Source organism: Ochotona curzoniae, unplaced genomic scaffold, assembly GCF_017591425.1.
Source record: "Ochotona curzoniae isolate NIBS_2020 unplaced genomic scaffold, NIBS_Ocur_1.0 contig_1014, whole genome shotgun sequence".
Taxonomy (NCBI): Eukaryota; Metazoa; Chordata; class Mammalia; order Lagomorpha; family Ochotonidae; genus Ochotona; species Ochotona curzoniae.
Window position 1 is genome coordinate 463,709 of NW_024464920.1, and position 60,948 is coordinate 524,656.

At 52.9% G+C, this 60,948-nt stretch overlaps 3 protein-coding genes across 4 annotated transcripts; 1 reads left to right on the forward strand and 2 right to left on the reverse strand.

Moving 5' to 3' along the window:
* Positions 1–27,816: 27,816 nt before the first annotated feature.
* Positions 27,817–36,730, forward strand: CCDC65 (coiled-coil domain containing 65). The gene is made up of 8 exons (XM_040978516.1): positions 27,817–27,948; positions 28,328–28,495; positions 31,862–32,031; positions 32,458–32,596; positions 34,104–34,301; positions 35,043–35,261; positions 36,099–36,251; positions 36,343–36,730. Exons 1-8 carry the CDS (start codon positions 27,817–27,819, stop codon positions 36,700–36,702), a joined length of 1,539 nt encoding a protein of 512 aa, XP_040834450.1. The 3' UTR covers positions 36,703–36,730.
* Positions 36,731–37,088: 358 nt separating this feature from the next.
* Positions 37,089–40,230, reverse strand: FKBP11 (FKBP prolyl isomerase 11). Of its 2 annotated transcripts, XM_040978530.1 has the most exons (6): positions 40,013–40,230; positions 39,768–39,833; positions 39,310–39,397; positions 38,532–38,565; positions 38,163–38,233; positions 37,089–37,323 (listed from the first exon to the last, which is right to left on the reverse strand). In XM_040978530.1, the coding sequence occupies exons 1-6, from the start codon at positions 40,139–40,141 to the stop codon at positions 37,106–37,108; spliced, it is 606 nt and encodes a 201-aa protein (XP_040834464.1). In that variant the 5' UTR covers positions 40,142–40,230; the 3' UTR covers positions 37,089–37,105. The 2 variants fall into 2 exon arrangements, with proteins under 2 accessions (XP_040834464.1, XP_040834471.1); XM_040978537.1 differs by lacking the exons at positions 39,768–39,833; positions 40,013–40,230 and adding an exon at positions 39,481–39,696.
* Positions 40,231–52,699: 12,469 nt separating this feature from the next.
* Positions 52,700–57,580, reverse strand: ARF3 (ADP ribosylation factor 3). The gene is made up of 5 exons (XM_040978550.1): positions 57,208–57,580; positions 56,341–56,451; positions 56,019–56,143; positions 53,228–55,500; positions 52,700–53,166 (listed from the first exon to the last, which is right to left on the reverse strand). Exons 1-4 carry the CDS (start codon positions 57,353–57,355, stop codon positions 55,339–55,341), a joined length of 546 nt encoding a protein of 181 aa, XP_040834484.1. The 5' UTR covers positions 57,356–57,580; the 3' UTR covers positions 52,700–53,166; positions 53,228–55,338.
* Between the last annotated feature and the right edge of the window lie 3,368 nt (positions 57,581–60,948).

Sequence of the window (60,948 nt, forward strand, 5' to 3'; positions counted from 1 at the left end):
CCTGAGCAACCCACCTCCCCAGGTGCGCATTTCCCAGCCCGGTCTCCCCAAGTCCCATCTTCTGTCCTCCTGCAGCTCTGCCTGCCCACCAGGGACCCAAGCTCCTGGTACACGTGCTGGCCCGGGACCCTACCTCTCCTCCCACCCAAGAAGCAAGCACATTCGCAATTCCCCAGGCCCGGCCCACCAGCACACCATGCCAGCACGCTAACCTTAGGATGCTCCCCTCTTCTCCACCCCACCCCGTAGTAAGCACGGGAGGAAATCCCCAGGATCACTCTGCCTGTCTGGGTGAGCCCCCAGTTCCCCGCACAACCCCACTGATGCCGTTCCCCAGGCCCCCTGCAAGCCTGCAAACACGCCCCCACCCCCCGCCCCCACCGCAGGTCCACGCAAGTCCACTTGTACCAGCAGAAGCCTGGAGTTGCTTTTTCTGTGTGTTTATTTGAAAGATAGGGTCATCTTGCATATGCTAGTTCACTCCCCAGATGGCTGTAACAGCCTGAGCTGGGCCAGGCCAAGGCCAGGAACCTGCAATTCCTTCTGCATTTAAAATGCAGATGGCAGGGGCTCAAATACTTGGGACATCTTTGCTGTAGGGAGCCGGATCCAAAGGGGAGCATGTGGGACTCAGCACACATAGGGGATTCTGGAGCTGCAGGTGAGGCTGCACACTGCCAGCCCTGAAGCTGCGTTCTGGAGTAAGGTGGGAGGACGTCCGCTGGCCCCCTCATCCCCAGGCTCTCTCTGCCACCCAAGCAGCTCCTTCGGTGCTGTGGACAGCTCTGCTGTCCATTTCTACTTCTTATATATGCATCCCGGGAAACGCCAGTAATGGTTCAAGTAGCAGGGTTCTGCCAAGTGAGCGCAACGGCCGATGCTATGCTGATCCGAAGCCAGGATCCAGGAACTTCCTCTGGGTCTCCCACACGGCTGCAGGGTCCCAAGGCTTTGGGCCGTCCTCGACTGCCTTCCCAGGCCACAAGCAGGGAGCTGCATGGGAAGTAGGGCCGCCGGGATTAGAACAGGCGCCCATATGGGATCCCGGTGTGTGCAAGGCGAGGACTTTAGCCGCTAGGCCACGTCGCCAGGCCCTGTAACACAGATTGTAAAGACAAGAAGGGAACCACGAGATGGGGTCCAAGAAGACTCCTCCAAAGAACTGACAGTGACTATGGAGTGAGGCCCCCCTCACTTTCAGTGGGCAAAAGCAGGGGTGTGACCACAGGTGTGGGGAAGGGGATATCAGGACAGAATTATCAGCAAGAGGCCCTGGGGCAGTCAAGAACAATATGAATGGGAAATTACCAGTGAGAAAAGAACTGCAAGAAGCGACTTTGATTCTAGAAGTATGGTGTGGGCGCTCTCAGAAGTGGCTTAAGTAATTGGGTTCCTTCCACCTGCCAGTTTCCGGGCCTCAGGCTTTGGCCTGGCCCTGCCACAAGCTGCTACAGGTATTTGGGGAGTGAATGCATAGATTGGGGGGTGGGGAAAGGGCCCAGTGTGATACCCTAGTGGCTAAATCCTTGCTTTGCAATCACACTGGGACCCCATATGGTCACCGGTTCTAATCCTGGCGACTCCACTTCCCATCCAGCTCCCTGCTTGTGGCCTGGGAAAGCAGTGGAGGACAGCCCAAAGCCTTGGGACCCTGCACCCTTGTGGGAGACCTGGAAGAAGCATCTGGCTTCGGATTGGCTCAGCTTAGGCTGTTGCAGCCACCTGGGGAGTGAATCAACAGCGCAAGACCTTTCTCTCTTGTTTCTCCTCTCTGTAAATCTGCCTTTCCAATAAAAATAAACAAATCTTAAAAAAAAAAAAAAAAAAGAGAGAGAGAGAGAGAGAGAGAGAGGGGGGCCCGGTGCATAGCGTAGTGATTAAAGTCCTCACCTCGCACGCGCCAGGATCCCATATGGCGCCTGTTCTAGTCCTAGCGGCCCTGCTTCCCATCCAGCTCCCTGCTTGTGGCCTGGGAAGGCAGTCAGGGACGGCCCAAAGCCTTGGGACCCTGCAGCCGTGTGGGAGACCTGGAGGAGGTTCCTGGCTCCTGGCTTCAGATCGGCATAGCACCGGTCGTTTGCAGTTACGTGGGGAGTGAACCATCGGACGGAAGATCTTTCTCTCTGTCTCTCCTCCTCTCTGTGTATCTACATTTCCAATAAAAATAAACAAATCTTTAAAAATAAGAATAAAATGAAAAAGAGAGAGAGAGACAGACAGAAAACAGATGGGGCTGGATCCTCAGAGGACAAGCTGTTCCTACCCGGAGGTGCAGTCTCAGGCCAGCCTGCTGGCTCCAGGTGCTCTCTGCCCTCCTGCTGCTTTCAGAGGAGAAGGCTGTTCTGAACACAATGGTTGCATCTGGAGCAACAGCTCCCCAGCTGGTACAGCACCCTGGGCCTGATCACCAAGTTTGGCAAAGCTCAGGTCTACCTCAGGCCCCTTCCCAGTGTGGAGTCTACACTTCCACATCCAAGCATGGCTTTTTTCAGCCTGTCCTGTCCTTGAGGGCAGAGCTGCCCGGCATCTCAGAACTTCCACGTGGCATGGCCCCTCTAGCCTGGTTTCTTTCTTTCTTCCTCTTCTTGTTCTTGTTCTCTTTAGTTTTAAACCTTTATTTCTTTTTCTTAGCAACTCAGTTTTACAGAGAGAAGGAGAGACAGAGAGGAAGATCTTCCATCAGCTGGTTCATGCCCTAAGTAGCCACAATGGCTGGAACTGAGTCGATCCGAAGCCAGGATCCAGGAACTTCTTCCAGGTCTCCCACACGGGTGCAGGGTCCCAAGGCTTTGGGCTGTCCTCAACTGCTTTCCCAGGCCACCAGCAGGGAGCTGGATGGAAATGGAGCAGCCGAAAGAGAAAACCAGTGCCTACATGGGATCCCAGTGCCCATATGGGATCCCAGCACACGCAAGGCGAGGATTTAGCCACGAGCCATTGCACCAGGTCTTCTATTCTCATTTCTTACCTGTCTTCCCTGGTGATAGCTGTCTGTTCCTCAAGTTTCCCGTCCTCTATCTTCAGGCCCTTCAAGTGTGCATTCCTCCCTGCCCAAGGGTTCCTCCTCAGGTCTTCAACTGGCTGGCTCACATCACTTCTTCCAGGAAGCCCTTTATGGGGCCCCTAAACTAATGGGGAGCCCCGGGTCAGGGGGTCTCCCAGCTCCTGGATGTCTCCTCTGTGCTTTAAGCATCTCTGAACCGGCCTGTGTGCCCCCCAGGAGGGTAACAGGCTAGTGTTACCCACCTCCGGGCAGGGTCATATTGACCTGACCCCCAGCACCCAGTTTGGTCCCAGCACCTAGCATCAAGACCCGCCTCAAACAGGAGTTCATGCCCGTGGATGCCTCCTCAAAACATCCAACCTGCTAATGCATTATTTATGGGTTGGAGTCTTAATTTTTTAAAAAAATATTTCTTTTTATTTGAAAGGCATATTTACAGAGAGAAGGAGACAGACAATCCACTCCCCAAATGGCCACAAGGGCCAGAGATGAATCATCTGAAATCAAGCGCCAGGAGCCAGGAGCTTCTTCCCGGTCTCCCACATGAGTGCAGGGCCCCATGGAGACTGAAATTGTTTTAATCATAATCTCAAAGGTGGGCAACACCCCACGGTGCTCTGCAGCGAGTTTAAGGACCCTGTGCGGAATGGGGCGTCCAACCCATGTATGCCTATTTCTAACTGCGGGTATCCATGGGTGAGCCTACAGCTGGCACTCCGGTTACTGAATACATCGATGATGGTTCCTTCTTTACCTGTTTTCAATGGATCAAGAAAAACCTCAGGGTCTGTCACCTAGGGGTGGCCTAGCGGCTAAAGTCCTCACCTTGAACACGCCAGGATCCCATATGGGCACCGGTTCTAATCCCGGTGGCCCCACTTCCCATCCTGCTCCCTGCTGTGGCCTGAGAAAGCAGTTGAGGACGGTCCAAAGCCTTGGGACCCTGCACCCGCGTGGGAGACCTGGAATTAGTTCCTGGCTCCTAGTTTCGGATTGGCTCAACATCAGCCATTGCGCTCACTTGGGGAGTGAATCATCGGGTGGAACATCTTCCTCTCTGTCTCTCCCTCTCTGTGTATATCTGACTTTGAAAAAAAAATTTTTTTTTCATTTTTTTTCTTTATTTTTGACTATCTTTACATAGTTAATGAGGGCACAAAGGTTCAAGGGCCACAGGAAAATGGGCAAGACCACTAGTTCCATATTGTTTCCTTCATGTATCTGAGGCAAAGGGGATCCTAAGGGAGAAGCCCACCCAGTCTCCCACCCGCCCCGGGCCCCCGGTGTGGGGCATGCTCCGAGGGTCTTGCTCAGCTGGTCTTGATAGTTCAACAGTTATAAATTGCTGCTAATTTCGCCAACCCAAGCACGATGAGGTCGCTGCATAATCCACTGATTGACATAGTCCATGTTAGAGTCTCCGTTTGCCCAGTTTTTCACGTTAAAAAAAAAAAAAAAAAAAAAAAAGCTTCAGAAGAAGCCTTTGCTGGGTTAAGTGCAAATGCCGCCCCTGGCTTCGGCCCCTGACCCTGTGGCCCTGAATGCCCCTCTGCTCCGTCAGCTGGTAGACCATCCCCGCAGAGGCTCCCTGGCCCTGCCAGTCTCTGGGCCTGAAATCGCTCGGGTGAAAGCAGGCAGGGCTGGCACAGTGCAGTTCACCGAGGGGCTCTGCCCCCTGCCGGCTGCGCGCTCCGCCCGAGCGGCCTCCGGTGCTGAAGCCTGGTCTTCGCCCGGCAGCGGGTCCCGAGCCTACCACTGGGGCTTGGGCGCTCTGGGCTGCGGTGCAGGGGCCAGCACCTATGGCGCTGACCTTTCCAGCTCTGCTTCCTCCTGCACCCGTCTCCGCAGCGGCCAGAGCCGCCAGCTTCCCCGCATCGCCCCGGACGCAGCAACCCCTGCGTCCCTCCCCGCGCCCTGGGGAGCTGGGGGAGGACTGTGCACTTCGGGAAGGGGGCGCCGCTCACGGGCACCGTGCAGAGCGTGCAGGGAGCGATGCAGCTGACCTCCGGGGAGGGCCGTGCACTCTGCGGTGAGTCACGCAGCCCCTGGATTTGTCACTTTCCTCACCTGTGAGATAAAAATAATAGCATCATTCACTCTGCAGGGTGAGGCAATTGCCAGTGGGGCAATGCATCCCAGGACGGGGCCCTTCACAGGCAGTGCTTAGAAATGTAGGTGCTAGAGCCTGCATCGTGGCCCAGCACAGCGAGCCCCGACTTGGGGTGTCCACTCCCCACGTTGACTGACTGGCTCACAGTCTGGCTACTCGCTTCTGATCCAGCTTCCGGACTGGGAGGCATCAGAGGATGACCCAAGTATTTAGGTTCCCGCCACCCGAATGGGAGACCTGGGTGAAGCCCCTGGCTCCTCCCTGTTGAGGACATTTGGAGAGTGAAGTAGCGAATGTGAAATTTCTCTTTTTGTCTCGCCCTCTGTCATTATGCTTTCCAAATAATCACATGAATTTGGTGTTGTTTTTAAGAGTATTTTATTATTGCTATTATTACTATTATTATTATTTGGAAGGCAGAGCTCTACAGATAGAGCAGAAAGAAAGGAATCTTTCATCCGCTGGTTCCGTCCCCAAATAGCTCCATGGCCAGAGCTGGGCTGGTCAGGAGCCAGGAACTTCCTCCAGGTCTCCCACGCGGGTGCAGGGTCCCAAGGCTTTGGGCCGTCCTCCACTGCTTTCCCAGGCCACAAGCAGGGAAGCGGGATGTAAAGCGGAGCTGCCGGGATTAGAACCAGCGCCCGTATGGGATCCTGGCGCATTCAAGAACCCCAGCCGCTAGGCCACCTCATTGGGCCCCATCTGTTGTTTCTTTTGCTAGATTGCTAATTTTTCCATAATAACACCTCACACCTACCTAATTTTTTTTTAAGATTTATTTATTTATTGGAAAGTCAGATATACCTAATTTTTACACATGCTTTTACTGACCTTTCATTTGTCTCACTTCAATCCTGGAAAACTGAAAAGGGATGATGCTTGGTGCTGGGAAGGTGAGGATGGAAATCCAGCCTTCACTCTGGTTCCAGCTCGGCTCTCACCTGGGGCTAACAGGCAGTGCCCTGTTCACTCTCCTTCTCTGCGCCCCTGTTCCCTGCGCAGCGCCAGGGTCGGCACGCGTTGGCAACACCGGCTTCCTGCAGCTGGTCACTCAGAGAAGCGTTAATCCGCAGCTGCAGGCATCTGGGCTCGACCATGATGGAAGCAAAGAAATTCCTCATTTAGGGTCCAGCGAGGTAAAGCCTGCAGCGCCAGCATCCCGGCTGGGCACCTGCTGCCGAAGCAAGCACCAACACCCCAGATGGACTCCAGATCAAGTGCCGGCTGCGCCACCTCTGATCCTGCTGCCTGCTCATGTCCTGGTGAGCCTGGGGAAGATGTGTGGTGCTTGGGCCCTAACTCCCACCTGGAAGGCCTGGAAGGAGCTCCAGGCTCCTGGCTTTGGCCTGGTCCAGCCCTGACCGGTGAATCACGCTGTGGAAGATCTGTCGCACAACCCTCACTCCTGTAACTCTACCTTTCCAATAAATAAAGATTTTTTTTTTTTTAAAAAAGCCTCTTAACCGTGACTAAAAATATTTCTGCAAAATGGAACTGGATGCTAATGCTGTGGGGTGTCCGTATGGAGTGGTGAACATATTCTGAAATGGATTGCAGTGATGGGTGCCCAATGCTATGAATATACCAAAAACGACTGAGCTGTACATTTTAAATTTAAGTTATGCCTCGAGAAAAGTTATCACTAAAAAAAACCCTGTCACTAGTCAAGCGAGGCTAGTGAATTCTCCTGAACACCGCAGAGGGAGACAATGCCAAGATAACACGGACTCTTCCAAATGATAGAAACAAATACTGCTCTTTTCCAATATTTTTAAGAAATGTATTTACTTTTAATGGAAAGGCAGATTTACAGAGAGAAGGAAGGGCAGAGAGGAAGATCTTCCATCTGTTGATTCACTCCCCCAAGTGGTCATAATGGCTGGAGCTGAGTCGATCCGCGAGCTCTTCCAGGTCTCCCATGCAGGTGCAGGGTCCCAAGGCTCTGGGCCATCCTCTGCTGCTTTCCCAGGCCACAGGCAGGGAGCTGGATGGGAAGTGAAGCTGCCTGGATTAGAACCGGCACCCATATGGGATCCCGGGCGCGTTCAAGGCGAGGACTTTAGCTGCTACGCTTTCGTGCCAGGCCTGGTAAATACAATTTTACTGCCACACTTCATAAAGGCATTACAGCAGAGTGACACACGCCTGGTTACAGACACAAAAGCCATAGGCAAGAAGTAGGCACACAGCATCTATCTATCCACTCATTGAAAGGATAACAGAACATAACCATGTTTGCCTTATTCTCAAAATGGAAAGTAATGCTCATATTTGAAAATCAATGGTATTCACTGTATCAGCTGAATACTTGAGAAAAATCAAATAATCTTGTCCACTACTGATGATGGCAAAAGGGCACTAAAGGCAAAAAAAAAAAAAAAAACCCACAAAACGTGTTGGATAAAAATTGAATGTAGAATCGTGACTAATTTACCTTCCTGATAAATTAATAGTTTAAGTTGATTAAACCAGCCAAATGGAAGATCTTTCTGTGCCTCGCCAGTAAAAACAAAAAACTCTTTTAAAAAAAGAAGTCAGAGTTACAGAGAGAAGGAAGAGAGAGACACACAGGAAGATCAATCTTCATCCATTGGTTCACTCCCCAAATGGCTGCAGTAGCCAGGACTGGGACTGGGCGAGGCTTCCAGTCTCCCATATGGGTACAAGGGCCAGGGAAATAAGGCCCAAAGGGATGTTTGGATGGAAGAATTCTCTGTCTGTTCCTCCTTTTCTCTTTGTAGAAGTTTCCTTTCAAATAAAAAATAATAACAAATACATTTTTATTATTTTTGAAATATTTACTTATCTTTATTGGAAAGTCAGATTTACAGAGAGAGAAAGATCTTCTGCTTGCTGGTTCACTTCCCAAGTAGCCACAATCGCTGGAGCTGAGTTGATCCAAAGCCAGGAGCCAGGAGCTTCCTCCAGATCTCCCACAAGGATGTAATGGCTCAAAGCTTTGGTCCATCCTTGTGACTGCTTTCCCAGGTCACAAGCAGGGAGCATCGCAGCAGTTGCAAGGTGACGATTTTGCAATGGCCACTAGACTATGGCACTGAGCCCAATAAATAAATAATAATAATTAAAAAAACCAATATTAGTAGAAATCAAAGAAAAACCTAAAAATAATGTGTTGATGAATTAAACAATTTACGAAGGTGGTAATTCTATCCACGCTTCTCCAGAGATTCAGTACTATTCCCACAAAGTCCCAACAGCTTGAGCGCTGACAGCTGAGTCATGAATTTATATGGAAATCTAAAGGCCAAGAACAAGATGTAAGTTCTTGGTTTAGCACATAGCAACATCTTGTAATAAATCTATGATAGTTAAGACAGAGTGGTGTTGGTATAAGGACAAAGAAATTGGTCCTTCGGATGGAATGAAGAATCCAGCACAAACCCACACATGCATGACAATGTGGCAGTACCCCCAAAGCTGGCCCACGGGTTAAGACACAGAGTGAGACTTCTGTGTTCAGTTCTTGGCTCTTGTTCAAGATCCTGCTCCTGCCCTCCTCCCGCCCCGCTCCGGCCCCGCTCCCGCCCCACTTCCGCCCCGCTCCGGCCCCGCTCCCGCCCTGCTCTGACCCTCCTCCCGCCCCGCTCCCGCCCCACTTCCGCCCCGCTCCGGCCCCGCTCCCGCCCTGCTCTGACCCTCCTCCCGCCCCGCTCCTGCCCCGCTCCGGCCCCGCTCCCGCCCCACTCCCGCCCCGCTGCGGCCCCGCTCCCGCCCCACTCTCACCCCCCTCCCGCCCCACTTCCGCCCCGCTCCGGCCCCGCTCCCGCCCCACTTCCGCCCCGCTCCCGCCCCACTCCCGCCCCACTCCGGCCCCGCTCCCGCCCCACTCTCACCCTCCTCCCGCCCCGCTCCTGCCCCGCTCCCGCCCTGCTCCCGCCCCACTCCCGCCCCGCTGCGGCCCCGCTCCTGCCCCACTCTCACCCTGCTCCCGCCCCGCTCCCGCCCCACTGCGGCCCGCTCCCGCCCCACTGCAGCCCGCTCCCGCCCTGCTCTGGCCCAGCATGGAGCCCTGGGAGGCAGCACCGACAGCTTCCATGGTGAGGCTCCTGGCGTCCAGCCATTGTGGCCGCTTGGGGAATAACCCAGCCATGTGAGCTCTCTGCAGATGTCTGCCTGTGTCCCCGTCTTCCAACTAAATAACTGAAGAAATAGAATCTTAAAAAAATCAATGTCAGGGGCCAGGTTCGCAGGTTAAACTAGCACCTTCAACATCAGCGTCTTGCCTGGGCACCAGTTCCAATCCCGCTCAGCGTCTTGCCTGGGCACCAGTTCCAATCCCGCTCTGCTTCTGCTCCAGCAGAAGGACAATGTGTCAAGGAGTTAGGCTCTATTCTTACTTTCTTTTTAAAAATTTTGATTTTTAAAAAAAAAAAAATGTATTTCGCAATCAGAGTTATGGGAAGAGGAGATCTTTGGTCCACTGATTCACTCCCCAGATGGCTGCAATGGCCAAGGCTAAACAGCACTTAGGCCAAGAGCCAGGAGCTTCTTCTAAGTCTCCCACATGGGTATAGGGACCATCTTCTGATGCTCTTTCCCAGGCATGTTAACAAGGAGCTGGATTGAAAGCGAAGCTAGGGCCTGGCGCGATGGCGCAGTGGTTAAGGTCCTCGCCTTGCATGCCAGGGGTCCCATATAGACACCGGTTCTAATCCCGGCATCCCCACTTCCCATGCAGCTCCCTGCTTGTGGCCTGGGAAAGCAGTCGAGGACGGCCCAAAGCCTTGGGACCCTGCACCCGCGTGGGAGACCTGGAGGAGGTTCCTGGTACCTGGCTTCGGATCAGTGCAGCATTGACCATTGCGCTCACTTGGGGAGTGAATCATCGGAGGGAAGATCTCCTCTCTGTATATCTGCCTTTCTAATAAAAATAAAATAATAAAAAAAAAAGAAGTGAACTAGCAGACGGGAGCTCTCTCCTCTCTGTCACGAGAAAGTAGATGAAAATAAATGTTAAAAAACATGTTAAAGAACATACAACCTATTACAAAGGTGGGCAAGAAACTCGAATGGATACATCACTAAAGAGGGTACCCAAATGGCAAATAAACAGGGTGAAGAGTAAAGCCGGATTTGCCCTCCCTGTACCCAATGCCGCTGGCAAAACTGCCACCCACGGACACACAGGCTCTCTCGTCCACCGCCATGCTACTCTTCACTGCTTCTGCTCAAGGAACTCATTGTACAACCAGGGAAGTGTGGCAACGAGCCCACGCTTACGGAGTTCACCGTCCAACTGTGTTCCTTATCAGGCATGCTAAGACAGCAGGATGACTTTTTAAAGTCACAGGTTCAGTGCCAGCCGGGAGGCAGTACATTCCAGGGAGGGGGCAGGGTCCCTTGGGAGGCCGTGTGTGCGTGTGTGCTCCGAACCAGTGTCCGATTTGAAGTGCTAGGATTCCTGGCTCCAGGAAAAAGACATGGAGATAGGAGTGATGCCTCCCCGTAAGTGAAGGGTAAAGGTTTTATAGCCTGGAGCGGAGAGGGGCTGGCTAGAGGTGCGGCAGGTTAAGCTGCTGCGTGCAACCAACACCAGCATCACACTTCCGATCCAGCTTGCTGCTAACACACCATGAAATGCAGTAAATGGTGGCCAAGGCTTAGGCCCCTGCCACCCATGTGAGGGACCCAGTCCCAGGCTCCTGGCCCAGCCTTGGCTGCTGTGGCCATCTGCGGAGTGAAGCAGCATATGGAACATCTGTTTCTCTATTTCTTCTCTCCTTTCACTCCCTTTCTGTCTATCAATCTCTTTTTCAATTAAATAAGCGCTTTAAAAAAGAAGTTGGGGCTAAGAAATGCATGCAAAGTCCTGGTTGGTCCATGGTGCTCACGACCTTCTTGGTTTAAATGGTGACACCATGCTGTTTAGGGATTTTTTTTTTTTTTTTTTGGTTTAAAGATTTATTTTTATTATTTTTTCATTGGAAAGGCGGATATACAGAGAGAAGAGACAGAGAGGAAGATCTTCCGTCCGATGATTCACTCCCCAAGTGAGCGCAACGGCCGATGCTATGCCGATCCGAAGCCAGGAGCCTCTTCCGGGTGTCCCACGCAGGTGCAGGGTCCCAAAGCTTTGGGCCATCCTCGTCTGCTTTCCTGGGCCACAGGCAGGGAGCTGGAAGGGAAACGGGGCTGCCGGGATTAGAACCGGCGCCCATATGGGATCCCTGGCGTGCCCTTTAACCACTTGCGCCACCGCGCCGGGCCCGGGATTTTTTTTTTTTAAGATTTATTTTATTTTTTATTGGAAAGTCAGATATACAGAGAGAAGGAAAGCCAGAAAGATATTTTCCTGTCTGATAAATCACTCCCCAAGTGGCCACAATGGTCAGAGCAGAGCAGATCCAAAGCCAGGATCCAGAAGCCTCTTCTGGGTCTCCCACACGGGTGCAGGGTCCTAAGGCTTTGTGCCATCCTTGACGCTTTCCCAGGCCACAGGCAGGGAGCTGGATGGGAAGTGGAGCAGCTGAGACATGAACCGGTGTCTATATGGGGTCCTGGCATGTGCAGGGCAAGGATTTAGCCCCTGAGCCATTGCACCGGGTCCTAGGGAATCTTGATGGTCAGGTGGGCTTCCAGTTGGCCTGGAGGTTACACATAGGTATAATTGCCTTCTGCCCAAGACCTGGAATTTCCCTCTGTGAACCTGGAATTCCCTACACACATCCCTGTGGTCACTATCGACCAATATCGTTTCATCTGTTAGAGCAGTACATGGCTTCTCGAGGCCAGTGGTCAGAACCTCGTAGGGCCAGCTGCATCCCTCTCTCAAGTCAGTGGATTCCTTTTGATAAATGACAAGCAAGGACATTGAGCAAAGGACATCAGGTGAGAGGCTGGGTGCCACCTTTACATTCTAGGGGTTCCATCTGTATCCCCTAGTGACCCACGAGCAAAACTCACATTTGTTGTTCCCCAGTGGTGTGCTCAGCTGGTGCAGAAGCCTTGGCTCCACAGGGAGGAAACACTTCCACCAGGGGGCACAACAGTGATGCCACCGGACTGGAAGTTGGACACCTTGGACTCCTTGTGTCTCTGAGTCACAGGCGAAGAAAGCAGGTATTGTGCTGGTACTGTGGGTGATCCTGCCACAGAAATGGAGCTCCATGGCCACGACAAAGGACATGGGAGACTGTGCCAGAAGAACAGGCAATCCTTCCCACCCCCAGCACCTTACCTGCCCTGGGACCAGTGGAAAACTACAACAACACAACCAGGCCAAGACCCTTCGGTAATGAAGGTTTGCGTCACCCCAACAGCTAAGGAACCACGGCTTGTCAAGGTGTCTTCTGAAGACAAGGAAATACAGAATGGGCCGTGGAAGAAGATAATTATAAATGTCATCCAAGACCAGGCAAGCAGTTATAAAACCAGGGACTGTAATTGCCCAAGCTGTTTTTCCTTGTTTTACTATGAATGTGTTCATATGTGTGTATATATATTTATGTATGCCGCATATATACATGTATATATGTGTATGAATATAGATTATAAAGCAAATATCTTTACTATCTGTGCTCCAGTTCCTTTATCATATAACATACGATGCATCAACTTTATGTCATAGTATTCAAGTACTGTTAATTTTACTTGACTTATTCAGGCAGGCTTAGCCCAGGCAACCCACCGCGGACAGTCCCTAATGAGATCTCAGTGGTCTCTTTTAGGGGACAAGAATGATTAAGAAACCACACCCCCAGTCGCCTCACTTCCCTGAGCAGACCAGAAAAACTGGTTTTTACCAGCTCAAGTGGACATCTTATCCACTGACAACCTTTACTTCATTATGCAGTAAAAAACAACAACAACAAAACCAAACAAAGCAAAACAAACAAACAACAGATCCAGCCCTGGGAGGACAGCTAAGAGGCTAATAAACACATAATATATCTCCGAGTCTGTGTCCCCAACCGCACCTGTGTCGTCACAGACACACTCTAATCATGGCGAAGAGTCTCCCCATTCAGAGACCCGGCTCCTGCTTAGGGAACCCGTGTTGTGGGAGGAGGTGTCCCCACTGGATGTATTCTTGTCTTAGCATGAGAGACCATTTCAAAACAGAGATGCAGAGCACAAGAGTGGAGCAGGGGTTATGTGAAGTTGGTACACAGCGGTGGACGGGGGCAGTCTCCCTCCGGGCGCAGAATCTGCAAGCGTTACTGCTGCTGCTGCCCCCACTGAAGCATGGGTTGGCCCCTTGGTGGTGTTCAGAATGCCCTCATCGCATGCGCAAACAGGGCAGAGTTTGGGCAAGGTTTGGTGTTCAAGATGCTCTGTGGGAAGGTTTCACACAATGGCTGTCTCCATTGCAGCTCAGGGTACAGGCGTGTTCCTCACGCCGCCGCCGTCTTCATGATGGAGGAGCAAGGCTCCAGTGCATCATGGGAAGCAGGTGCTGAGCCAGCATGGATTTAGTGGTACAGGGAGGGAGCAAGAAGAAAGCTGACCGCCGCCCAGCTCCTCTGTTCACTCACAGTCTCCCTTCCGAGCCCGTCTCACGCGCGTTCACCCCTTGAGTGACCTTGGCTTTGCCCATCAACCCTGCTTTCCCACGGGCCTTGTGTCCCTGAGACCCTGGAGCCCACGGCCCCGTAACACTACGAGACAGCTGGAAGAACAGGGTCCAGCACCGTTGCACATCGAGTTAGCATGTTCAGTACCCGTTCTTACTGTTACTTTGACTAGTTACACTAAAACTAAGATCAAATGGATTTTGTGTAGGAAAAAAACAACCACAACCAACTCGTGTATAAGAGGCCAGTGTTCTGTGTTTCGTTTTTTGTGGTTTTTTTTTTTTTGCTTGTTTGTTTTTAAAGATTTATTTTATTTTTATTGGAAAGGCTGATTTACAGAGAGAAGGAGAGACAGAGAGGAAGATCATGTGTTTGCTAGTTTACTCCTCAAATGGCTGCAACCACCAGAGGTGAACCAATCTGAAGCCAGGAGCCAGGAGCTTCTTCCAGGTCTCCCACGCGGGTGCAGGATCCCAAGGCTTTGGGCCGTCCTCGACTGCTTTCCCAGGCCACAGGCAGGGAGCTGGATGGGGAGCAGGGCTGCCGGGATTAGAACCGGTGTCTATATGGGATCCCAGCATGTGCAAGGCAAGGATTTAGCCACTGAGCCATTGTGCTGTGCCCAGGAGGCCGTGTTGTAGGGCTGTGGGTTAAGCAGCTGCTTGTGATGCAGGCATCTATCAGAGTGGCCGTTCCAGTCCTGGCTGCCCTCCAGGGAGCCTGGGAAAGCAGCAGGTCATGGTCCAGGTGTGTGGACCTCTGTCATTCATGTGGGAGATCCGGATGGAGTTCCTGGGTCCTAGCTTCAACCTGGCTCAACCCCAGCTATCGTGGCCATTTGGAAAGTGAGCCAGTAGAGAGATTGTGTGTGTGTGTGTGTGTGTGTGTGTGTGTGTGTTGCCCTTTCTCTGTCACTGTGCCTTTCAACTAAACAGACACAGATTTTAAAAATAGGGACTAGCGTTGCAGGCTAACCTCGGGGAATAAAATTACCATCCAAGATGCCGGCATCCCCTATGGGCTCTGGCCCATGTCTTGACTGCTCCACTTCTGATCCAGCTCTCTGCTAATTACCTGGGAAAAGCAGCAGAAGCTGGCCCAAGTGGTTGGGCGCCCACACCCATATGGCAGGTGCAGGTGAAGTGCCTGGCTCTTGGCTTTGTGACAATGCGGGGAGTGAAACAGCTTTCTGTCTCTCCTTCTCTTTCAGATAAACCTTTTAAAGAAAGAAAAACCACTAAGGCGTGGTTTTGGCTATGCACAGGATAACTGCGCATGTCAGGTAAAATCGTGACCTTGTCCTTGGAGACCAGCATCTTCATCAGAGACTAAGCCTGTACGTTGACAAGAGGGCCACTTCGGACAGGGCCCTGTGAAACACCTGGACATTTAGTCACTTACGGTTCTGGGTGTACATGAAGCAGTTTGCCAGGGCTATCATAACCGCACCAGGAGTTCGTCCAAGATACAGCAGCGGAGGAGGTGGAAGGAGCTTCTTGCACATTCGTGTGAGCCAAACACATCCTCACACATTCAGGTAACCGCCCCTAGACGGCGAAGTCGGCAGCAAGAAGCAAGCGCAGCTTAGATGGGGAGGCTCGAGGCGGTTTTGTGCAAATGTAGCCACTTCTTGTTTGTAGTGGCTCGACCTGCTGTGAGTGCAAGGTTGCAAGGTGAGTTCTAGAATGTTCCCTGAAAGACAAGTTGGGAGGACAGATTCTCCTTTGCCTCAATTATACACTCTCAGTTACAAAAAGTGCCAGAATGGTGGCGTGTCAGGCTGATTCTCTACCTACGTCATAAGCAGTTCATGTCCATCTTGTTTCAAAGACCAGCACACACAGATCAAGTTTTTAAAAATTGTTTATTTTTATTGGGAAGCCAAATTTACAGAGAGAACGAGAGACAGAAAGATCTTCTGTCCACTGGTTCACTCCCCAAGTGGCTGCAATGGTTGGAGCTGAGCCAACCCAAAGCCAGGAGCCAGGAGCTTCTTCCAGGTCTCCCACATGGGTGCAGGGTCCCAAAGCTTTGGGCCATCCTCCACTACTTTCCCAGGCCACAAGCAAGAAGCTGGATGGGAAGTGGAGCTGCCGGGATTAGAACCGGCACCCATATGGGATCCCGGCATGTGAAAAGTGAAGCTTTATTTATTTGGCTATCATGTCAGACCCATCATTTTACATTTCTAACAATATCTGAGGGTCCCCGTGCTTCCATCATCTCTTTTTCTCTCTTTTTTTTTATCTAGTATCTTTTTCTTTTTTGTATAAAATTTTTAATATAATTTTTACATATTTGAATAGGGTGCAAAGGGTCAAGAGCTAGAGGAAAGTGAGTGAGACCATTGTTTTCATATTCTCTTCTTTCCTTCCTGTGTCTGGGGGAAGGGGAGAGATAAAAGGGAGAAGCCACACCAGCCCCTCAACCAGCCCAGGGTCCCCGATGTGGGGCATGCTCTGAGGGTCCTGCTGAAGTGGTTCTGATAGCTCAACAGTTCTGCATTGCTGCTGACCTCACCACTCCAAGCACGATGAAATTTCTCCAGACTCCACTGGCTGACATAGTCCACCTTCGAGACTCCATTTGCCCAGATATTCACAGTCAACATTTGGCTGGTGTGGTTGATTGGTTTGTTCTGTCCTCTGTTGTGGTACCAGGTGTCCTCTGCAGGCTCCAGTGGACTGCCATATCCTCCGTGCACCTGCTGTCCTCTGCTCCATCTGAGCCTCTGAGGAGGCTCAGCTTTGACACATCCACACTCACAGTCAGACCGTGGAACCTGCAATTCTCTCCATGGTTGGAGTTCTGAGTCCAGCGGTTCAGCTGAGGGGATCCCCAAAGAATCTTCATCAGAGGTGATCCCAGGCCTGATTCTTGTGTGTGCTTGCTGATACAGGGTTTGGCACAGTCCGTTGCCCAAACTGGCTTTCACACGCACTGTTAGTTGCAATTGCTGGGTCAGTTCTGTCTCTAGCCCTGTCTTCTACACAAACTATTGGGTGTTGCAGTCCAGCCTGATCCTGCCCACCACACACTCAGCCCCCACACAAACCAGTGGGAGTTACAGCCTATTAGGAGCAACTCACAATAATCCCCACCAGGTCTGCTGCCTGCCCTGGTTCCTGTGCTTGCCAGTTTGTACAGCAGACTACTCCAGTCTGTCCCACATCCCATTCGGCTCTCATATGTGTCAATGGACACTGGAACTTAGTTCAACCCAACCAGCCCCACTATTCAGCCCACACACGTGCCGGCAGTGTCACTCTATCCAGCCATGCCCGCCCCGCCCATGCTCACCAGTGGGAGTGGCAACCCAAGAGCGAGGTGCCCACTGTTTCCCTAATGGGCTCATTCCCACTCCTAGATCTTGCACTCTCCGGGTGGTCCTCCAGAGTTTGCCCCTGTGCCAGCATCTGCCAGCTGAAGCTGCAGCTAAGCCCAATCAACCCACACCCACTCTGGCTTATGCACATACCAGCAGATACAGTTTGCCTAGCCTGGCTTGTCCCCGCTCCAGCTCACATGAGGCTGAAAGGTATTGCAGCACTGCCCAGTCTGGTCTGCCCTGGTCCCAGCTCTCACGCTCACCAGTGGAATAGTGGTCCAGCAGGGGAGCTTCCTGTAGCCCCCCCTTACCGGGTTCGCCCACTCTTACCCGGGGTTTCACATGTTGGGCACTGCGGCCCAGTCTGGCATGATTCACCTCGGCATTTGCCAGTGGGTGCTGTAGCCTGGCCCAGCCCAGCCCACCACCAGTTCCAGCTCACGCTGGTGGAGAATACAGCCTAGTTAGCCCACCCAGTCCTGCCCCTAATGTGAACTGGCTGGTATTGCAGCCCGACCTGGCATGACCCACACACCATTCTAACTCTCATATTTGCCAGCAGGGGATATGAACTGGCCCATCCTGGCTCGCCCCAGACCTGAGCCAAAGGTAAGCTGGTGGGTATCATAACCTGGCTCTTCCATTTCTTGGTTCTCACACTCACCTGCAGGGACTTGTGTCCCAACAGAGGAGTTTCCCAAGCTCCTCCATCAGAACCTCTCCCAAAGCCAGATCTCACACATACTGGTGGGTCCATGGACCAGCCCTACTTAGTCCACCTCCTGTCCTAGCAGGAATGGTAGCCTTTCCTGACTGTCCTTCACCCATTCCAGCTCTTACTGTTGGGTGCTATAGCCCAGCCAAGTCTAGTCCACACCCAGACACAGCTCACACATGGCTCAGCAGGGGGAGACACCTAGCCCAGCCCATCCTACACCCACCCTTTTTCTCACAAGTTAGTACTGGAGTCTAGCCCAGTTTGGCACACCCCAGACCCAGTCCACACTTGTGCCTAAGGAGACTGCAGCCATGTTCAAATCAGACCACAACCCCAACTTTGGCCCCCGCATTCACCAGTGGGAACCACAACCCAGCCAGGCATCCCCTTAACTCCCCAACCAGGCCTGATCCCAGCCAGATCATGCGCTTACCAGTGTTTGCTCTGACTCAGATTGGCACAGCCCCTCCCCTGTCTTGGCCCTTACCTTCAGAAGCTGCAGCCTGGTCTAGCCCAGCTGCCCCACCCCGCCCCCAGTCCCAGCTCTCAGCTCTTGCTGGCAGGTGCTGCATCCTGGCCCTGCTCAGTCTGCTCTCATCCCTGGCTCATGCAAACCAGTAGGTATGGCAGACTAGCCCGGCATGACCTGCACTCCATCCTGGTTTCTGCACTTGCCAGTGGCCTATGGTTTGCTTGGCCCCATCCGGTCTGTCCCCTTCCAAACCCAACCCTCATACAGAGGGAGCTACCTTTACCAGCCTGACCAACATCCAGGACCACATGCTCATCAGTGGAAGCAATGACCCACTAGTGGAGTTTCCCAGGTTCCCCGTTCAGGCTTCTCCCAGAACCAGATCTCATACATGTCAGCGGGTGGTTGGTCCTTACACGACATGGCCTACCCCATCCTTCCTGGCCTTTGTATGAGCTGGTGCGGCCCAGGCCGACTCACACACTGTTTTAGGGTGGTCATGCAGGTGCTGTAGCCTGGACCTGCCCCACTTGTTCCCAACCCCAGCACCAGTGAGCATTGGTGAGTTACGTGGTCATACCTAGCTCAGCCCATCACCATCCCAACTCTCCAGCTAACCAACAAGACTTGTAGTTCCACAGGGTGGGGCTCACTTGTTCTCCACAGAATCTACCGCTAGCTCTGGTTCTGTCGCTTGCTAGTTGGTGTCATGGCCCGGTCTGATGTGACCCATTCCCTGATCTGACACTCACTGTCAGGTACTGGGATCTAGCCCTGCTGGTGTGTGGTAGTCAGCCATGTTCCATGCTAGCAAACTCAACCCAAGACTCCCACGTGGGCTGGTGCATCAGTCTGACCCATAAAGATCTTCAGGGCTCTCCCCTTCAAACCACCAGGTCTCAGTCCCCTCGCTAACCTGCAAGTACAGTGGCTTTGTTGTTGAGTGTCCCTCAGGATTCATTCCTCACCTACACATACAGTGGTCTTATCCATGGATGTCCCTAGGTAGTAATCGATACCCCCAAGACCCCAGAGCTCTCTGCTGGGTGACCATTGTGCGGAGCCTGATGCCGGTTGGCACTCTGGCCACTCACAAGGCCAGGACTCCCCCCCCCCCCCACCCAGCAGTGGTAGATGGGGAGCTAGGATCCCCTGCAGGCAGCCTGGCTTATCACGGGTTCTCCCAGCCACAGCCATTTGGCCAGGAGAGTAAGGTACTCACTCCACTGTTCAGACTTACTTGGCCTCTGCCCACCTCCATCTTTGCTTCAAAAATTGCTACCATCTTTTTCTTTTTTTTGAGAACCAGAGAAAGACTAAGCCAGCTAAGGACAGGAGAGCTCCCAGCTGTGTGTTCACCCCACAACACTTGCAGCAGCCAGAATCGGCTGGGTTGCAGCTGGGAACTGGAGCTCGGTCCAGGTGGCCCCTGTGGATGGTAGGGACCTGACTGCCTGACCCCGATGTGCATTAGCAGTGATGTCAGCAGGGAGGTAACTAGCATGGAGGAACTTGGTTCACCAGCTCTCCCTGCAGCCCTGTTGCAGCCACATGCACCACCCAGCCCCACTTCTGCACAGTGGGAACCTGAAGCTCCCACAAAACTGATGTTCAGAACCACTGCTAGCCCAAACCAATGACACGACTGCCTTGTGGTCCTGAAATGACCTTGAACTAACTGTAAGGTCATAGTCAAGAGACTAAAGTGAATGTTGCCGAACTGCTGTTTGTGCTGTAGTTGCTGCTCGGGACAATGACACCTGCCTGAAGAGTGCCTGTTGGAGCCTGGCTGCTCCACTTACCATCAGGTCACCTGCTGACACTCCCAGGAAGTGGCAAGTGAGCCTGACAAGCCACGTGGAGGAGCTGGTTGGAGCACCTCACTCCTGGCTTCAATCCCACCTAGCGCTGGTGATTGCAGCCATTTGGGCAGTGAACCAGTGGACAGAAAATCTCTTTCTCTTTCACTCTCTAAGTCACTCTGTCTTTCAAATGAACAAACTTTATTTTTTATTTTTATTTATTTATTTTTTTAGAGTCTGGAATATGTCTTTCCATTCTCTTCTGGCCTGTAGAGTTTCCTGTGAGAGGTCTCCTGTGAGTTTAATTGACATTCCTTTATATGTCGGTTGATTTTTTTCATGTGCACATTTAAGGATCTTTTTCTTATGTTCGATTGAAGAGAACTTGATTATCATGTGTCTTGCTGAAGATCTCTTTTGGTTAACCTTGTTGGGAGGTCTGTGCTCCTCCTGGATGTTGTTTCCCAATTCTTTCTCTAGATTAGGGAAATTTTCTCTTATTATTTCATCAAATACATTTGTAAACCCAGCTTCTCTTTCTGCACCTTCTGGGCCTCCCATAACTCTTATATTTGGCCTTTTCATAGTGCCTTTCCATTCTTACTTTTTTAGCCCAAAACAGCTCTGCTTCCAGCTTTTTGTTTGTTTCCCCCTGGTGACAGGAAATATCTTCTAATTTTGAGATTCTTTCTTCTGCCTCCTTCATTCTGTTTTGGAGACTCTCCACTGTACTTTTAATTTGCTCCACTGTATTCTTCATTTCTGATATATCAGCTTTCATTTGATTCATTTCCAGTGCAACATAATCCTTGAATTCCTTGAATGCCTGCTTCACGTGCTTCTCATTATTGATAAAAAGTTTTATAACAAGTGTTTTGAATGTTGTGTCCCCCATTTTCTCGATGTCTTCCTCAGCTAACTCTGAGGTTGGCAAAGGCTTTTGCTGCTTTGCAGGGGAGTCTTCAGTAATATTCATTATGCCTTTGTATCTTCTTTTGCTCTTGGTCATCGTACTTCTGGTTAGCAGAGTCTTCTCCTTGGGGCAGGTTTCTAAGCTCTGTCACCCACAGGTCTACAGTTCAATTTTACTTATTGCAGTTGGCACACAGCTCTTTGTTTGCAGCCAATTGTGCCTCTCCCTCCAGCAAGTTCCAGGTCTGGGTTCTTATGTTAGATTTCCACCATGATCTCCATAGCCCCAGATCCTGGCTCACCAGTCTCCACCTCCTGTGATACTGTGCTGAGGCTGTGTCACTGGCTGTACAACCTTTCTCCCACTTCCGGTTTGAGCAGGTCCCAGGAATAGGGAGACACCAGGTGTCCTATTTAGCTAGCTTGTTGGTGGTTCTGATCTTGCCGGCACCTGTTGGCCGTTAGGTCTGAGCCCACACAGACCTATTTTGTCCCATACAATGCCATAGATGGTATTATTTTCCTGCGGGACCAGTGCAATGAACTGAGCTCGGTGAACTCTCCCTGAGCTCAGCACATGTGCAGCTCACTATTGTCCCTTGCAGTCTTAAATTCTTTGTCACACCATAAGAAAATGGTGTCTGACGCTCCACTACTAGAGTTCTTGATCCTCTGGTCATCAGGCCTGAGGGCTACCCAGACCTATCTTGGGTGGAACCTGTAGGATGCCATGTTTTTGCAGTTCACTGAGCCAGAAATGAGTTCACTCCCAGCTAAGTGCATGTGTAGCCCTGCCCCATGGCCCTTGCCTCCTTAAACAAAATGGCACCCGATACAGCTCTAGGGGGCCAACTGGGTTGTGGAAAAACACTCTGCTCCCTCACTGCCCCTCTGGATCTGCTGCTCTGTCTCTGCTCCTGGTCAAATCAAACAGACCAGCAGGACGGGCAGTTCTTTCTCTGGGCTCACCTCCTGAGCTCCCTTGGTGAAAGTCCCTTCCCACCTGGTTGCTGGTGGAGTTCCGACTGCCAGTGCAATTCAGATCGCCATTTGCTGAATGCCACTGGGGTATCGTTACTGCAACACCAACACCACACCATTGTGTCCGCTGCTTTCCTGTGGCTGCCAGTCTCCAGGTACCCCTCTGCTATTGTTCTGTCCTCCCGTTTCATGGCATGAGCCCCCTTTGCTTCACACTGGCAAATATTTCTCCGTCTGTTTAAACATGTCCTTGCCCTTTTCCGCCAGCTTGGTTCTCTAAACACACTTTCTTAAATATTACAATGACTGACACAACCTGTCCCATTATCACACTTTTGAGTTTTCTAAAAATGGGTAATGAAATGGGTAGCACTCAGGATCTGCCTCAAGGCCACTCCCTCCTTCTCAGTTAAACCTTCCCCTAGACACCATCCCCATGCCTCTTAGTACATATAAAGGTATAGCCCATGGGGCGGGCACTGTGGTGTAATGAGTTAAGCTGCCACATTGCAACTCCCTGTGAAAAAGGAGGCCTACAGGCCCGGCAACGTGGCCTACTGGCTAAAGTCCTCGCCTTGAACACACCCGGGATCCCATATGGGCGTCAGTTCTAATCCTGGTGGCCCCACTTCCCTTCCAGCTCCCTGCTTGCGGCCTGGGAAAGCAGTCGAGGACAGCCTAAGATCTTGGGACCCTGCACCCGCGTGGGAGACCCGGAAGAAGTTCCTGGCTCCTGGCTTAGGATCGGCGCAGCACCGGCCCTTGCGGTCACTTGGGGAGTGAATCATCGGACAGAAGATCTTCCTCTCTGTCTTTCCTCCTCTCTGTATATCTGACTTTGTAATTAAAAAAAAATAATAAATCTTAAAAAAAATAAAGAAAGAAAGAAAAAGGAGGCCTAAGGCCCAGCACGATGGCCCAGTGGCTAAATCCTCATCTTGCATCCTACAGGAACCCATGTGGGTGCTGGTTTATGTCCTGGCTGCTCCCCGCAGTAGAGGATGGCCCAAAGCTTTGGGACCCTACACCCCTGTGGAAGACCCAGAGGAAGCTCCAGGCTCCTGGCTTCAGATCAGCTCAGCTTCAGCCACTGTGGCTGCGTGGGGAGTAAACCAGTGAACAGAAGATCTTTCTGTCTCTCCTTCTCTCTGTAAATCTGCCTTTCCAATAAAAACAAATAAATATTCAAAAAGAAGAAAAGGGGCCTAAGCTCTCTCATGATGGACTCAACTCTTCCTTCTCACAAGAAGCCCCAGAGGCTGCTGCTGCCTGAGCAAAATGCAGGGCGAGGGATGCTCTGTCCCCACGGATCATCAGGGCACCTGGGAGGGCCAGCTCTGAGCTGTCCACACTGAGGTTTTGGGGTGTGTAAGGATGTGGTACAGATGGATCCTAGGACACCAGAACCCAGCTGCCCACTAACAGGCTCTCATAGGTCCACGCCCAACTCCTCCCCTATCTTCTTTTATTTATTTTTATTGGAAAGGCAGATTTACAGAGAAAAGGCGAGCCAGCGAGAAAGATCTTCTTTCCACTGCTTCACTCCCCACGTGGCCTCAATGGCCAAAGCCGAGCTGATCTGAAGTCAGGAGTTTCTTCCAGGTCTCTCACTCGGACACAGGGTCCCAAGCCTTTGGGCATCTTCCGCTGCTTTTCGAGGCCGTAAGTAGAGAGCTGGATGGGAAGTGGAGCAGCCAGGATGTGAACTGATGTCCAGGTGGGATCCTGGCGGATGCAAGGCGAGGATTTAGCCACTGAGCCAGGCCCTTAAAGAGGTACTTTCAGCCCCAAGTCTCTCCCTGCCCATTCCCAGGACGTCGCCTCTGGATCTCTTCGTCAAACACTGTGAAGCCTTTACACTACATGTTGTGACATGAAAAAGGCTTATTTTGCAAAAGTGGCTGGTCACAATATAAGCTGGTGGGCCCGGCGCATTCAAGGCAAGGACCTTAGCCATTACGTTATAGTGTAACAGCGTAGTGCGTCCCACCCCCCTTCCTCCATACCCCCAGGGGCAAGCGGAGGTGAGGTGGTTGGGCAGTCTGTCTTCTGCCAGGGGGTGTGGGCTTAACAGAACCCTGAGCTCCCTAACGGAGGACAAAGTCCCAGGAAGACCTAACCTATAGCCATTACGTTATAGCGTAATGGTTAAAGTCCTCGCCTTGAACGCGCCAGGATCCCATATGGGCGCCAGGTTCTAATCCTGGAAGCTCCACTTCCCATCCAGCTCCCTGCTTGTGGCCTGGGAAAGCAGTGGAGGACGGCCCAAAGCCTTGGGACCCTGCACCCGCATGGGAGACCTGGAGGAGGTTCCTGGCTCCCGGCTTCGGATTGGTTCAGCTCCAGCCTTTGCGGCCACTTGGGAAGTAAACCATAAAATGGAAGATCTTCCTCTTTCTCTCTCCTTCTCTCTGTACATCTGCCTTTCCTTTTTTTTTTTCAATAAAATAAATAAATCTTAAAACACACACACAAACACACACACACACACACACACACACACACACACACACACACACACACAATATAAGCTGGCGATAGGGACACCTGGCCACTAAACAGGAGCCTCCGTTTGATTCCGTAAGAGACATCTGGCCCGGGATTCCTTGCTGGGACTTTGTCCTGCATTGGGGAGCTCAGGGCTCTGTTATGCCTACACCCCCTGACAGCAGACAGACTGCCCAACCACCTCACTTCCACTTGCCCCTGGGGGGTATGGAGGAAAGCAGGTGGGACGCAGGTTTCAATGCTTTCCGTTTTGTTCTGGTGGTCCGCTGAGTGGGAAGGGGAGGGTCCCACTCCCTCCTGTCAAACCACATCAGCACTGTGGGAGGAGGCGCCCTGCTGACCTGGATGAACTGGCTGTCATGTCCCCCGTGTGCATCTGGACATGTTGGCCACTGCACAGGCATCAGCCACCGATGCATCCTCTCCAAGGTCAGACCACGCATCTTATAATTTTCCCTGTGGCCAGGATTTGAGTCCAGAAATCCAGTTGGGGAGTCCCACAAGAAACCTCGCCTCGGGTGACCTCAGACTTGACTCGTGTGTGTCAGTTCGTGTAATGTCACACTGACTTACCTGCACCAGCCAACACACACACACACACACTGTCCTACCGCATTGAAATTACAGAGCCTTATGGCCGTAGCACTGTGGCACCGTAGGTTAAGCTGCTGCCTGCTATGCTGGAATCCCATGCCAGAGCTGGAGTTTGGATCCCACAGCTCTGCTTCCCACCCAGTTTCCTATAAACACTCCAGGGAAATCAAGGGAACACAGCCCAAACCCTTGGGTCCCTGCCACCCACAGTGGAGGCCCAGATGAGGACCTGACTCTTGGTTTTGGCGTGGTCCAGCACAGGACATCTCAGCAATTCGGGAAGTGAATCAAATCAGCAGATGATTCTGTCTGCCTCCTTCTCTCTTTGAGACTCTGTCTTTCAAATAAATAAAACTAAACTTAATAAAAGACTGGATCTGGCGCAATGGCCTAGCGGCTAAAGTCCTCGCCTTATATGCGCCAGGATCCCATACAGTCACTGGTTCTAATCCCGGCAGCTCCACCTCCCATCCAGCTCCCTGCTTGTGGCCTGGGAAAGCAGTCGAGGATCATCCAAAGCTTTGTGCCCCTGCACCCATGTGGGAGACCTGGAGGAGGTTCCTGGCTCCTGGCTTCAGATTAACTCAGCGCAGTGCCGGCCATTGCACTCATTTGGGTAGTGAATCATCAGATGCAAGAACTTCCTCTCTGTCTCTCCTCCTCTTTATGTGTGTGTGTGTGTGTGTGTGTGTGTGTGTGTATCTGATTTTGCAATAAAAGTAAATAAATCTCTAAAAAAAATTTTTAAATTACAGGCGTTTTTAGCTGGGCACCTCTGTCCGTAATTAGACTTCTGCCCCTTGAGTCTTTGCAGACACACCCAGAAGATAATTTGTTCTACCCTTGTGAGTCATTCCCAACTGACACGCTTTTCCTATTTCTTATCTTTCTTAGGAAATCACCAATGGCTGGAAAACTCCCTGGAAATCTCATTACGGCAACAAAAGGAGGAAATATTACTACACACCATGAAGTTACTCTATTTTTTTCTTTCTTAATAATATTCATTTCACTTTTGATGGTGTTTATATACTTGAGAGTGAAGCATGCCCATGCGGACCACCGTCCAGGGCAGGGAGGGTTGAGGAATGGCAGAAAGTGGACGAAAAAATTGCGTGCAATCTCCTTTTTCTTCCTGTATCTGGGGAAAGTGGGGATGGAAGAAGAGAGGAGTGAAATGTGTCTGACTGCAATAAAGTGAAAAATCCACTTATTAAGAATCGATTGGGGACCCGGCGTGGTAGCATAGTGGCTAAAGTCCTCGCCTTGCACGTGCCAGGATCCCATATGGTCGCCAGTTCTAATCCCAGCGGTCCTGCTTCCCATCCATCCCTGCTTGTGGCCTGGGGAAGCAGTAGACGAGAGGCCAAAGTCTTGGACGCTGCACCCGCGGGGGAAACCCAGAAGTGTCTGACTCCTGGCTTCAGATCGGCTCAGCTCCAGCCCAGCCATCCCCAGCCACCTGGGGAGTGAAACAGATCTTTCTCTCTGTAGGTCTGCCTTTCCAAGAAAGAGAGAAAAGAAAAGAAAAGAAAAGAAAAGAAAAGAAAAGAAAAGAAAAGAAAAGAAAAGAAAAGAAAAGAAAAGAAAAGAAAAGAAAAGAAAAGAAAAGAAAAGAAAAGAAAAGAAAAGAAAAGAAAAAAGGAAAGCTGAGATGTTGGACAAGTGCTTTGGTTTGGTGGGTTAAGAGCGGCCAGCAACACAGGCGTCCCATGTCTGCGTTGATCAACTGCGGGCTACCCCGCTCTTTAACCCAGCTCCCTGCTAACGCACCTGGCAAAGCAGTGGAAAATGGTTCGGGTGCTTGAGCCCTTGTCACACACAGAGATCTGAAGGCAGCTCTAGGATTCTGGCTGCAAGCTGACTGACCCCCAGCTGTTGCAGCCACTTGGGGTGGCATCATTTGGGGAACAGATGAAAGATCGGATCTGTTTCTTTCTCTGCAATTCTGCCTTTCAAATACATAGATCGATCTCTTCCTTTTTTAGGACCTATTCATTTTCATTGGAAAGGCAGATTTACAGAGAGGAAAGACAGAAAGATTTGCCATCCGCTGGTTTACTCCTCAAATGACTGCAAGAGCCAGAGCCGAGTTAATCCGAAGCCAGGAGCCTGGTGCCTCCTCCAGGTCTCTTGCACAGGTGCAGGGTCCCAAGGCTTTGGGCCGTCCTTGACCGCTTTCCCAGGCCACAAGCAGGGAGCTGGATGGGAAACGGGGCTGCCAGGACACAAACCAGCACCCTTATGGGATCCTGGAGCGTGCAAAGCGAGGACTCTAGCCACTAGGCCACCGCACCGGGCCCAACTCTGGCCATGTTTGTGGGAGATTGGAGTGGGATTCCTGGTCTCCACTTTTCCTTGGCCCGACTCATTGCTGTATATGGGGCGTGAACAATTGGGCCGAAGAGTTGTCTGTCTTGGCCTTTCAAGTACATGAATAAACATTTTTTCAACACGGAAAGAAAAGATTCTTTATTTAAATGATGGGCTACGGATGTGCCTCCAGAGGAGCACACTTGGGCTGAATGCCCGTCTCGTGCTGCATCTGTGCTTGGGGCAAACAGCGCGTTGGTCGTGAATAAATCACGGGATGAAAGAAGGGGCGCTCTGCAGGCGACCCTCCCTCACGGACGCACCGCGATCCTCCAGCGGGCAGGGGGCGCTCGAGGCGGGGCCGCCCCTGCAGGCCTGTCCGCGCCATCTCGGCAGGCACGCGTTGCTAGGAAACGAGACGCCGCTGCGTTCTCTGTGGCTGAGGGCCCCACATTCCCGCGGGGAGAGGAGGACCTTTTCCTTCTCCGCGGACCGAGGCGGGCCGGAGCTTCGTGGCAGGAGCCGCTCCCCGGCTCGGCCATGCCTAAAAGAGGGAAAAAGTCCAAAGTGCCCCTGTCGGAAGAGGAGCAGCTGCTGCTGTATCAGCAGAAGTTGCTCGCGGAGGAAGAGATCGCCAAGAAGAAGGAGAGGCTGCTCAGCCAGTTCCTGAAGGTGACAGCACCCCCGGCAGTCGTTCCCACGGAGATTCCGCGGGCGGGAGGGCGGAGAGGCACGGAAGAGGAGGGCGAGCTGGCCGGGGCCGCGAGGGCCTCAGCAGGTGCCATCAGCCGCCTCCAGTTCTGGCGTTTTCCATGGAGTTGAGGCTCCCACCTGTCCCTCCTGAAAATGAGTTCCCTTCATACTCCAGGCAGGTCTCCTGCAGGTCTCCCGCAGGAGCCTGGGGTCCCCCAGCACCACAAGGCTGGAAGGAGCAGCCTTGACAGGAGCAGGTCTCCCGCAGGAGCCTGGGGCCCCCCAGCACCACAAGGCTGGTAGAGCAGCCTTGCGTGTGGCCCTGACCCGGGCGCCGGGTGGTCATCCCTTCCCGCAGGACAAGCTGGCCAAGGAGGAGCACAACAGCGCTCTCAATCTCAACAAGATCAACACGCAGTGGAGGACCGTCCTGCGGGAGGTCAAGACCCGAGAGCTGCACAGAGACATTGAAATCCTCAGCCAAACGTTCGAGCGTGTGCTGGACTGCAAAGACAGCGTCATCAAGGTGGACGCCCCGGGGGGAGCGGGGGATGGCTCTCAGCAGAATGCACTCATGAGGTGATGGACTCCTCAGGCTGAGGCCCTTGCAAGACGCGGCTATGGGCAGGAACAGTTCTCACTGAAATGAGGGGGTGACCGTTGGGCTGTCACCCATTCCGCTCGCTCACTCCCCTAAGGGTCCTTGGTCGGGTACTGCCTCACACCGGCCCTGCACACGATCGGAGCCGTGACACATTGATGGCCTCGCCCGGTGACGTGCGTTTAGTCTCACGCTTTCATTTCAGTGGCAGAAGGCTTAGTTCCAGAAAGGGGAGCTGACGTGCCCGCCCGAGGCATGGCCGATAGCGGACAGTCATCTGGCCTGGGGTTTCCTGACTCCGCTCCAGTGCTTCAGTCAACCAAACGGGCCTCGTCGACTTTGGTGGCCCTGGCTTAGCTGCCAGATCTCCGTGGGCAGAGCATCCAGCCAGCCAGCCCCAAGCTCATGGGAGTCCCCTCCCCCTGTCACCCCCCAGACTGATTTGTTTATTTAAAAAGCAGAGTAATGGGGAGAAGAGGAAGAAAACTTGGCTTTGCTGGTTAACTCCCCCAATTCCTGCAATAGCCATGGGCAGGCCAGGCCAGAGCTGGCAGCCAAGAACTGTGTGCAGATCTCCCATATGGGGAGCGGCAGAGACCCAAGGTACCCACTGTATCCCAGACACGTTAGCATCGAAAGCACAGGATCACCAGGACTGGAACTAGGGACTCCAGTCTAGGGTGCTGATGCTGCAGCCAGCCGCTTAACCCTCCCGGTTACAACGCCTGCCCCCCCAGCACGTTCTTGAGTTGTGAATTCCACCACATTTTTTTAGGGATTTTGCTCTACCCCCTCTTCCATTCTTGTTTTTTAAATCCCGTTAGAAACAAACAAGAAAAAAACCAATCCTTGGTGTTTTCCATCATGAATATAAAAAAATTCAAGGGCTCGGCACAGTAGCCTAGCGGCCAAATCCTTGCCTTACAGTACTGGGATTCCATGCGGACACCGGTTCTAATCCCAGCTGCTCCACTTCCCATCCAGCTCTTTGCCTGTGGCCTGAGAAAGCAATGTTCAGATGGTATTTCCCTCTGTCTCTCTGCCTCTCTTTCCAATAAATTTTTTTTAATTATTGGAAAGGTAGAATTAGCGAGAGAGGAAGAGATCTGTTCACAGCTTTAGGCCCCACCTGGTGCACAGCAGCTGGGGCTGGGCCAGGCAAATGCCAGGACGTTACCCTGCATTGTTGTTGTTGTTGTTGAATTTATTTATTTTTATTGGAAAGGCAGATTTACAGAGAGAAGGAGAGACAAAGAGAGAAAGATCTTCCATCCTCAGGTTCATTCCCCAAGTGGCCAGAATGGCAGGAACTGAATTAATCTGAAGCCAGGAACCAGGAGCTTCCTCCAGGTCTCCCATATGGGTGCAGGGTCCCAAGGCTTTGGGTCATCCTCAACTGCTTTCCCAGGCCACAAGCAGGGCGCTGGAAGGGAAGTGGAGCAGTTGGGATACAAACCGGCGCCCATATGGGATCCCAGCACTTGCAAAGCGAGGACTTTAATCACTGGGCTATCACACTGAACCCTACATACCCTGACTTTACATACTACTTAAATACACTGTGATTCAAAGTGTTTGAAATTTTTGAATTAAATGTATTATTATGGTACAAGAATTTTTTGAAATCCATAATACTTTGTTCATGATATGAATTTTTATTTTTTTAAAGATATATTTATTTTTTTAAGATTTATTTATTTATTGGAAAGTCAGATATACAGAGATGTGGAGAGACAGAGAGGAAGATCTTCCATCCGATGATTCACTCCCCAAGTGCGCGCAATGGGCCGATGCTATGCCGATCCGAAGCCAGGATCCAGGAACTTCTTCCAGGTCTCCCACACGGGTGCAGGGTCCCAAGGCTTTGTGCTGTCCTCAACTGCTTTCTCAGGCCACAAGCAGGGAGCTGGATGGGAAGCAGAGCTGCCAGGGTTAGAACCGGTGACCATATGGGATCCTGGCACGTGGAAGGCCAGGACTTTAACTACTACGCTATCGCACCGGGCCCAGTGAATGATTTCAATGTTCCTTATGGATGCTAATCCATTGATTGATATCTCTCAACTATTGCAGTCCCCATCCTTATGTGTGCTCAAACTGTGCCCTCCGCCTCCTTTTTTGGGCCAGGGGAAGTGTTCTGAGTATCTATAGTGACCCATCCCTAAACTATCAAGTTAAATCAACTTACTGTCATCTCCCATGGCTCAGGAAATTGCCAGCTCAGGGTGGGCTGTCCTTGCGACGTTGCACACTAGCAGTGTGCAGTCAAGCGTCAGTTGGAGATACAGCCATCTCAGGCCTACCTGGGGGCTGGCCAAGTCGCTGGCGGACGGGGAAGCACGTGCCGGGCCCGCTGGTGGTACTAGGGGGCCCCACCCCAGACCTCGTAGCACAACAGCTGGCTGCTGCCCAGGAATAGCCCAAGAGTCGGGGCATCCAAAGCGGACAGAAGTTGCTAATGCAGTGGAAGGCCATGGCTGGACCTCTGCTACCACATCCAGCTGGCCCACGGAGTCAGAGTCTGCTCGGATTCAAGGAGATGGACGAGGCTCCACGCTTGGATGGCGGCAGCAAGTCATGGGGCGGGGAGTGTCTCTGACTGTGTAAGCTCATTTTTGGAAGAGACAGACTGCCACCAAGAGCCCCTTCATGCTGGTGCCCGAGTCCTTCGCACAGATCCTGATTGGTCCTAGACTCTTCACTGTCACCGCAGTCTAGGTTCAGCTAATCCTAGCGTGCTGATCCTCTGCCCTGTGGCGCTGGCATCCCATAGGGAGTCCAGTCTGCTCCACTTCCGATCCAGCTCCCTGCTCGTGGCCTGAGGAAGCACCCTAGGATGCCCCGAGTCCTCAGGCCTTGCACCTACAGGGGAGACCCCAAAGAAGCTCTTTTCTCCCGGTTTCTGATTGGCCTGGCTCTGGCCACTGCAGTCATTTGGGGAGTGAACCAAACAGAGGAAAGATCTATCTCTCTGTCTCCTTCTTTTTGTAAATCTGCCTTTCTAATAAAGATAATTAAAAAAACAAGCAGCTGTTTCTCCAAGAACCTCCAGCTGCTTTAGTGGCAGCTGAGTCCCTGTACGTGCTGATCATCCATAGGATACCAGCTGGCTTCTTGCTGTCACTCTTGCTTTATGTTCCAGAATAGAGGAGCTGAGTTCCCAAAACCGAGGGATCATCCTTAAGATCTAAGGGGAAAGCTGAGATCTAAGATCTCAGCTGGCCAGTGAGCACATCTTTCTTTTCTCCCCCTCAATGCCACTGAGCCAGCCCAGTAACACTCTCCTTTCAGTCTCTGGCCAGGGACCTGTCAGAAGCGGAGGAGCAGTACGCCCACGCCCTGCGCAGCCACCTGCACAACATCGACCAGCTTCTGGCCCTGCAGAGGCGCCGGCTCAGCCTTCTCGAGGAAGGCTACGTCACGGAGCTGGAGACCCTGACCAAGGAGTTTGAGACAGAAAGGTAGGGAGGCCCGGGAGAGGCTGGGGGATGGAGTCCAGGAGAACACTCGGATGAGATGCCAGTTCCTTCTCAGCAGCTTAGGCTTAAGCCTGAGGTCTTAGCCACCCCTCACCTGCACCTGCCTTCTGGCCAAGAGCCCTCAGTGCCTACTTCCAGCTGCCAACGTCCTGCAGGTGACAGGCACAGGGTGCAGGCGGGGATCTTCTCATGGTACCCTTTCATACTTTCTGATATTTTTTTCTGTACCATATAAATATATTATTGCCTATTCAGAAACTGTAGTCAGAACATCTTTGTTGCTCGTTCTCCCTCCTCCATCGGCTTTGAAGAGCTTCCCCCGTCCATGCAGTGTCATTGCACACTGGGTGAGCTCTCTCCAGGGGTCCACGTCCTCATCCCCCTCACGGCCTCTGGTGTGTCCTACAGGAAGACGATTCTCGAACAGCACGAGAAAGAGATGCACTACCTGCAGGATGTCTTCATGGCCATGGAGCAGAACTACATCGACTCCGAGTACGAGAGCAAGCTGGAGTTCCAGAGCATGTGGGATGACCTCAAGAACAAGGTGAGAGGCAGAGCGGCTGGAAGAGGACCAGAGACAGGTGGGGGAGTGGCCACAGGGGATCTGCACCGGCAACCCCTGCTAGGGGTCCGTGACCACGCCGGGCAAGCCCCGCTGCCTTCTATGAAAACCTGCTCAGGAAGGGAGGCCAGTGTAGAAAGTCCCCCAGCTGTATCCCTGCGATTGGCAGATGAAGGCATTAAGAGCAGAGGAGGTGAGACGCCCTGCCAGCATCCTTCCAGGGGAGGCAGAGGAACTGGAAGTCAGCCATTTCTTTTCATTTTACCCCACAGCATTATTGTTTTTCCTCAAAGATTTCCTTCTTTTTATTTGAAAGGCAGATTTGCAGAGAGAAGGATAATAATAATAATAATATAACCAGGGTTGGGCCAGGTGGAATCCAGGAGCTTCTTCTGGGTCTCTCACATGGATGCAGGTCCTAAGACTTTGGGCCGTCCTCCATTGCTTTCCCAGGTTGAATGGGAAGTGGAACAGCCAGGACACAAACCTGCGCCCCTGTGGGATCCCTTCGTCTGCAGGGCAAGGGTTTAGCCAATAAACCAGCTTTGGATCAGCCTTGGCCATTTCAGTCATTTGGGGTGTGACCTGGTAGATGCAAGATCTCTTTCTCTCTCTGTGTTTCTCTTTCTATGTGTGTGTGTGTAACTAGATATTTTACATTCAAGTTTAAAGTGTCAACTTTCCCTCAAGAGTGTGGTGGCAGATAGCTGGGGGCAGCGTCTGTGCCGAGTCCCCCTCTGCGCAGCAGGTGCTGCCCAGCTTGCCACAGGCCCCATCCAGCCCACGACACATATTCACATCATCTGCCTGGCCTTTGCAAGCATTCTCATTGATCTCTGCCCTACACTGGGCCACAGACGGACAGACCCAGAGGGTGTGCTGGCAGGAGCAAGAGATGGGGCAGCCCTGAGCCTCACCTCCCTGGGCACCTCCCTGAACCATACCTCCCTGGGCAGCCCTGAGCCTCACCTCCCTGGGCAGCCCTGAGCCTCACCTCCCTGGGCAGCCCTGAGCCTCACCTCCCTGGGCAGCCTGAGCCTCACCTCCCTGGGCAAGCCTGAGCCTCACCACCTTGGGCAGCCCTGAGCTTCACCTCCCTGGGGCAGCCCTGAGCCTCACCTCCCTGGGCAGCCTGAGCCTCACCTCCCTGGGTAAGCCTGAGCCTCACCTCCCTGGGCAGCCTGAGCCTCACCTCCCTGGGCAAGCCTGAGCCTCACCTCCCTGGGCAAGCCTGAGCCTCACCTCCCTGGGCAGCCTGAGCCTCACCTCCCTGGGCAAGCCTGAGCCTCACCTCCCTGGGCAGCCCTGAGCTTCACCTCCCTGGGGCAGCCCTGAGCCTCACCTCCCTGGGCAGCCCTGAGCCTCACCTCCCTGGGCAGCCTGAGCCTCACCTCCCTGGGCAAGCCTGAGCTTCACCTCCCTGGGCAGCCTTGAGCTTCACCTCCCTGGGGCAGCCCTGAGCCTCACCTCCCTGGGGTTTACTTCCTAGAATTTGGAAGAGAAGCACTTTCTGAGACTGCAGCTGGAGAACATAGTGGAAGACCTGTGGAAAAGGTTCCAGGAGGCGCTCAAGAGCTACGCAGACGCCACGGAGGACCGCAAGATCGCCTTCGAGACCCTGAAGGTGAAGGACGAGAAGAGCTCTAAAGAGATTGAGGCACAGATGAAAAAGATACAGAAACTGCAGGTCAGTGTGCCACCCGACGTGTCCCTGCGATCACTGCCCTCTCAGCCCCAGTTCTCTCATTTCTGAACACAGTGGTCAGCGCTGAGCCAGGACTGGGACAAGCCAGTGAGGAGCCAGGAACTCCATCTGGGCCTCCCATGTGGGTGGCGGGGACCCAAGCTCTTGGGCCATCTTCTGCTCTCAGGTGCATTAGAGGAGAGTTGGAGCAGAAGGAAGGCAGTCAGGCATCAAACCAGGGCTCAGACTGGATGCCAGTTTCACAGGTGGTGGCTTAAGCCACTGTGCCACTATGCCAGCCTACCTGCATTCCCTTTTCTTCTGCCAGTTGCCACTGCGTCTCGTCACTGATCACCAGCTGGGCTAAGATGCCAGTCCTCTGCTGGCAGCACCACCATCCCGTATTAACACTGGTTTGAGTTTCAGCTGCCCCACTTGTGAACCAGTTCCCTGATAATGGCCTGGGAAGGCAGCAGCCGATGGCCCCAGGTCCCTAAGCCCACATGAGGAGACCCAGAGAAAGCTCCTGGCTGCTGGCTCCAGACTGGCGCAGCTCCAGCCATGGTGGCCATTTGGAGAGCGAACCAATAGATGGAGAAACTCTATCTCCATAGTTTAGCCTTTCAAATAAAAATAGTCTTAAAAAGAAAATGGCAGCCTCAGATTCAGTCCCCGGGTTTCCCTTGTGCCTTGTCTCACTGCAGACCTTGAGCTGGTCACGCGCTTTTTCTCCCGTTCCTGCAGGAGGCCATCAGTATTTTAAAAGGGAAGATCCTCCTGCACAGCCGGGAGAGTGAGGATCAGAACCAGTACATCCGGAGTGATAAGGAACTGGTCCTCGTCCAGCTGCGGAAACTCAAGGCCCAGAAGACGCGGGCCAGGGAGATCGCCCAGGAGAACTTAGTCAAACTCACCCTGGAAAGCAGTGCCACCCTCAAAGCCCTGAGAAAGATTGTGGAGAAGGTAATGAGAGAGGTGTGTGTGTGTGCACGCGTGTGTGGGTAGGGGGACAGTCGGAACAAAACCAGGAACCTCGTTTCCCACAGGGGCTGTCTCTTGCCCTAACTCAGTTTTTCAAATAAATACATTTTTTACATATTAGGTTCTAGATTTTAGTTATTTGAAAGGCAGATACAAAAAGCCAGAGAGAGAGAGAGAGAGACCTTTCATCACTGGTTCACCCTCCGCCTGGCTGTGACCATCGGAGTTGTGCCAGGCCCCAGGCGGAAGCCTAGAACTCCATCCAGGTCGGCCACGTGGATGACAGAGACCCAAGTACGTAGGCCATCTTCCACTGCTTTCTCAGGAGCTTAATCAGCAAGGAGGTGGGTCAGATATGGACCAGCTGGGACTTGAACCAGTGTCTGTGTGGGTTGCTGGTGTATGCTGGTGTATGCAGGGAACAGCTTAACATGCTTTGCCACGATGTCAGCGCCCCTGAAACACCTTCTTATTCCGCTCTTACAGTTTAAAGTGGTTAGTCATGTGTCCACTTTATGGGCTGTCAGACTGCATGGTAGTAAGGCCTAGCAGGAGATGTTGAGTGGGATGCGCCCATGGGTTTAAGCAGGAGCGCTGCCTCCATCTTGTTTGTCCTTTTTTTTTTTAGATTTTTTTTTTTTTTAATTACAAAGTCAGATATACAGAGAGGAGGAGAGATAGGAGGTGAAGATGCTGGGATTAGAACCGGCAACCATATGGGATCCTGGCGCGTTCAAGGTGAGGACCTTAGCCACTAGGCCACGCCGCCGGGCCCTCCATCTTCTTTCCTAACAGAAAGTCCCTCCTGGCTTCCCCTAGGGTGAAAAGATCCTTAAACTTGCCGAAATATGTAGGAAATTTGAAACAGAAGAGGAGAAGGTGCTGCCCTTTTACTCATCCATGCTGACCCGCGAGGAGCAGCAGGAGATCGAGGAGCAGAGCCAGGAGGAGCTGACCGAAGCGCTGGCAGAGGTGAGGGCAGGCGCAAGGGGGTGGGGGGCCCTGGGCAGAGCCCAGTGGGCACAGCTTGCCACACAGCCTGGCCCCGGGCCTCACCTCCCAGGTAATGGCAGACTACGTGGGGATGGAGAACTTCTGGAAAAGGTACAACAAAGTGAAACTGGAGAAGCTGAGCCTGCAACACAGACGGGCCCAGCTGCTGGAGATCAACAGGAAGCTGCGGGAGATGCTGAAGCAGTACTTGGACGGAATCTCGGTGAGCGACGAGGTGCTGAGCCAGCTCAACCCGCTCTTCATCGTCAACCACCAGAGCAACCTGCCCCAGCCCCACGACACACAGCCTCCAGTCACCTACAATGTCATCGAGGCAGCCCATGTGATTGCCCACACCCTGGGAGCCAAGAAGGGCTCCTCCTCCCAACCTCCGGAAGTGTGTGTGCCCGGGGGTGGTTCCGGGACATGAGGACTTGGCTATTAAAAATGTCCATATTCGTGAGCCTTTCTGTCTGTGCCATGTCAGAGAAGCCCACCTGGAGGGCACTGGGCAAAACTGTGGTGTCAGGGGAGGAGAAAAGGGCCGGGCAGGCACAGGAGGCTCCCCGTGCCATGAGGCCAAGCAGGCACCCAGGGGAGCCAAAATCTGCTCCTGAGGGACCCGGAGAGCCTAGGGGAAGATTCGAGGGCAGGTCCTGGAGGGTAAATTAGCACAGCCACAGAGGCCAGGAAGCAAGGTGGTCCACGCCCTCCATCGGCCCGCACGCAGGCTGCCGCCTCCTCTGCCTTGTGCTCCACTTCCACTTAGCAAAGCAGCTGCACAAAGTCGCGTTGAGGAATGCCAAGACGTTGTACTTTGGATTCAACACCGTTTATTTCTTTTTGCTCTTATTCCGTCTCTCCTCCTTGAGCTTCTTTTTGGAGATTTTGGGTGTGTTGGCCTTTCTGTACAGGTGAAACCCAATGAGGCCCAGAAGGGCCGGCACCATTGCCATGCCTACCAGCGGCAAAACGCCCTTCACCAGCTTCTGCCAGTAGCTGGCTCGGATCAGGGCAATCAGCTCCACATCATACTGTACCACGGCGTCAGCTGCAGAGGCAGAGGGCAGGGAGGGGAGGTTAGAGGCATGGCACAGCCGCCTCCGGGCCCAGAATGAAGGAAACCAGGAAGGGCGGGCCACAACACAGCTAACCCTGACGCTGGTGAGGTGGACGGGCAGGGCAGGGAGCCCGGTGACCTGCTGACCCGGGCAGGCTCATAAACTATGAAACGCACACGCTCTTGCCCCTTTGTCCACGGCAGCCTGCTTCCAAGCGTGGCCTGACTGGATTCACACTGGTTGTATTTTTCAGTTCCACCCGAGCTGTGAGTACACTCAGTCAGTGCAATTATCAGAAAATCGGGATTCTCCCAAGAGCTAGCAAGGGAAAAAGGAAGGGCATGGCTTGAGAAGGCCAGGGGCTGGGGGAACAGGATTGCACTGGAGAAGGGCAGCTTGCCACACCACACCGAGGGCAAGCACCCGGGGAGTCGGTGCAGGACAGCTGTCCCAAGGATATTTGGTCGAGCCAAAAGCAAAAGGTGATACAGGTGGTGTGTGCTCTTTAAAGTTATGGGATGCACTTGGTTTTCAAACGCTGCCTTTTGCTTACTTAGTTTTGAACGACTTCCACGAGGAGGGACTCGGGCAGGTGTATTTTCCCTACGAAGTTGCTGGCTACCAGAGTTGCCAAGCCAGGCGCTCCCAACAGACGGCACCTGTACAGTCTGTCGGTACCATGGGAAGAAACTGACCCTGCAAGCGTGTGAACCACTCCTAGCTCCCCTCCCCCGCCTCCAGAGCAAATGTGGCCTGGCCAAGTGCGTGGCTCCTCTGGCTCTCAGAGATGAGGCATGGTGACGGCCCAAGACAGATCCTACCCAGTTACCTGGGATAGACGGCGGAAACCCCCGCTTCCCGTAGGCCAGGTGGGAAGGAATGATGGCTCTCCGCTTCTCTCTGGGGAAGTCACAACCAAGGCTGGGGGCTGGGCAGACTCATCTGCAGCTCCCCCAGCGTGCTCACAAATATGCCCCCTCAAACACACCGCGCAGCAGGCTGACCTGCACAGCTGCCCACCTTCCCACAAAAGCATCACTCCAACAAACCCTCAGCCGGACCCAGATACCCTCAGGGGGTCTCACTGGTCTGGACCTGCCCACTACAAAGCCCGGAGCCTCTCTCCCACCTTTTCCTGCCTCCTCGGGGAGCAGGCACGTCGGCAAAAGCCTGTGCCCACGCTGGCCTGGGTACTCACCCCACACACATGTCTAGAAGGCTTTGCTCCAGACCTGAGGAGAGAGAGACGTGACTGAGCGGGGGAGGGGCTGAGCCACAGGCCCCAAACCCACTCGACCCTGAGCTTTCCCTCGCCTCCCACATCTCTGGCTTCCACTGAGGAATGGGGCAAGCGGGAGAGGTGGAGTTTGCTTTGAGCTGTGGTACCCTTGTTGGGGATACCAGGTTTAAGTCCCACTCCAGCTGCCCACACATGCTCCTGGGTGGCAGGGTGTCCTGCCAGCGCCCTGGGCTCCTGGCTTCTTCCGGCCCAGCTCTGGCTATCACAAGCCAACAAAGTGTGTGTGTGTGTGTGTGTGTGTGTGTGCGTGTGTGTGCATGACTCTTGCCTTTCAGCCATTCGATAGAGTGACAGCTCCTTTACCTGCTGGCTCACTTCCCAAAGGCGTGCAACAACCAGGGCTCGGCCAGGCTGAAGCCACAGGCCCAGAAACCCATTCCAGTCCTCCCATATGGACCACAGGGGCCAAAGCACTTGAGCCATCACCCATCCACTGCCTCCAGGTGCAGTCATGGGCAGATGGCTCAGAGATGGATCATCCAAGACTGGCACAGAGAACCGTGCCATGCATGGGACAAGGACATCCAACCCCTGCGCCACATGGCCACTCCACCGTGCCTTTCAAGTCTGAGCCTACAGGAGGTGCCTGGGGCCTCACTCCCCCGGGGGCACATCCCCCAGAGGGGCTGCAGGGGGCTAGGGAAGGCTTAAGACGGAAGAGGCACAGATCACTTACCTGGGATCACCTGCTTCTGGCCGAGTTCTATAATCAGAGGGTCTCTGGACAGGGAGCTGTCGATAATGCGTCCATCTACCAAGCTGCCCTGAGGGTGGGAGGGGGTGAGAGCATCAACACACCTGGTACGGCTCCCTCCGGGGGTGGCCAGCACACACCTGGGCCCAGCACCTCGGAGCGGCTGTAGTTAGCATTCCCCTTGTTCTCCTCGGGGGCAGCAAGGAACAGGAAGCCCTCAAGGGCTGGCACTTCTAGGAGCTCTCTCCGCCCCGGGAGGCATGGGCGGAAAAGCAGCAGGGGAACAGGCAGAGCACCCCCTCCCCCGCCTCGCTGCCACGTGCTCAGCGACCCCAGAGCCCAAGTTTCTCCTCCGACCCTGTTTGCCACGTGTCCCAGCCAAGGCTGACGTGTTTCAGCGAGGCGCCGCCCCCTCCCAGGCTCCGCCCCAGACCCCTCACCGTGTAGTGTATGTGAAGCGTGTCTCCGAGGGCGGCGGGCTCCACGCACGGCTCGGGGGGCTCCACCTGCGAACAGATGCGCCTCCAAGGATCCCGTTCTCGCCCCTGGACCCAGTGGCCCCTAACGCAGCTCTCGTCCTCCTTTCCCAAGTCCCTGGAAGCCCCTCTCCCTTTGCTTCCCACCACCACCACCGGCTCGGCCCTTGAGGCACAGGGGCCGGGACCCGGGGCCATCGCCTCCTCACCAGGGTCTCCACTTGCAGGGTCTGGACAGGACTTTCGGTTTCGAAGCCAGCCTCCGTCCGGCATACCGCCCCTCGGAGCAGCAGCAGCAGCAGCAGTTGGAGCGGGAGGAGCGACAGGCACAGGGACATGACTGGACTCGCGGCAGGACGCCGGGAAGCGCTGCGGAGGCAGTGGCGACAGGGACCGCGTTCCCCGGGCGCCCAGGCCGGACGGGACGGGGCGGCCGTGTAGCGCAGCTCCTCCTCCGGCTCCTCCTCCGGCAGCCCCTCCTCCAGCTCGTCCCCACCTCCCGGAGCGGCGGGAGGGGTTGGCGCTCCTTCGGACCAGTCCGTTAGCCGTTCGGTGCCAAGGTGAGGGGTGGGGCCGACCCTAGAGCCATTCGTGGTCGCCCACGGAGCCCCAGGCGCTGCTCCCCAGCCCTCGCAGGGACGCATACATTGTTTCCACTGTACAGTTCAGAAGCCGGTGTTCAGGGTAAGGAACTTCCCCAGACCTGGGATTCATTCAGTCTGAAGCCCTGATGTGCTGTCCGCGCTTTTCCTGCCCACCCACCCCACACCCAGTAAAGATGCCATCCCTCGCCCTCCGCCACCTCTTCAGCATGGGTTTTGTAAAGTGTTAGCCAGAAGAAGGAACACAGCTGTTCCAGGCCCATCTTTAGAGAGCTCTCTGACAAGGGCCAGGCTCTTTTCTTGTGAAGAAGGGTGAATGCCTTTCACCAACAAACGGACATGTTTGTGCAAGGAAATCAGTTTTAAAATATTTAAAGATTTTTATTTGAAAAGCAGAGCCGCAGAGAGGAGACACAGAGATCTTCCATCTGCTGGTTCACTCCCCAGATGGCCGCAACAGCCAGAGCTGAGTTGATCAGAAGCCAGCAGCTTCTTCCAGGTCTCCCATGTGGGTTCAGGGACTCAAAGCTTTGGGCTATCCTCAACTGCTCTCCCAGGCCACAAGCACAGAGCTGGATGGGAAGTGGAGCAGCCGAGACCCACACTGGTTAGTGCCCATATGGGATGCAGGTACTGCATGTGGAAGATGCCCAGGCCCAAGGTCTTTAGTTTTTATATTTGAAAAATTCTCTTTGATTCTTCTCTCGTCTTCCACAACCTCCCAATCTGTAACTTCTGGAGACTGCTCTCCAGCTCTTTTCCATTCCCACATTGACCACAGCAATGAAGCCTTCTCTCCTTCAGTCGGGGGGAGTCCTGGGGGTGATGGGATGCTTTCTTGAGAAGGACATGAGTTCATGAATTATCTGTTCGCACCTACCAAGCTGTATGTGCAATAGCTGTACATCTCTGTGCAGATTATAATCTCAAAGAAATACACGCATGTGGCCGGCGTGGTGGCATAGCAGCCCATCTGCAGCGTTGATACCCTGCATGGGCTGATTCATGTCCCTGCTGCTCCACTTCCTGTTCCAGCACTCTGTTTACGGCCTCGGAAAGTAGCAGAGGATGGTCCCAGCCCTTGGTACTCTGCACCCATGTGGGAAATCCAGAAAAAAGCTCCTGGCTCCCAACTTCACATCAATTCAGCTGTGGCCATTGCAGCCATTTGGTGATGTCTGTCTCTTCTTCTCTAACTCTGATTTTCAAGTTAAATAAGTAAATATTATTTTTAAATACATGCACATACACACACACACACACACACACACACACACACACACACACACACCAAGCTACATTTCCAAGTCTCCCTTAAAGCCTGACAAGGCCATCTGACTCCGCCCTCGGCGATGAGCCGTGCATGGGTTAGAAGCATGGTGTTGGATCTCCAGGAGGGCATCGCTGTGTGGTCTGCCCTGGGATGCAGACACGATGAGTTGGACTCCAGTACCTGGAGAACACAGGCTGGGGACAAGGATGTGAGCCTGAAAGCAGCCTGGTGGACAGCATACCGAAGCACCTTTTAACTGAGACAGAAATCAATTTTTTAAAAAATTTTAACAAATTAAGTTGCTTTGCCAGGTCTAGGAGTGAACCAGGCTGAATTCAGCTGTAGCACCCATTGGTGAGAGCCCACATGGTACAGGTCAGTCAAACTAGGCCCCACTCCCCACCCATGAGTGCAAGGAGTAGGGGCTGGGCATGACAGCCTGGGCAGCAGTGCCTGACAGCACATGCAGGATCTGGGGCTTGGAGCAGACCTGGTACCAGGCACAGCTCCCACTGGTGAGTATGAGCTCCAGGGCTGGGAGCAGATTAAACCAGGCTGGGCTACAGCACCCATTGGCATATGTGTGATTTGGGTCTGAGGGCGGGCCAGGCAGGGTCAGTTCACAGCAAGTATTGGTACAAGTGAGAGCCAGGACAAGGTGCACGCCAGGCTCGGTTGGACCACAACATCTGCCAGTTCACCTGAGGTCTGGGGGGAGGGGTATGCTGGGGAAGGATGTTGCACCCACCAACAAGAGCTGGGACTGGGGGAAGGTCAGGCTAAGCTGGGCTGTAGCGCCTACTGACAAATGCCGAGACTGGGAGTAGGGCCATCTCAGACTGGGCCACAGTACCTGCTGGCACACTCAAGACCCAGGGCTGGGAGTGATCCTGGTAGGAGAAATTTATGGGATTCCCTTGCAGGGTTGCTGCTTCTATTGATGAGCATACGAGCTGTGACTGAGGGCAGGCTGGTCTGGGAGCAAGCCAGGCTGTACTTAGGGTGCTGCACCCACTGGTGTGCATGAGAGCCAGGATGGCGTGAGGACTGGCTGAGCCAGACCACAGCAGCTGGCAACAAATGCTGAGACTGGGTGTGAATCACGTCAGGCTGGACTGCAGCACCCACCAACACACACGAGATCCAGAGCTGGAAGCATGCCTGTCAGGGAAACCATGAACATTCCCCTCATAGGCTGTACCTTACCACTGGTGAGCACGAGAACCAGGGCTAGGGATGGGCCAGATTGGACAAAGTGTTGGCATGCTTGAGGGCCAGGTTTAGGGACAGGTTGGGCTGAGCTAAACCAGAGCACCCATGGATGGCATGGAAGCTGGATGGACTATGGGCCAGGCTGGGTCGCAGCAGAGGCTGGCGATGTACAAGAACTAGGTCTGGGGGTGGGCCTGGTGAGGGTTAGTGGGGACTGCACTGACGAGGCCGTGGCACCCGCTGGTATGTGTGAGGGCCGGGTCTGTGGTGAGCTGGCTGGGCTGAGCCACAGCACCCGTCAGTTCATGTGAGATGTGGGGCTGAGGCAGAGCTGATCAAGCTGCATCAGCCAGTTATGTGTGTTGGCTAGAGCAAGTAACAGACCTCACCTGTTCCTGTACTGGCAGGCACACGTGAGTCAAGTCTGAGGTCACCCCAGGAAAGGTTTCTTGGGGGACTCCACAGATGGACACTGGACTCAAACCCTGGGATAGGGAGAATCACAGGACGTACAGTCTGACCTTGTAGTGGATGTATGGGGGCTGGGCCTCCTCAGTTGCTGAGACCCGTGCAGCAGTCAGCATGTCCACATGCACACAGGAGACATGATGAGCAGCTCATGTAGGCCAGCAGGGAACGTCAGCTGCCTCATCAGGGGATGGAAAGCAGAACCGGCCGGACAGTTCTCCTGACCACGCTTTGCAGCATGTCCCTGGCTCTGTGGATGCACTAAGGTGGACTAGCATCCAGTAGACCTTGGGTAGAGTTTCTCAACCCTGGAGCAGTGAAGCCAACAATGTCCCAGGGCCACTGAAACCACTCAGGCAGCACCCTCAGAACATTCTCCACATCAGGGTCTTCAAGGCGGCATCGAATGATTGTTCCCCATCCCCAGTTCTGATATAGTTCGACACCAAGCAGTGGCCCTCCATCCCTGTGGACTTAGGAGAAAAAAAAACCCCAAACATGTGTCTCATCCACCCTCCTCCACACCTGACCTCCCCATCACCCTAATCAGAGGCCTAATGGGCATGCATTCCTCAAACTATGTAAGCAATGTTAAAAATGAAGTTTTGGGCCCGGCGCGGTGGTGCAGGGGTTAAGGTCCTCACCTTGCACGCCCGGGATCCCATATGGGCGCCGGTTCTATCCCGGCAGCCCCGTTTCCCTTCCAGTTCCCTGCCTGTGGCCCAGGAAAGCAGACGAGGATGGCCCAAAGCTTTGGGACCCTGCACCTGCGTGGGACACCCGGAAGAGGCTCCTGGCTTCGGACCGGCATAGCATCAGCCGTTGCGCTCACTTGGGGAGTGAATCATCGGATGGAAGATCTTCCTCTCTGTCTCTCCTCTCTGTATATTCGCCTTTCCAATAAAAAATAATAAAAATAAATCTTTAAAAAAAAAATGAAGTTTTATTGGAAAACAAAAAAAAAAACCCTACTACTGGGCCCAGCATGGTAACCTAGTGGCTAAAGTCCTCGCCTTGCCCAGGATCCCATATGGGTGCTGGTTCGTGTCCAGGCGTCCCCACTTCCCATCCAGCTCCCTGCTTGTGGCCTGAGAAAGCAGTCAAGGACGGCCCAAAGCCTTGGGACCCTGCACCAGCATGGGAGACCCAGAGGAGACTCCTGGCTACTGACTTTGGATCAGCACAGCTCCAGCTGTTGTGGCTGCTTGGGGAGTGAATCATTGGAGGGAAGATCTTCCTCTCTGTATATCTATCTTTCCAATAAAAATTTAAAAATAAATCTTTAAAAAATAATAAATGAAGCTTTTAAAAAAAAATTAAAAGCCTGAGGCTTGGTGCAATGATTCAATTGGCAAATCCTCCACCTCCAAGTGCCAGCATCCCATATGGGCACTGGTTCGTGTCCCGGCTGCTCCACTTCCCATCCAGCTCCCTGCTTGTGGCCTGGGAAAGCAGTGGAGGACGGCCCAAAGCCTTGGGACCCTGTACCCGTGTAGGAGACCAGCATAAGCTCCTGGCTCCTGGTTTCAGATCGGCTAGGCTCCAACCGTTGCAGCCACTTAGAGGAGTGAACCAGCGAATCAAGGTCTTTCTCCCTCTCTCTGCAAATCTGTGTTTTTGATGAAAATAAATAAATCCTTACAAAAGAAAAAATTTAAAAAAAAAATAAAAAACCTACTATGGGCCCCCATTACCCAACAAATAAAATTCTGACTCCTCGTCATTCCCGCCCAGAGCTCTCAGCATGCAACCCTAACGTGCTTTCCTCGCCCTGATGCCACGCCACTGACCGCAGGCTTCTCATTTCCACAGCTTCATCACTGGCATGCTGACACACAAATGCCAACTAAACGAACTGACCCAAACCCTTCCTGCCCCTGGAGTGTGAACTGGCATCAGAGAAGCCTCCTGTTCCCATCCTTCGCGTCTCTGCTCCGGCTCCAGGCTACACTCAGCACTGGCCTCTTCGCCTCCGACAGCACTTCTGCGGAGCTCTGAGCTGGGAGTGAGCGCTGCTGTTCCCCAAATCCGGGCACTTGCCCCCGAGCTGCACCTGCACACACCCTCCCTTCCTTCTACAGGTGACAAGGACAGGCTCGTGGCGATGACGAGCACAGGCTGTGACCGTGGGAGGGCCTTCTAGTGCCAACTGCACAGTAGCCTCCGGGTCAGATTCCACATGAGCATGTTTTCTTTTGGATAATTATACCATGAAATACTGAGAAGCATTAGAAAGGAACTTCCGGTTATAAGAAAAAAATCTCTGAAAGGAACTTCTGGTTATAAGAAAAAAATCTCTAAGACAAATGTATATACCTTTACCAGAGCATTTAGGACAACACGTGTGATATGAATCTGTAGGATTTTTTTAAAGACTTACTTATTTTACTTGAAAGGCAGATCAGAGAGGGAGAAACAGAAAGAGGTATCTTCTACCTGTCGGTTCACTCCCCAAATGGCTGTAACGACCAGACCTAGACCAGCCCAGAGCTGAGAGCCAGAGGCTCCTTCCAGGTCTTCAACTCTCTGGGCCCACTGCTTTCCCAGGCCATCAGCAGAGAGCTAGATGGGAAGGGGAGCCGCCCAGGACACAAACTAGCATAGCCTACTATGCCACTACACCGGCTCCGATTTTTTTGCTTTTTAAACAATGATATATTTGTTTCAAAGGTAGTTAAGAAAAACAGAGACAAAGGGGGAGAGAGAGAAAGATCTCCCATGTGTTGCTTCAGTCCCCAATATCTGTAATGGTCAGGGCTGGGCCGGGTGGAAGCTAGGAGCCAACAGTCTCATCCTGGTCTCCCATTTGTGTGGGAGTCCCAGACAATGGGCCGTCCCCCACTGCTTTCCCAGGCCATCAGCAAGAAACTGGACGGGAATTGGAGCAGCCAGGACACAAACCGGTGCCCACATGGGGTGTGGCATCACAGGTGGGGAGGTTTGGGACAGCAGTGACACGAGTCAGGGAACATGTGGCTCTAGTTGCTCTATTAGTTTGGAGCTTTTACAAGAAAAGGATTTTACAAAAATATTTCTAAAATGCACGAGTGAACCAGACAGAGGCTGACAGAAGGGAACGTCTGGGAGATGCTGAAGTAGCTATGTTGAGAGAGCTAATGCAGCTAGAGTTGGGATGTGGGGAAAGAACAGCTGCTGTCGTTAGACGTCAGGGCAGCTTCGCGGAGGAAGTGAAACTAGAACTAGATCTTAAGGTGGGGTTTTACAACAAGAAGGGGAAATGCACAGATCAGCTTAGCTAAAGAAAGGATTGGGGCCCAGTGCGATAGCCTAATGGCTCAGTCCTCAACTTGCATGTGCACTGGGATCCCATAGGAGTGTCAGTTTGTGTTCTATCTGCTCCACTACGGCCTGGGAAAGCAGTGGAGGACGGCCCAAAGCCTTGGGACCCTGCACCTGCGTGGGAGACCTGGAGGAAGTTCCTGGCTCCTGGCTTTGGATTGACACAGCACCGGCCATTGTGGTCATTTGGGGAGTGAATCATCGGATGGAAGATATTCCTCTCCGTATATCTGACTTTGCAATAAAAATAAATAAATCTTAAAAAAAAAAAAGATGTAAGAGATGGTGCCCAGGGGTGCCCAGGGGCTGGCGTGGTTCCCTAGCACACTAACCCCTGCACCCGCAATGCCAGCATCCCACATGGGTGTGGGTTTGTATTCAGCTACTCAGTTTCTGACCCAACTACCTGCTTATGGCCTGGGAAGACAGTTGCGGGATGGCCCAAGTCCTTGGACCTCTGCACCCACGTGGGAGACCTAGCGGAGGCTCCCAGCTTTGAGTCAGCTCAGCTCCAATCATTGTAGCCACACGGGGAGTAGACCACGGATGGAACATCCATCTCTCCTCTGTAACTGTCTTTCACATAAAGAGAAATCTTTGAGAGAGAAAATGGTGCCCACCCCGGAAGGCAGCACAAGCCCACATGGCCCCAGGACTCACCTGGGAATGGCAGTTACCCCACTCCTCCACCTCACCCCAGAGCTGCTCTAAATAGAGGCATCATCGCAGCAACGAAAGATCTTGCAAAGACAGCAATTCCCATCTTTTATCTTTAACCCAAGGCCTTTGGTGTACTATTACTTCTTTTTTTCTTTAATATTTCTTTTTATTGGAAAGGCAGATTTACAGAGAAGGAGATACAGAGAAATAGATCTTCTGCCTGCTGTTTTTTTTCCCCGAGTGGCCATAACAGCCAAAGCTGAGCTGATCTGAAGCCAGTAGATTCTTCTGGGTCTCCCATGTGGGCGCAGGCTTTTTGAAATAAGGGCTGACACTATGTGGTACAGCACATAAACCCACCCCCTGTGATGCTGGCATCTCCTATAGGCACTGGTTCAAAGCCCAGCTGTCCTGTTTCCAATCCAGCTCCCTGCTAACGTGCCTGGCAAAGCAGCAGAGAATGGCCCAAGTCCTTGCACCCCTGCACCCATGTAGGAGCCCTGGAAAAATCTCCAGGCCCTAGGCTTCAGCGTGGGACAGCCCAAGCGTTTGTGGTCACTTGTGACGTGAACCAGTGGATGGAAGATCTCTCTTCCTTTAACTCTGCCTTTCAAATAAATTTAAGAAAAAAATTTGGGGCCCAGCGGCGTGGCCTAGCGGCTAAAGTCCTCACCTTGAACGCGCCAGGATTCCATCTGGGTGCTGATTCTAATCCAGGCAGCTCCACTTCCCATCCAGCTCCCTGCTTTGTCCCAAAGCTTTGGGACCCTGCACCCGTGTGGGAGACTTGGAAGAAGTTCCTGGTTCCTGGCTTCGGATCGGCACAGTACCGGCCATTGCAGTCACTTGGGGAGTGAATCATCGGACAAAAGATCTTCCTCTCTGTACAACTGACTTTGTTACTGTGTAATAAAAATAAATCCTTAAAAAAAATAAATAATACTTATGGTTCACAACCCCAAAATAAACTTGACAAACTTTTGTCTTTTCTTCTAAAGACGTATTTATTTGAAAGGCACAATGGCAGAGAGCGACAGACAGATCTCCCAACTTCTGGTTCACTCCCTAAATGGCCTCAACAGCCAGGTCTGGGTCACCACAGCCAGGAGCCAGGAAACCCATCCGGGTCATCCGTATAGGTAGCAGGGCCCACTTTCTTGGCTCATCCTCTGTGACCTCTCAGCTGCAACGGCAGGGAACTAACTGGATGGGAGACAGAATGGCCAAGACTTGATCCAGAACGCTGGTACTGCAAATGGTGGCTTAACTCACCATGCTACAGCAGCAGCCCCAAACCCTCCACCTTCTAAAGTCCTTATATCCAACTGAGGTCTGGGATGATTCTTAAACACATGTAGGATGGGCAGCAGCAGGTGGGCGTGAGAGGGCTGTTGGGCCCACGAACCTTTCCAAAACCTCCTATTGTAGACTGCCAGACGGCTCTCCACATGCCTACCCCGTAAGGCAGGGCAGTGGGAGCAAGGCTGGTGCGCAGGCAGCCACTCTGGGCTTGCTTGCCTTCTCAACTCCAGCTCCGAATTGAGAAGAGCTCCTCAGCCAGAGCGCTTCTGCAGCTCATGGCCCAAAGGACACATACGGACGCTCACCTCCTAGCCGCGGTGGTGACAGGCCCCGTCCCAGCTTCCTCCAAAGCTCCAACCGCTGCCCTCGATCACTTTGCTCTCCGCCCCAGTGACCGCTTCCAGTTCCTCTTCCCTAAGCCTCAGGAAGTGTCACGCTAACCCACACCAGCGACCAGGGTCAGGAAACACTGGCCCAGTATCCACTGGCCCAGTATCCACTCCTGCTACTGGCTACTTAGAAAAGGGCTGGGCTCTGGCCCCCACCCCCTTCACAGCAGGGAAGGTGGCCGCTCTTGGTCTTAAGAGCGCCCGCATTAAGCAGCAGTACAGCACAGGTACCCCCCGTACTGTCATTCTCCAACTGGAATCCTAGCGATTCCCAGAGCGTCCCAGAATTGGAACCGTAGGTCCCTCCCTGAGCACAGTGGTTTGAAACATCTTTAGCTCAGGTCTAAAAGCATTAATGATTAGTTGTGATTTTGCTGCCTGAAGCAACCGAGGCACTTGCACTGGGAATTCCCAGGGCCCTCAGACCTTATTCCTCAACTCCAGGAAACTCACCAACACATAAACAAAGGAAGTACTTTTGCCCTCCGTCTCACCGGGGCCACTCCCAGGGGCTTGCTCTAGGTTCACTTTGGAAGATGGGGCTGCTGCTGCTACGGGTTTATCCCTACACTTTATCCCAGGCTCCCTAAAAGCAACTCAAAGATTTAAGCAACCGCCACAAGAGGGCTCCCTTTTACTTCTCCACATCTTAATTGGAATATGGAAGGAATGTTCGCCTCTTCCCAGGTGTTCAAGGACCCAAAGACCTACTGGTTAGCTCTCAATTATAATGATTATCATGATCGTGTTTTTAAAACTGTTTTGTTACTGGTGCCATAGCCTAGTGGCTAAAGTCCTCGCCTTGCATATGGGCAATGGTTCGTGTCCTGGCTGCTCTGCTTCCCATCCAGCTCCCTGTTTATGGCCTGGGAAAGCAGTGGAGGACGGCCCAAAGCCTTAGAACCCTACACCCATGTGGGAGACCAGGAAGAGATTCCTGGCTCCTGGCTTTGGATCAATTCGGCTGTGGCTATTGTGGCCACTTGGGGAGTGAACCAGCGAATGGAAGATCTGTCTGTTCTCTCTGTAAATCTGCCTTTCCAATAAAAATAAATAAATCTTTTTTTAAAAAAATTTATTTTGTTACACATTTTTCAGAGGTAGAAGAGCTCCCATATGCTAGCCTGTTCCCCAGAGGAACCAGCAGAGGAAAGATGCCTGTGTCTCCCTCCTATGCTCTGCCTTTCCAGTAGGTAATACATCTGAAAGAAAAGGGGGAGGGCAGGGGAGAGAAAGAAAAGGGGGAAAAAAGAGTAGAAAAGAAAAAGCAAGCAGAAGAGGGGAGGGGTGAGGAGAGGACAGAAGGAGGAAAAGGAAGGAGAGAAGGAAGGGAAAGGAAGCAGAAAAAAGCCAAGACCAAGAAGGACCATGGAAGAAAATTAAGGATGTTGTCTTTGCTAACAGCAAGAGTTGGGTCTGGGCCAGGCCAAAGCCAGGAGGCTGGGAACGCCATCTGGATCTCCCCTTGCGTGTAGCAGAGTCTCAAACTCTTGGGCCGTCATCCACTGCCTCCCGGGTGTGCGTCAGCAGGCAGCAAGAGCCGGGGCCGAGGAAGGGACTGCAGTATTCCAACACCAGACACCGGTATCCTAAACAGCATTATCATAGATTGTCTACGAATTACTTTGGTTCTAGAAGGTTTCTATCATTATTTCTTTCTAAGATCTATTTATTTTATTACAAAGTCAGATATACAGAGAGGAGGAGAGACAGCGAGGAATATCTTCCGTCCAATGATTCACTCTCCAAGTGACCACAATGTCCAGTGTTGTGCTGATCCGAAGCCAGGAACCAGGAACCTCCTCCAGGTCTCCCACATGGGTGCAGGGTCCCAAGACTTTGGGCCATCCTTGACTGCTTTCCCAGGCCACAAGAAGGGAGCTGGATGGGATGTGGAGCTGCTGAGATTAGAACTGGCGTCCATATGGGATCCTGGCACGTTCAAGGCGAGGACTTTAGCTGCTAGGCTATGGTGCCGGGCCCAGGTTTCTATCTTTAAAAACTAATTTATTTTCATTTGTTTGAGAAGCAGAAAGACAGAACAAATGAATATAGAGCTCCCACCTTCTCTGGGTTGACGTCCACAATGCCCAACAGCCACACCTGGATCAGGTCTAAGCAAAGAGCTGGGAATTCAAGCCAGGTCACCCACACAGCTTAGCAGCGACCCAAGTACCCAAGCTACTGCCTCCATGCCTCTCAGGGTATGCATTAGCAGGAAGCTGAAATTACAAGTGGGGATGAGACTTGAACCCAAGTGGGGTCTTAACCACGGTGCCAAACATCTATTTTCTATACAAAACAAAGCACTTAGCAGCAGCTGTCACTAAGCAGGACTTTGGAGAAACCCAGGAGGAAAGCGCCATCTGTTCAGGTGAGTGGGCAATACTAGGAGCTACAGACATGACAAGGAGATTTCTGCCTGGGGTAGTTGAGCATAACATATCCGCAGAAGCTCCCAAGGCTTTGGGCCGTCCTCCACTGCTTTCCCAGGCCACTAGCAGGGAGCTGGATGGGAAGTGGAGCAGACTGGACACGAACTGGCAGCCATTTGAGATGCTAGCATGTGCAAGGCCAGGACTTAGCTATTGAGCCATTGCACTGGGCCGTTCTGTGTTCTTCCTTATTAAAAGAGGATGATAGCTTATTAATAAAAGGAGAGGTAAAGAAAGAAAATTGGCAAAGGCTCAGCACTGAATAAAAATCACACATTTTGCCCTGGTGCATGGGGGCTCTCCGATGTATATGGCTAAATCCTACCTCCACTCTACAAAAGCAGGTTGGGAAGACCTCTGTCCTCAGAGCTTAAGAAAGTAAGGGGGGAGGGGCGATGTGCAGTGACTCAACAGGCTGACCCCTGGTCTTGCAGCTCTGGCATGCCATATGGATGGCTGCTGCACTTCTAATCCAGCTCCCTATTTGTGGCCTGGGAAAGCAGGAGCAAATAGCCCAAGTCCTTAGGACCCCACACCATGTAAGAAACCCAGAAGAGGCTCCTGGCTTTGGATCAGCTCAGTTCTGGTCACTGCAGCCTTATGGGGAGTGAACGAGCGGATGGAAGACCTATATCTCCTTGCTGTAAATCTGTCTTTCAAATAAAATAAAATAAAATAAAAAACATTTAAAAAGAAACAGTGGAGAAGGGGTGCCCAGCTTAACCAGGCAGCGCCAACTCTTTCTCTGCCTGGCACAGGGGAGGAGGCAGAGCAGGGTGGGAGTGAGACGGGATCATGTGACCCAAGACGTCTGTGCGATCTCTGGGTGAGGCCTGGCATGTCAACAACAAAAAGTCACACGCTGGAGACAGGTGGCCCAGGGCCATCAGGCAGCAGCATCGATCTCTCTTCACTGCCCATTTTGCCTTCGTGCTCACTCACGTCAGAACCCAGAGTTAGAGCAGCGATGGGACCCACACTACAGGTAAGGGACTGTGTTCAAAGTGGAAAGGCTAAACCCTTCAGAAGAAGCAAAGTCAAGTCACAGGCCATCCTCCTCCAGCATCCAGTTCACTCGCGTTCCCGCTGGCGTATGACGAGAAGAGCTAAGAAGGGTTCCCCTATACTCTCCTTCCCCACCGAGCAAGCACGCCTGTCACCCCTCTGCTGAGACCAGGAGACTCTGCAGAGAGGGCCCACAGATGAACAGCCCTCACCAGCCCACAGCTGCTGCCCACCAAGGAGGAAGGTCTGGTCCAAACGGAATAAAACAAGTTTAATTTCCAACCAGGGTCACAGTCATAGCATCATCCCATGTTTTGAGCAAGGATAGATGGGTGAGTAATTCAACATATACAGTCTACATTCCAGAGGAAGAAGAAAGAGAAAAAAACCAGTTCAGAACTGCAGTTACCACTGTAACACCACAAACTTGGTCAAGTGAGTGGGAAGGGGGGGTCCCCGAGGAAGAAGAAAGCCGGAATGAGGGAAAGCATGAGACTGAATCCAGCAGCACAGCGCGAGAGGGAGCGGGCAGAAATGAACGAAACGCAATCCCAGAAAGAGCTGTCTAGTGAAATGGCCACCCTGCCCAGGGCCAGGCAGCCAGGGGACACTACCACAAAGCCACTACTGCCTCCTGCTGGGAAGTAGCAAACTCCAAGGCAGCTTCCTAACGCCCCTGCCCTACACTGGTCCCTGGCACCCCCACACACACCTGCCCTACACTGGTCCCTGGCACCCCCCCACACACCTGCCCTACACTGGTCCCTGGGCTCCCCACACAACAAAGGTGGGAGAGGTTTAAAACGAGGAAAACCTACTTGGGATTGGCATCTAATTAGAGAGGGACAGAGAGAGGGCGAGGGGTTGAGGTCCTCACCAACTATGAAAACACGGAGAGGGTAATCATAAATATAAATAGGAGAAGGAAAAAAAAAAAGACAAAGAGGCAACAGCAGCGAATGCACTGACAAGGCAAAGAAAGGCTCTCAGAGGAGAGGCACAGGGGCGGGAGAGAAAAAAAAAACCCGAGGAAACAGCAATGAAAAAGCACAGTGCCAAGCATCTGTGTGGTCAGAGGAGTGAATGCATTCTGGAAATAAACCCCCGTGTCCCACACACCACACCACACACACACACACACGCCTAGACAAGATAACTGCACAGACCTGCTGCATCTTGGGTAACACTGCAGAGTCACTGGCACTGAGGGAGGCACTCCCGGACACTCTCCCACAGTTTAGTCTGGGCTGAGGTTGTGGGTACTGATTTGCTTGCTGTAGAAAAGGTGGCAGGAAGCCGGTCCCCAAAGTCGGATGTGAGACAAGTCCTTCGGAGAAGGAGTCCCTTTGAAGGGTGGCGGGGCTCTGGCCGCCAACCTTAGCAAAAAGGTTATGGGCAGCTGTTTTAGAGCTCAGGGCGCAGCCAGCACACACAGGAGCCCACACAGCAGCCACAGTGTCGTAGAAATGGCCCAGGAGTCAGGCCCTCCAGGAAGGGCGCCCCCTGTGGACAGAGATGTGGTAGCAGCAGCTTGTGCACAACCAGGTAACAGCGGGAGGAGGCTCAGGTTCCGACTGAAGATGGCTACATCCCTCCAGCACCAACAGCCATGGCTAGGTCCCATTTCCTGAACTCCAAGCCCTAGACCCACTTACAGGAAGTGTGTAAGAAGGACTGTCGGGACAGCTGCTGAATGGACGGGATAACTTATGGACCTAGGGCTTGGCAACAACAGACAATTCTTATGCTTTAACACTTTCTGGACTCGGAAGAGAGCTGGGGGACGGGGGCTTAATATTGAGGTTTGCTGCGTCAATCCTACTCCACAGCTCTCATAGGAACACCCACTTGGCCCTCATGAGGCCAGCAGAACCCCTCAACCCTCAAGATAAGCAGGGCTGCTCAGAAGGACACTGGGAGACGGGAAGGGGGCTGACCCTGGCCTCGCCCTCTCCTATGGCCAGAGAATGGAGATGGGACACCTGAAGCCCCCCTACTCCACCTGTCTTCAAGTTCCTCTTCTGAGAATGGTGGCAGAACACCCATGGGACACTCTGCGCTGACCAATGAGTGGCTTCTTCTCTCCTTCCCACCAGCAGCCATGCAGAGACAAACATCATCCCACACACCCCCTGACAAGGGCGTGAGGAAAAGCTGCAAGGAAGATGGTGGCAAAGAACCTAGCATCCGCCCTACCCAGGAAGGCTTACCTGCAGAGAGGAAAGGAGAGGGGTCAGTCCCAGGCTGGGGCAGTGCAACCTGTCCAAAGCCTACCAACCTTCTGCCTTTGGCCTCACCCGCACAGCAGGGCAGACAGCAGGCTGCAGCGGGCAGTGTCCACTCCACGTGCCCCTCCTTCCCCGCTCCCACATATATATCTCTCTATACACGTATATACAGGTGCACACATGCACGCACACACAGAGGCCCGTGCGATTCCCATGTACAGCAGGGAGAGGGTGATGAGGGAAAGGAAGACAGGGAGTCGGGGAGGGGCTCTTGGGGACAGGAGAGACTCAGATGCCAAGGGCACAGCAACCAGTGCCAAACGAAGAAAACGGAAAGAATGCTCCACCCTACCTCCCCGAGCCCAGAGGGGAGAGAGACAGGGGGCCACCCCATGAAACCATAACAACCTTGTTTTGTTTTAAATCCAGTAAATTGGAATGCTTCATCATCAGGACAGCAATTGGGGACTGGTCATGTCAGTGGACAGGGCAATGGAGGCGAGGAGAGGGGGCAGGGCAGGCAAGGCTTTCCCTGGGCATGCGGACATGATGCCCAGGGCCCTGGCCACATTTGCAATGGGAAGGAAGGAGCAAGGCCGGGGCAGGGAGGCAGCAGGTGTGTTGGGGGTCGACAGGGTAGTTGGGACAGGGCTGCTGGCTCTCACTTCTTGTTTTTGAGCTGATTGGCCAGCCAGTCCAGGCCTTCGTACAGCCCATCTCCACTGGTGGCACAGGTGGCCTGAATGTACCAGTTGCGGTGACGCAGGGAATGCAGGCCCAGCTTGTCCGTGATCTCAGCAGCATTCATAGCATTAGGCAGATCCTGCGGCACAAGGGAAACACACCAAAGGGAACCTCAGCATCCTCCTGAGACTTCAGGGCAGCCATCCACCAGAGAGAGGTGAGCTGGCACCTTCTCCTGCATTAGCAGAAACCTGCAAGAGCAATTCTGGACCTAACCATCCTTGGAACCCCAGACCAGATCCAAGGCACTGAATAATCACTCTACTGATGAGCTGGAAACCAAACAAGGGGTTGGTGTAAAGTGATTCGCAGCCAAAGAATCCAATCTGACAGCAGGAGCAAGGGCGGGGGGGGGGGGGGACACTGGGGAGAGACTTGAGGTTATGTGGAGATAACCACTCCAGTCTCTGAGAAGAAAAGCACTGCTAACTGAGGCTGGGTAGCGAGTCAGAACAGCAGCGCCAGGAAACATTTCCCACACTTCCAAAGCAGAGGGAGGAGCCAAAGGGTTTCTTACATGATATGCCCCTAAGGCCCCACGCTCTCCAAAGCCAGACTGCCTCGCCCCAAATTTGCGGGACAGGAGGGAAGGCTCACCTGTTTGTTTGCAAAGACAAGGAGCACGGCATCCCGCAGTTCATCCTCTGCCAGCATCCTCATCAGTTCTTCCCGGGCCTCGTTTACTCGCTCCCGGTCATTGCTGTCGACCACAAATATCAAGCCTAGGGAAGCAGAGCACGGACCACACAGATACTGAGGTTGTGCCCATCCCTTCTCCACCAAAGAGCTGCTCCTTTTCTACCACCCCGAGGAGCTGAGGCAGGGCAGGTGCTTGTGGCTCAGAACCCAGGTGGCCAGCCACACTCACTGCTCAGACCCACACCACCCAGACCAGTCCCACGCAACTCATTTGCCAGACCTTGGGTGTTCTGGAAGTAGTGTCTCCAGAGAGGCCGAATCTTGTCTTGGCCACCCACATCCCACACTGTGAAGCTGATGTTCTTGTATTCCACGGTTTCCACGTTGAACCCTGCAGGAAAACAAGCGCCACTGTGTGCAAACAGTGCTTCAAAGGCTTTGGTTCTAGGCCCTCGGCTTTGGCTATGACACCAACAGTGGAAGGCTAGGCCTGGTATCCCCCTGAACTGGGAGACCAAAAGCCAAGGAGAAAACAAAGCAAGAAGTATAAGAAGATGAGGAAGTACAGTCAGGAAGTTCAGAGTAACTGAGTAATATGGATGCATCTTCCCCACTTATTGGCTCAGTCGCTGGCTCTCCCTCCTACAAAGGAATGACTCAGCTCCCCTCCTGCATCAGGCCACCAGAGCCTGTCTCAGCTACGTAGGGCCTGAGGGGCAGCGAAGAAAGAGAAGTGAATTATAACCCTGGAGGCCCATATTCAGAAACAGCTGACCAACAGTCTCAGCTAAAGTAACTGTCTCCCTCCCATAGTAGGCAGGTTGTAACTGGGATCAGCTGCCGCAGATCTACCCTGAGGCAGCTCCAAGCCTCTCACACAAACATTAAAGCCCTTCACCTGCTTTCCAAACAAGGGCAAACAATCAACTCCTGTGCCTGAGGGTGCCGCCTGAGCGCCAGGCCAGGCCGGGGAAGTTCCCACAACAGGGAGGGCAAACAGCCGCCCAGCACCTGCCAGTAAATTAAACAATCATCTTGCTCCAAACCCCTACACACTGCATGAACTTGCCAGATGAGGAGTCCAGATACAGCCCCTTGTCCTACCCCAAGGCTGGCCGGGAAGCTCACTTCCCAGCTCCATCCTTACCAATGGTGGGGATGGTGGTGACGATCTCGCCCAGCTTCAGCTTGTACAGGATGGTCGTCTTGCCGGCAGCATCCAGGCCCACCATCAGGATGCGCATCTCCTTCTTTCCAATCAGGCTCTTCAGAAGGTTTCCAAAGATATTGCCCATGATGGCAGCAGCTGCTTTCTGAGGACAGTGGGGCCCGAGTTAGCGGAACAACAGCAGTCTGGTCTTGGTCCCTGGTATGGAGGACTTGATCCTGGGTAAAGGAAATGCAAACCACCACCTGTCTGTTAAGGACTTTTGGTCGATGGAATTTGCCAAAGTCACGCCTGGATACATGCATGACATCTAGAAGTCTCAAGGGACTGTGGGCACATCCTGAGCTTTGGGAGCACAGAACAGCGAACACTTCACCTTTCCCTATCCGCCCCTGGGGACTGAGGGGGCTGAACCACAGGGTTTCTGAAGTGCCTACAGTCCTGACACCCCACACTGCACTCTAAGGCACTCGGAGGCCCTTACTGCCCTCCTCCTCCCCCTGCACAGCTTGCAGAAAGGGTGGGCGAGGAGAAGGCAGGATGAGCAGTGGCTCTGTGATTCCCCACAAGGTTCAAGCTTGCCAGGGTCTCCAGGTTTACACTCTGCTCTCATCAACAGACTGCTTCTCTTCATCCCATAATTCTGCAATGCCACCTTCCTTCCACACCAAAGAGAGGAAGAAATAAGGAAGCAGCATTCGTAAGAGACGCTGATTCTTTACACTCTATGAAATGCCAGCTGCTGAAACTGCACCTGTTCATACCACACTCCAAGGAGAGGTGGGAGGCGACAGAGGGAGAGGCCTTTCTGTCCTCGGCCAGGGAAATGCTAGGCTCCCTATGGCCCACTCAGGACAGCTGCTCCACAGGGTCACCTACAGGGAGGGAGTCATCTGGTCGCCACAGCTTATTTGCCACAGAGCAGCCAGAGAGATCTTAGAACCAAAGCAGGTCATGTGGTTCCTCTGTTCTCAGCCATGACCATGGCTTACAAGGCCTCACATGCATCTTCCGTCACACCTCCTAGTACGGCACTGTGGCTCAACAGACTCATCCTCCACCACCTGCAAGCACTGGCATTCCATGTTGATGCCCGTTCCTGTCCCAGCTGCTCTACTTTCTTTTTTTTTTTTTTTTTTTTATTATTTTTTTATTGGAAAGGCGGATATACAGAGAGGAGAGACAGAAAGGAAGATCTTCCGTCCGATGATTCACTCCCCAAGTGAGCGCAACGGCCGATGCTATGCCAATCCGAAGCCAGGAGCCTCTTGCGGGTCTCCCACGCGGGTGCAGGGTCCCAAAGCTTTGGGCCGTCCTCGACTGCTTTCCCGGGCCACAGGCAGGGAGCTGGAAGGGAAGCGGGGCTGCTGGGATTAGAACCGGCGCCCATATGGGATCCTGGGCGTGCAAGGCGAGGACCTTAACCACTGCGCCACTGCGCCGGGCCCACCAGCTGCTCTACTTTCCATCCAGCTCCCTGCTTGTGGCCTAGGAAAGCAGTGGAGGATGGCCCAAGTCCTTGGGACCCTGCACCTGCGTGGGAGACCCAGAAGAAGCTCCTGGCTCCTAGCTTCGGATCAGCACAGCTCCAGTCGTTCTGTGGTCATTTGGTGAGCGAGTAAGGGGATGAAAGATTTTTCTGTCTCTCCTGTCTAAAATCTGCTTTTCCAATTAAAAAAAAAAAAAAAAGGCTTCTGTTCTTGCTATTCCCTCTGCCTACAGCGGTCCTCCCCTAGAAAACTCAGACTCCACCCTCGCTCCCTTAGGTATCTGTTCCAGTGTTTCAACATCATCTCTCAACAGAGGCATTGGGACCTATGTCAGACACGTGCGCGCACACACACACACTCGACCCCACCACACCTTTTTTCCCCTCAAACCACTTTCTCACCATCTGGCACATCATATATTATTTCTTGTGTTATTTGACTGCTCACTATGTAGCTGGGTCCCCAGTAACCAGATCACCACCTTGCACACAGCAGCTGAGTAACTGAACTAACAGCCAGGTCTACACAGGCCTCCCTGACACACTGAATGCCTGGATTGGAGCAGGCATGCTGAAAGGAAGAAGGGGAACAGGAAGAACCACTGTGGTGGACAGCATGGCTGTGTACAAAGCCCAAGCATTACCTCCAAAGAGAGTCACACACTCATTCACTCTTGCTTCTTCCCTCCCTTTTTCATGGCCCAAGACAGCCACCTGAAATGCATCTTTGAAGCAACAATGCAATGGGGCTTCAGAATCCTCTGTGCCTGCAGGAGGCCCGTGTCAGCTGCTGGCACTCTCCAGAGTCTGGGAATGAGACACAGACCCCCCCGAAACCCAGTGCAGAAGAGCAGGTCACAACAGCGTGCACCCAAACCCAAGACTGTCACAGAGGGATGGGCAGGAATCTGCTTGGCACAAGCCGAAGCATGGGGGATGGGTGGAGGTTATTTCTTCACAAACTTCTTCAGGCTTTTATTCTGGTTTGTTCCCCACCCCTTACTCAGTTTGTAGCAAATTCCAGACCAGTGCAAAGAAACCAGATCAACAGCCTCTAGAGACCAAAGTACTAGTTCCTCCAACAAACAGAAACAAGGAGTGCTTACGGAGTGTTTCATCTTCAAAGGCTCCCAGACATCTGATGAGTCAGGCGTGGCGCTCCCAGCAGGTTCCCCAGAGGAGCCCTGGCCCTGACCCACAGGGCTCATACCCCAGGGAGAGGGCCTGGCTCAACCTCAGTCAAGTCGCCCACCATCCATCCTCGCTGCCCTTCCTGCCACTACCCACCCCGGCAGGCAGATGCCCAAGGATTCCAGAGGCTTTAGCGGACACCTGTGCAGCTAATAAGGCCAGAGCTCAAGAGCCTCAGCAATCTGCTATACATTTCTGATTCTGCTACCATCACCCAGAAACATCAATCTCCCCCAGGTCGTCCTTGTCATCCTGCCTCCCACTCAGGCGGCCTGTCTTCAGCTCTAGGTGATATTTTTTACAAGCCATAATGCTGAAGTCTTCATTCAAAAGCTGATCCCTGGGGCCAGCACTGTGGCACAGCCAGCTAGATCTCCACCTCCAATGCCTACATCCCATGTGGGTGCTGGTTTGAGTCCTGGCTGTGCCACTTCTGATCCAGCTCCCTGCGAACGTGCCTGAGAAAACAGCAGAAACATTTCCCAAGCAAATGCTTGGGCCCCTACACCCACATGGGAGACCCCAAGAAAGCTCCAGGCTTCCGGCCTTGGCTTGGCCCAGCCCTGGCACTGCAGTCATTTGAGGAGTGAACCAGCAGCTGGGGCATTCTCTCTGTCTCTCCTCCTCTCTCTGAAACTCAGCCTTCCAAATAATTGCAAAAAATAAAAAATAAAAAGCTGACCCCTGGGGCAGCACAGTGACAGTAGTTGAAGCTACCACATTAGAATGCTGGTTCAAATCCTGGCTGCTCCACTTCCCATTCAGCTAACTGCTAATGGCCCAAGTACTTGAGTTCCTCCCACCAATGGGGATCCCAGGAGTTCCTGGTGCGTGGGCTTTGGCCTTGCCCAGCCCTTGCTGTAGTGACCATTTGAGGAGTGAACAACCAAATGAAAATCTCTAAGATCTCTCTCTCCTTCCCTACCTCCCTCCTGCCTTTTGAATTTATATATATATATATATATTTTTTTTTTTTAAGACAATGGCTCAACTGGCTAATCATCTGTCTGCAAGCACCAGCATCCCATATGGGTGCCAAT

What these genes read in the sequence shown, in the direction of transcription:
- FKBP11 (XM_040978530.1), bottom strand. Translation starts at nt 40,141, where the DNA reads ATGTCCCTGTGCCTGTCGCTCCTCCCGCTCCAACTGCTGCTGCTGCTG. An exon ending in CCCTGCAAGTGGAGACCCTG is followed by an intron (nt 39,834 to 40,012) that starts GTGAGGAGGCGA and finishes ATCTGTTCGCAG; the next exon opens with GTGGAGCCCCCCGAGCCGTG. An exon ending in GTTTCCGCCGTCTATCCCAG is followed by an intron (nt 37,324 to 38,162) that starts GTAACTGGGTAG and finishes CTGCCTCTGCAG; the next exon opens with CTGACGCCGTGGTACAGTAT.
- CCDC65 (XM_040978516.1), top strand. Translation starts at nt 27,817, where the DNA reads ATGCCTAAAAGAGGGAAAAAGTCCAAAGTGCCCCTGTCGGAAGAGGAG. An exon ending in TGCTCAGCCAGTTCCTGAAG is followed by an intron (nt 27,949 to 28,327) that starts GTGACAGCACCC and finishes CCCTTCCCGCAG; the next exon opens with GACAAGCTGGCCAAGGAGGA. An exon ending in AAGGAGTTTGAGACAGAAAG is followed by an intron (nt 32,032 to 32,457) that starts GTAGGGAGGCCC and finishes TGTGTCCTACAG; the next exon opens with GAAGACGATTCTCGAACAGC.
- ARF3 (XM_040978550.1), bottom strand. Translation starts at nt 57,355, where the DNA reads ATGGGCAATATCTTTGGAAACCTTCTGAAGAGCCTGATTGGAAAGAAG. An exon ending in CACCACCATCCCCACCATTG is followed by an intron (nt 56,452 to 57,207) that starts GTAAGGATGGAG and finishes GTTTTCCTGCAG; the next exon opens with GGTTCAACGTGGAAACCGTG. An exon ending in TTGTCTTTGCAAACAAACAG is followed by an intron (nt 55,501 to 56,018) that starts GTGAGCCTTCCC and finishes CTTGTGCCGCAG; the next exon opens with GATCTGCCTAATGCTATGAA.